Source organism: Oreochromis niloticus, linkage group LG6 (genome assembly GCF_001858045.2).
Source record: "Oreochromis niloticus isolate F11D_XX linkage group LG6, O_niloticus_UMD_NMBU, whole genome shotgun sequence".
Classification (NCBI taxonomy): domain Eukaryota; kingdom Metazoa; phylum Chordata; class Actinopteri; order Cichliformes; family Cichlidae; genus Oreochromis; species Oreochromis niloticus.
The window spans coordinates 3632353-3701970 of record NC_031971.2 but is presented as its reverse complement, the minus strand read 5'-3'; the positions used below and the strand labels follow the sequence as shown (position 1 = coordinate 3701970).

The 69618-nt window shown below is 40.3% G+C and overlaps 3 protein-coding genes across 4 annotated transcripts; 2 read left to right on the top strand and 1 right to left on the bottom strand.

Annotated features, from left to right (window-relative positions):
* The first annotated feature begins 12738 nt into the window (after positions 1–12738).
* Positions 12739–17583, top strand: LOC100702224 (ladderlectin). Of its 2 annotated transcripts, XM_025907670.1 has the most exons (8): positions 12739–14722; positions 14928–15018; positions 15329–15382; positions 15844–15897; positions 16000–16091; positions 16178–16303; positions 16566–16665; positions 16782–17583. In XM_025907670.1, exons 2-8 carry the CDS (start codon positions 14955–14957, stop codon positions 16853–16855), a joined length of 564 nt encoding a protein of 187 aa, XP_025763455.1. In that variant the 5' UTR covers positions 12739–14722; positions 14928–14954; the 3' UTR covers positions 16856–17583. The 2 variants fall into 2 exon arrangements, with proteins under 2 accessions (XP_025763455.1, XP_025763454.1); XM_025907669.1 differs by having other exon boundaries at positions 12740–15018.
* Positions 17584–38569: 20986 nt separating this feature from the next.
* On the bottom strand, positions 38570–41355 carry LOC100702492 (ladderlectin). Its single transcript, XM_005461356.4, has 9 exons — positions 41248–41355; positions 41097–41154; positions 40979–41008; positions 40854–40898; positions 40389–40421; positions 39894–39985; positions 39514–39639; positions 39259–39358; positions 38570–38807 (listed from the first exon to the last, which is right to left on the bottom strand). The coding sequence occupies exons 2-9, from the start codon at positions 41143–41145 to the stop codon at positions 38737–38739; spliced, it is 546 nt and encodes a 181-aa protein (XP_005461413.1). The 5' UTR covers positions 41146–41154; positions 41248–41355; the 3' UTR covers positions 38570–38736.
* Positions 41356–57237: 15882 nt separating this feature from the next.
* Positions 57238–59809, top strand: LOC100705188 (ladderlectin). Its single transcript, XM_003456554.5, has 9 exons — positions 57238–57336; positions 57430–57487; positions 57574–57603; positions 57683–57727; positions 57923–57955; positions 58358–58449; positions 58704–58829; positions 58985–59084; positions 59536–59809. The coding sequence occupies exons 2-9, from the start codon at positions 57439–57441 to the stop codon at positions 59604–59606; spliced, it is 546 nt and encodes a 181-aa protein (XP_003456602.2). The 5' UTR covers positions 57238–57336; positions 57430–57438; the 3' UTR covers positions 59607–59809.
* The last annotated feature ends 9809 nt before the right edge of the window (positions 59810–69618 follow it).

Genomic DNA, 69618 nt, shown 5'->3' with positions numbered 1-69618 from the left:
TCTGTTCATCTGGACGTAGCGTTTTGTGGGAGAAACGTTTCGTCACTCATCCAAGTGACTTCTTCAGTCTCAGCTGACTGCAGGTTTCCCCAAACCTTATAAACAGTACATTTGCATAATGACTGAAACCAGCCCACTGAAGGAACAATGGGCTGTGAGGTCAGTTCCTTAATCATAATTATGCAAATTCCCATGACCATTGATCAACAATCACTGACCAAAACCCACTGATCAAAGAACACTGATCAATGGCCATGAGTACCATTCACAGAGAGTTGGGGAATGGCTGCAATCACAGCATTGTAAGATGGCAAAAGATGTACCCTTAGGCCCCCTCCTCGATTCAGAGATGGTCTTTCCCTTTTCACGTAAATGGCCTCCTTGACTCCGCGCTCAAACCAGCGTTCTTCCCTGTCCAGGATGTGTACATCCTCATCGTTGAAAGAGTGTCCACTGGCCTGTAGGTGTAAATAAACTGCAGAGTCCTGGCCTGATGAGGTTGCTCATGATGAGGTTGGAGGGGGCCTAAGGGTACATCTTTCGCCATCTTACAATGCTGTGATTGCAGCCATTCCCCAACTCTCTGTGAATGGTACTCATGGCCATTGATCAGTGTTCTTTGATCAGTGGGTTTTGGTCAGTGATTGTTGATCAATGGTCATGGGAATTTGCATAATTATGATTAAGGAACTGACCTCACAGCCCATTGTTCCTTCAGTGGGCTGGTTTCAGTCATTATGCAAATGTACTGTTTATAAGGTTTGGGGAAACCTGCAGTCAGCTGAGACTGAAGAAGTCACTTGGATGAGTGACGAAACGTTTCTCCCACAAAACGCTACGTCCAGATGAACAGATTCAACTTTTGGAGATTTACTTTCCTGGATGATTGAGAATGCATCAAGACATATTACTGATACAGAAATTGTTTTGTATACGAGATCACTGCAAAAAGTGCAGCCTACCTAATGTCCACCCTACTGTTACTCATTTTATATTAAGATTTAAAAATCAAGTTGGTATTGGTTTGGCGAGTAACCTTCAGTAATAGTAATAAATCACACAGCAATAGTACATTCATGTAGTTGTAAAAAGCATGATAATGTAATAAGTAATTCAAAGTATTCAGAATTCGTTACTCACATTGAGTAACTTAACAGAATACATTAAAAAACTACATTATAGGGCGTGTATTCTGTAATCTGTATTTTAAAAGTAACCTTCCCAACACTGCTTAGACTATAAAGCACCTTGAGTTGACTGTTATTGTGATTTGGGGTTGTATAAATAAAACTGAATTGAATTGAATTAGATGCCATTGGTATCAAAGATTTTATCTTTGTGACAAACTCAACCTTAAGTAGTACCTTTTCTGAAAGACTTTGCAGGTTTGTTCACTTCATGCGTAGCTTGCTATCACCAGTGTGTGAATGTGTGTGTGAATGGGTGAATGACTGGATATGTAAAGCGCTTTGGGGTCCTTAGGGACTAGAAGGCGCTATATAAATACAGGCCATTTACCATTTACCATTTACTTCATGCAATATTCCCAGATGCTGGCCACTGCATTTAGGGCATGGCTTTTTCAAAGTGCAGCCTCCTGCTTTGTGTGTCCTGCCACATTTCCAGCATCTGTTTCATTCATTTAGACATTTTTTCCACTTTATCCATCAGATAAAGATAAAACATGATTTAGACAGTTATTGAATTTTTATTCCAGTGTTTTATTCCATATGTTGACACATCCATGATTCCCTGGAAAATATGTGGCCATTTTTATTGTTGTTTATTCAAAGTACTTTCTCTTTCACTTACAAACCCAATGACTTCTTATTTTCCAGAAGGAAGTCTCATTTTACTTCTGAAGTTTATCTCATAAGTGTTTGCTGTAATCACTCATACTCATTAACTCATTGCACTTTGAGTAACCATAATAAAACCTAAGAGAATCACCTATAAGCTACTTTTTTTAACTCCCTTATCATAGGGGGTAACCACAGCAGGTAGCTCAGAGTCTTCAGAGGTACCTGCTTCATTTGAGTTTTACAACAGATGTCCTTCTTGACATGACTCCAGAGGGGGATTCATATGTCTGGAATCAAGCCAGTGACTTTTTGTTTGTCAAGAGTGTTAACTACCGCAGTATGGTACATAACAAGGAGAATCAACTGTGATATTTATAAAACACATTGTCTATCATAAACTGTCATCTAGCCTAATGACAGCAGTGTACCTGTTTACCTGACCTCCTCCCTGTAGTAAAATGGGCAGCCTACAGATGTTTATCTGCCAGCTATGATTTGTAACATTTAGTTCACCTCAGAAACAGTTTGTTATATATATATATATATATGTATTAGATATGTGCAAAGCAGCTGGAATTTGTATCTGTATTTGTATTTGTTGAGGGTGGAAAAGTATTTGTATTTGTATTCCAGTAAAATTCAAAATAGGCCTAAAAATCCAGTTTTTTTTGCGTTCTTCTTCTAATTAACGTTATAGTGTAAGTATTCTTTAATTATATCCATTATAATGATAATGGATATGCAGTATTAGTTGATGTTTTTCCATAAATCCAGCAATGAACATGTAGCAAGGAACGTCATTGAAAAGAAAATAACATAACAGCCATTGCCTCATCCATGGTTAAACCAACAACTGATAAAATACCATTGTGAACATCATGAACCCCCCCCCCCGCCGCCCGTCCTTGTTGGAGGACGCTGAACAGACAGCGAAACTGACTTGCAGGGGCAGAACATGGCTGTGATGATGAATTGGTGCTTGTGGGGGAGTTGGCAGACAGTACCAGGAGAGGATGCATTAAGTGCATGTGATTATGCATAGCAGATGTTGACAGATGTTTGATATATCTGCCTCTGCTGATTTGACTTTTTTTACACATTACATATCACTTTGGTTTCATCTGCAGTACTGACTGTAAAATGCTTCCACACAGCAACACTGTTTTTATTTGATTGCCCAAATCCATGTGGGGAGTTTAAGCTAAGTTATTGAGTGACGGGAAGCTATGCTAAAGTTAATTAGTCTTTAGCCTACATCTTGCTGTCTGCAAAACTACCCTAAACTAACTTAAACGTACCATATAACTCGCACAAGTGCATAAAATTCGACACAATTACACAAGCATCATTTTAACCTTTTAAACCAAACGTTAACTGATAGGTTTGTAGCTTAAACCTATTCGCTGGAACGTTGAAGACAATGTAATTACACAGCAAGCAAGACACGAGTAGGCAACATTCTTTATGTTTCACGTGCACGGGAGAGAAGTGGACAGGCGCCGTTCCTTCGCTTGACCCCAGTTGCTCTCGTCCGCTCTCCCGTAACACTGCTCTTTTATTGTGGTTACATGAATATGCATAGGGTCATTAACATATGACCTCTTATATAGGTATACATGTGAACAAAGAATACCTTGTGTGTGTGTGTGTGTGTGTATGTGTGTATCTGTGTGTGGGGGTCAAACTGTGACCCCAGGAAGACTCCCCAGAGCCGTCCATCTAAACAAAAGGCACTTAGCCTAAAACAGATATAGATACGTTTATCCTACCATAAAACAATAAGACAAGGTACGACCTCTCCCATGCTCCTAAAATGTGGGTGTGAAAGTCAGAGAGCTCTGGAATGCACACAAAGCTTGCAGACTATTAAGGATCAAACCTCTACCAATCTACACCTAATTATAAAACTCTAAGAATATATGAGTAAATATTTCTAAGTATAAATGACAATCACAATACAAATCTAACATTTCCCCCCTTTTGACAATTATGCTAGAAAAGTACCCAGTTATGATCACCTCATGTCTGTCAGTGTTAATGCAAACATTTTTATACTCAGCATATGTAAACGTACACAGTTTGACAAATATATTAGCAGTTATCCAAGTTCTCATTAACCTCATTCAATGGTAACCTGCATCCTACAAGCAAACAAATGAATTGTTAATGGTCAAAAGAGAAATTAACATTTTCAAGAACACTCCAGCTTGGTGGTGCTCCTCCACAAGACATGTAAATCACACGTCTCTCTGCAGAGTGGTTTAAGTTCTGCAGGGCGTCATAAATGTGTCTTCCAGTTGTTTCCATCACTGTCCATAGGACCAGAGTCCAAATGTATGTAGAATAGACATTCAAACATACCAGTTGAGTTTGTTGTTTGTCAACATGGGTCTCAGCTATTGTGAAAGCTGCAGACCTCTTCAGCACTCTAGTTTTATGGCCTCTACCAACCTACATCACCTCACTTCAGGCCTCTGTCCTGTGGGGGATATTTATGACTCCTCCATTGTCCATCCTCTACAGGAAAAACCCTCTGTGGAAAGGGTGCTGGATCCAGTTATCTCACTGCTGTTATGGTCCCAGCAGTTTTCAGTGTGCCATCGTATGCACAGTATAGTGACACAGCATTAGGTGATGTTCATAGAAAACTGCTGTCATCACCACCATAGCTTCTGGTTCCTGTGCTTTTCACAGAATCATGATGCCATCCTGGACTCCGGACAGCTCCGGACTGTCGATGGAGCTTGGCACGCTCCCCTCATCCTTCAGGTGCCCGTCTGTCGTCCACAATCTCCTCTGTTGGCCTCTGGAAAGCCCCCTTGGCACAGCTCTCATTCCAACGCAGCTTCATGGTCCTTGCTGTGGCTGTGGAATCTGATCTCCCAATGGGCCCCAAACAGCTCGACCTTTGACCTCAACCACTGCCTGGGCTGTCAGCTATGCCTGGAATGGGTTGCTTCTCACTGGGCCTCAGAAGATTTCTCAGGAGATTCCTTTCAGCAATACTCTGACTGCTGCACCTGTATTTCCTTGCTAGGAGGAAAAACTCCTCCTTGGAAAGCATGTCAATCATCATCAAACCACATTCTTTAGTTCAGTGAGCTTCATTTATGGACCATCAAAGCCTCATCTGAACACAGATGCACCACTTACATAGGTGGATCATCCCATGTACTCAGTTAACATTAATGTAATCGGTGACTTCCCTTAAGCAAAGTCACTCCATGTATTTAACACTAGGAGCTCAGTAGTGGCCAGCTAATGAGCCCCATATCAAACTATTCCACAAACACTGCATCTCTTATTTGCTTTCTCATGTTACTTGTCCGTCTCTGCTGAATCCTCTACATGCACTCTTAGACAAACAAACATTAGCAACACACATGGACAATCCTGGAGGTCAGGCACAAATTGACAGGGTTCCAGAGGTGCTGTAAAAAGACCATAAAGTTAGCCATCCATAGCTATGGAAAGAAGTGGCACTAGTTTCAACACAGGGAATGTTTCACATGTTATTCACATCGTCAAAGTAACCTTCACATTTCTTCAACAACACAGTGTAACAGCATCACCAACTCATAACCTGTAAACACAGTTCTCTTCAGACATGGACCCAGAAATCCTGTAGTAAAAAAACATCAACCAGCTGTCCTGGTATAAATCACATGATCAAATCGCATGAAGAACTGTAATGCTGTAGAAAAGTTAGCGCTGCGCAGGTGTATACACACTTTCTCACTGTTACCTCTGTGAGCAACACAAGGTAGTGAATAACACCCCTGATAGATGCACAGACACAGAAAGTGGCATTTAAAAGGTTAAATCATCACGCAACCTCGAATGTTGCTGTCATCTTTCTGCTCCAAAAAAGAGAAACACACATAGATTCATCTGCACCTTTGTCAGGTGGGGGTTAACTTCGCACAGTGATGTCAGTCAGTCTGTCAGCTTCTGTCTGCTTTTACCAGTCAGTCAGTTTTACTTTCTCTCACTCATTCATTCATGCATTCATTCATTCTTTCTTTGCTGACAGTGGGAATTACCATCGCATTTTCATTTCCACTTCTCAGCAAAATGACGTCATTTCAAAAAGAAAAGAATTTAGACTGGATTTTCTCGTTGAATCCTTTTGGACAGGAACTTATTTTCTAATTGTCCCAGATAAGTGACTTTCTCCTGAGCCCATTTTAATGTGGAGAAACTCACTTGCAACAATTTTCTCGACGACGCGTTGTATAGCGCTTCTGTTCTAATCGTGCAGATCTGCTCAAACAGAGATTATCAAACAAAACTTACAGTGCACTGTGAAAGTATCAAAATAAAAAGGCCTCGTTAAGTCATGACACATGCTCCTCATCTCAGGAGGGTAAATCATACCATTAGCATGATTTATCATACCATCATACTAATTGGCAGGCTCAACTTCACAACAAAAGAAAAATCATCAGCTAGATTAATTCCAAACCAACCATCAGCCACACAACACACAACACAAGCCTCGTGTCTCATTAGCTATGAATTTTAATCCCCAGGACTGTACTTTTTACTCATTTAGGCCACAAATTTTATTTAGTTTTCCTTTTTCCCCATCATCATAAAACATGTGACATGTTGTCATACATTTCGCAAAAGAAGTTTGTTCTTATGTATTCAGAGTTGTGTATCTGGGTGCAGGATTCACTCGCACATCACAACAGGAAACTCAGTGTTTTAGAGTCTCCATTCCAACACATCCCATTCACTCGTACTAGAATTCAGTCACCTTTCATTAATCTAAGAACCATCAACTAGTTTGCATATCAGCTATTAACCCACTAAGTTGACAGGACTACAGAAATGCATGTTCAAAATATCATCACAAAAATAGAATTTCCCTCATACAGTAAATTACTTGTGCTGCATCAATCAGGCAGAAAGCATCTCCCAATTTACTATATTAACAACTAAATTTATTGTCTGATCACTGGTTGGTCAAACCAGAATCTTGTTTTTTTTTTTTTTTTTTTTTCACAAAAATCAAACTGTTGTCCTGCAACCCAGAGAGTTAATTCAATTCAATTCAATTTTATTTATATAGCGCCAAATCACAACAAAAGTCGCCTCAAGGCGCTTTATATTGTACAGTAGATAGCACAATAATAAATACAGAGAAAAACCCAACAATCATATGACCCCCTATGAGCAAGCACTTTGGCGACAGTGGGAAGGAAAAACTCCCTTTTAACAGGAAGAAACCTCCGGCAGAACCAGGCTCAGGGAGGGGCGGCCATCTGCTGCGACCGGTTGGGGTGAAAGAAGGAAAACAGGATAAAGACATGCTGTGGAAGAGAGACAGAGATTAATAACAGATATGATTCGATGCAGAGAGGTCTATTAGCACATAGTGAGTGAGAAAGGTGACTGGAAGGGAAAAACTCAATGCATCATGGGAATCCCCGGCAGCCTACGTCTATTGCAGCATAACTAAGGGAGGATTCAGGGTCACCTGGTCCAGCCCTAACTATATGCTTTAGCAAAAAGGAAAGTTTTAAGCCTAATCTTGAAAGTAGAGATAGTGTCTGTCTCCCGAATCCAAACTGGAAGTTGGTTCCACAGAAGAGGGGCCTGAAAACTGAAGGCTCTGCCTCCCATTCTACTTTTAAATACTCTAGGAACAACAAGTAGGCCTGCAGTGCAAGAGCGAAGTGCTCTAATAGGGTGATATGGTACTACAAGGTCATTAAGATAAGATGGGGCCTGATTATTTAAGACCTTGTATGTGAGGAGCAGGATTTTGAATTCAATTCTGGATTTAACAGGAAGCCAATGAAGGGAAGCCAAAACAGGAGAAATATGCTCTCTCTTTCTAGTCCCTGTCAGTACCCTTGCTGCAGCATTTTGGATTAGCTGAAGGCTTTTCAGCGAGTTTTTAGGACATCCTGATAATAAAGAATTACAGTAGTCCAGCCTGGAAGTAATAAATGCATGAACTAGTTTTTCAGCATCACTCTGAGACAGGATATTTCTAATTTTAGAGATGTTGCGCAAATGGAAGAAAGCAGTCTTACATATTTGTTTAATATGTGCGTTGAAGGACATGTCCTGGTCAAAAATGACTCCAAGGTTCCTCACAGCATTACTGGAGGCCAAGGTAATGCCATCCAGAGTAAGAATCTGCTTAGATACCATATTTCTAAGATTTTCAGGGCCGAGTACAATAACCTCAGTTTTATCTGAATTAAGAAGCAGAAAGTTAGCGGCCATCCAGGTCTTTATGTCTTTAAGACATTCCTGCAGTTTAACTAATTGGTCTGTGATACCTGGCTTCATGGATATATAGAGCTGCGTGTCATCTGCATAGCAGTGAAAATTTATGCTATGTCTTCTAATGATGCTGCCTAAGGGAAGCATGTATAATGTAAATAGAATTGGTCCTAGCACTGAACCCTGTGGAACTCCATAATTGACCTTAGTGTGTGAAGAGGACTCTCCATTTACATGTACAAATTGGAGTCTATTAGATAGATATGATACAAACCACTGCAGTGCAGTACCTGTAATACCTACAGCATGTTCTAATCGCTCTAATAGGATATTATGGTCAACAGTATCAAACGCAGCACTGAGGTCTAGCAGGACAAGCACAGAGATGAGTCCACTGTCAGAGGCCATAAGAAGATCATTTGTAACCTTCACTAAAGCTGTTTCTGTGCTGTGCTGAGCTCTGAAACCTGACTGAAACTCTTCAAATAAGCCATTCCTCTGCAGATGATCAGTTAGCTGTTTGACAACTACTCTTTCAAGGATTTTTGATATGAAAGGAAGGTTGGAGATTGGCCTATAATTAGCTAAGACAGCTGGGTCTAGAGATGGCTTTTTAAGTAAAGGTTTAACTACAGCCAGCTTGAAGGCCTGTGGTACATAGCCGATTATTAGAGATAGGTTGATCATATTTAAGATTGAAGCATTAATTAATGGCAGGACTTCTTTGAGCAGTTTTGTAGGAATGGGGTCTAAAAGACACGTTGATGGTTTGGAGGAATTAATTATTGAAGTTAACTCAGAAAGATCAATTGGAGAAAAAGAGTCTAACTTAACATTGATGGTACTAAAAGTAGCTGTAGATAATGTTACATCTGTGGGATGATTATTGGTAATTTTTTCTCTAATGATAAAAATTTTATTTGTGAAGAAGTTCATGAAGTCATTACTAGTTAACGTTAAAGGGATTGTTGGCTCAGTAGAGCTCTGACTTTTTGTCAGCCTGGCTACAGTGCTGAAGAGAAACCTGGGGTTGTTCTTATTTTCTTCAATCAGTGACGAATAGTAAGATGTTCTGGCTTTGCGGAGGGCTTTCTTATAAAGCAGCAAACTATTTCTCCAGGCTAAATGATGATCCTCTAAATTTGTGACACGCCATTTCCTCTCCAGCTTACGAGTTATCTGCTTTAGGCTACGTGTTTGAGAATTATACCACGGAGTCAGGGACTTTGGATTTGAGGCCTTAGTTTTCACAGGAGCTACAGTATCCAGAGTCGTACGTAGTGAGGAGGTAAAATTATTAACAAGATAATCGACCTCTGTTGGAGTAGCGTTCAGATAGCTGCTCTGCTCTATGTTGGTACAGGGCATTGAAGATGATAACAGTGGGTGGATTATATTCTTAAACGTTAACTGTCAGCATTGGATAAATTCAGCATTTGATAACAGGCATCTGCTAAATTTACACTATTTTAGCCCTGATGAGAGATAACAAGCTGATTTTCATTGCATGTGTGTTTGTGTTATTAGGCAGGTTTAATCGATGTCTGTAGAGCTGCATCTCCAGCAGGGCATGTTCTTAAAGCTGCCTTTCCTACACACTCCTCTGCTATTATTTGATCCTTTCTTAACTAATGTGCTATGAGTCCACTGGTCTTTTCATCACTTCTCATCACACTAAGTGACTTGCACAAGATGATGAACAGACTCACATGCTTAAGATGTTGTCTACTCTTCATGGGCTCTCTTGTGTTTGTGTTAGTAAGGTTAATGCATGTTCTGCTTGTGTGTGTGATTTTGTATATGTTTCTTTTTGCAGTGTTTCAGATTCCTTCACAATTTTCCACTTAAGCAGTCAGTTTTCTTTTCCCCAGGTTTGCTAACCCAAATTTTGATTTCCCACATTAAACAACAGCAATTCCTCTGTGTTCTCACCTACTGCTCTCACTCTGTTGTCCTCTTCTGTCTCCTCTGTTGCCCACTTCAACAGTCCAATAGTCGGCAGTTCTTCTTCAGCTTTGTCCTGTGTTCCACTGTCTCTTCTTGCCATTTTCTCCAAAGGTGGCAAATGTCAACCTCCAACAGTCTCCTCAGTTCTCCTCAAACGTCCTTTTCACAAGCACAGTGACTTTGCAGCTTGTTGGAAACACAGTGTCATTCATCCAATCAGGATGATGGTTTGCTCTTCTTCTCCACTGCTGTTTGTCCACACTGCTGCTGCTTGCTGGGTCTCTTTATCTGCCATGTTATTGCTCTTGGAACTGCATTCCTTGTCTTCAGGGAGGAGTGAGAGCTCGCTTGTGAGGATGAGGAACACATGGAGCTGTAAATAAGTTAGCCAAAAATTGGCCTGAATGTTTCCAATAGTGTTAAACTATAACTTTCTTCCAACTGCTGCATGTGGAAAATCGATCCAGGTCTGCTTTTCATCTGAAAGTGACAAAACTAAGACATTTTCATTATTATTATCACTGCTTAACCAACACACAGAACTCTCCTTTCTTAAAAGCAGAAAATGAGATTGTAGTTGTTCTTGGCTAATAAACACAAAACCTTTTTCCTATGATTTTTCCATCTACAATGTAGATTTTGTCTCTTTTTTACTCTTTTTTTTCTTTACACTAGCTGGTGACCTGCAGAATCACCGCTCTCACAATTTGTGACAATTACGTTTACACAATGCACACACACACTGTGACGTCAGGCACATTCACACTCACTTTTTTTCCATCTGCATAAATAAAACATATGGCTGATGATATGTGCCATGGTGATCCATAAGTATGATCACAAGTTTATTTAATTATTTTTCAACCCAACAAAGCAAATAAACAAGAACATGATGCTGATGCTATGAACACTCTACACACATGAATCAAGATCCAGGAAAACTGCTGCGCATCTGAAAGAAGAAGCTGAACTCACGGATATGCTACATACTCGAGTTATCATAGTTCTCTTCCCCTTTCTTTGATGAGTTCTCAGCCAGCTCCTGATCTGATAATGTGTAGCTTGCTCATCAGCCCAGAAGAGACAGCAACACAACCTCACACAGTGGTTGCGTGCTTTGCCCACAGTGGCAAAGACTTACATTTTCATATTCAACTCAGCTTCTCCATCATGTAGTTTTCAGCTGTTTCATACAGGGTTCAGCATAATAGTTGTTTTCATAGGCGTACTCTATATCTCAACAATGGCTCATATTAGGATGACAGTCTTTCAAACAGGTCAAGTGCCTCTATGCATGTAATTAGGTAAAATATTTGCCTATTTTACTTCATCTCATATGTCATTGTACTGAATTTGAGCAACCCTAAGCTTAATGCAGATTACTATTAACAACTGGTTAAAGTAATGGTCTGGAGCACAGGCCGTTGTCGATCAGGGCAATCTAAAGAATCATCTAAACATTTTGTGTCAGCACGGGGTGGGGGAAAGCCATTCACCAGAGCATAGCTTAACTGCTGCTGATGTGGACTGGCCTTCTCCACACGCTCTTCAAGGCTGCTGTTTTCCTGAAAACTTAATCTCTTCCATTTATAAGCATGCGATTAACCGCACGGCTCAGGTCCGCGTGAAACCCACGCGACCGTGCTCGCGTGAACCCGCGCAGCTAAGGAGCCGTCATTTTTTTTTTTTTTTTTTTAAATACTGTGCGCTCCCAGGAGTGAAGTCCAGCATAAACGTCTGTCACGCTCGGACACACTCTTGGTTGCTTAGGAACCAATGATAACAGCAACAACCGTGTCCCAGACCACGCCTGCTCCGCAGTCATTAACACAAACACACTCAACACAACAACAACAACACAAAATAGGCCTATTGTCCAGCACAGTCTGGACTCCGCGGAACTCGCCCCACTAAGACGGCGAACCAAAAAAAGTTCGAACTGCGCAACTCTGCGACTTAATGCTTCTGTACAACAACTTCACTGAGCGGTTTTGTACATCGCCCCACTAAGACGGCGAATTTTAGCCCCACTAAGCGGCCACGAACAACGCCCCACACAGCCGGCGAAGACGTACAGTTATACAGATGTACTCTAAACTTACTCGGTGTTGCTTAGCGTGTAATATCAGCCTCGGATCCCGCCGATCGTCATTCGTCGAGGAGAGAAAACGGACAGCTAATCCACCGGCCTGATGACAAATTCTCACGTCTCGCTGACGTCAGGGTTCTCTCCTCGGTGAATGCCGACTCCAGGGATCCGGCGTCGAAGGACAAATTAATGATAGGTTTGTAGCTTAAACCTATTCGCTGGAACATTGAAGACAATGTAATTACACAGCAAGCAAGACACGAGTAGGCAACATTCTTTATGTTTCACGTGCACGGGAGAGAACTGGACAGGCGCCGTTCCTTCGCTTGACCCCAGTTGCTCTCGTCCGCTCTCCCGTAACACTGCTCTTTTATTGTGGTTACATGAATATGCATAGGGTCATTAACATATGACCTCTTATATACATGTGAACAAAGAATACCTTGTGTGTGTGTGTGTGTGTATGTGTGTATCTGTGTGTGGGGGTCAAACTGTGACCCCAGGAAGACTCCCCAGAGCCGTCCATCTAAACAAAAGGCACTTAGCCTAAAACAGATATAGATACGTTTATCCTACCATAAAACAATAAGACAAGGTACGACCTCTCCCATGCTCCTAAAATGTGGGTGTGAAAGTCAGAGAGCTCTGGAATGCACACAAAGCTTGCAGACTATTAAGGATCAAACCTCTACCAATCTACACCTAATTATAAAACTCTAAGAATATATGAGTAAATATTTCTAAGCATAAATGACAATCACAATACAAATCTAACATTAACATTACTCTGTCAACAGCCTATTTGTAAATTATCGAGCTAACAGAGCTATGTAAACAGAACGAACATGAGAGACCCGACTGCAGACGTCAGTAATGCAGCGTAATGGAATAATGTCCCGATCTTCGCTAAAGTTATAAACTGCCTCCAGAACCCAGTTAAGGTACAAAAAAATCCTATTCAACAAAAAATCGTGATGCTGTTCAGTCTTTTTTTTTTTCCGCTCAGCCGAGCCTTCTTTGTTGCTGTGTGCAGCAGCCCGTGTCAGTCACCTCTGTCACACGTCACTCACTTATCCAGTCATGCACAGTGGTCTCATAAAGAAACAGCTTTTTGATATAAAGCTTTTGTTGTTCCCAAATACAAATATTTTTTAAAGTATTTGTTCGAAATAAGTATTTGTAAAAAACACGTTATTCGTGCCTTTCCGAATACCGTATTCGGGTTCAGCTCCACCCCTAATATCTCTCTCTCTCTCTCTCTCTCTCTATATATATATATATGTATGTATGTATGTATGTATATATATATATATATAAAGGCGCTATATAAATACAGGCCATTTACCATTTACCATATTTATACACACGTGTGTGTGTGTGTGTGTGTGTGTGTATGACAACATGCCATTATCTGATGAATCATGATAAATTACCTACTTTTGCCAGCTATAAAAAACTGGTCACATTCTTTTCAGTCATAAAATCTCATGTTTGCTTCCTGGGGTTTGCTGTAATCCCTCATACTCATTAACTTACTGCACTTTGAGTAACTGCCCCTGCTGTTTTAGTCAGTGTTAAGTGCCAAGAATATTTTTCTTTGTTTCTGTTCTTTAAGGTAATGATTAATCAGATATCTGGAAGTGAAGTTTTGACTGAAGTGTAGATTTCAGCTTTAATTCAAACAATTTAAGTCTTTATCCTTCCGTCCATTAATTCTCTTCTGCTTTTCCAATTCAGGGTTGCAGGGGTCACCAGCCTGTTGCAGGGCTAACACATACAGACAGACAGCCATTAACAATTTAGAATCACCAATTAACTTAATTCCACTACGTCCGTATCTTTGGACTGTGGGAGGAAGCATGAGTATATGGAGAGAACCCATGTAGCCACCAGCCAGATCATGGATTCAAATCCAGGGCTTTCTTGCTGTGAGGCAACAGTTAAATTAAGGCCACCATGCCATCCTGAATTTAACTAAATATAATGAAATAATAAATTAATTGTTTTGATGTGTGTATGGGCTCATTGTCATATTGGAACATCCACTTGCGTCCAATTTTTAACCATCTAGCTGTTGATTAGAGATAATGTTTAAGAATTTGGAGGTAGTCCTCCTTCCTCGTTCCATCCACTTTGTGCAGTGTACCAGTACCACTGGCAACAACAGCCTCAGAGCATGATGTTACCTGTTTGCTGCCATCAATGTGCTTGACAACTGTTACAGTGTTCTTAAGTTTGAAAGTCCCACATTTACAGGGAGCAGCTGGAGAGGCTTTCAGATCCATGTCTGAAGATCATCGCCAGCGGTTCCGTAGAGACTAAATTGTAAAAATTGTTTTTTTCTCCAAATATTTGTTGCCTTTGCTAGGCATTAATTTTCCTACACATCCATAATGATTCCAGAAAATCACTTCCTTAATTCAGTCTAAGCAGTAAGATACAAGGAAACTAGCCATGCACAAGACTCATTAAAGGTTTGCTGGGAAATTCCACTACTTTGGGAAAACACTTCCGGCAATTGGGTGCTGACACACAAGGTGAAGTATGTCCATATATAAACAGCACTGAACACCACTGCTTCAGGCATTTCTCAACTCAAAGAAGCTTAACATTTACCTTGCCGCTGCTGCTGGATCTTTCAGTAAGTCATACTTGAGCGCTGTCTATCTCTTTCTTCTGCATTTTATAACTCTAGTCTGGTTAATGGTTTGACCCTGTTTGCCTGGGTTCTATGTAAAATTCTTGCACAATCCTCCAGTAAGCACAGTAAGCATATATGTATTTACAGAAAAGTGCAATCATGTGTGAGCATTGACATGGAAAATCTGCTTCTCATGTTTATCCAGTTGTTAGCTGAAGACTCTGAAGACACCATGAAGACTCTACTTATCATCTCTGGCATCATCTGTGCTCTTCTGTCTATCAGGGCTGCAACAAGTGAGACAAAATACAAATTCAAATACATATATATTCAAATATGTGAAATGGTTTGAAAACACATTTAAAAATTATTGTTTGGAAGGAAATGGCCAACAGTTCATTTTAAAATTAATGTTTTTTCTAGCTGAATTCCTAAAATTTTGCTGAATTGTTTATCAGGAAAATGAACGTTGTTCTACATTAATAAAGACAGATATGGAAGTAGGCAGAGTTGTCATTTCTGATCTCTAGTTACTGTCTGATACTAGTTTTTTTGTACTTGAAAACTGCAAAACTGAAGAACTACATGGTGGTTTCATTCTTTCAGTACCTCCAGCTATGGCTGCTGCAGGACACCAAGACAGACATGCACCAAAATCAGGTAAGTGGCATTTTTTTAACCAAATATTTATAACTCCCACAAGCTGTTGTGCTGAAGCATGGCATAGTCACTGTTCTCATTTTACAAGAGAAATATTTTTCAAATTTCCTTTGCACAGAGAATAATATCAAATTCAATTTTATTTATACAGTGCCAAATCACAACAGCAGTCACCTCAAGGCACTTTATACTGTAAGGTAGACCCTACAATAATGGTAATTATTATCGTTATGGAGCTGATGTAAAACCTAGACACATGAAGAAAGCTTTCAGATTACCCAGTATAAGTGAGCAATAATTTAAGACAGAAGTTAAACTAGTGTTATACTCCCTTACACATATAGTGAAAAGAGTTTTAAAATGCTTTTATTTCCAGTTGTGTAACAAGAAAAAACAGAAGTGTATATGTCATGCGCAGAGTAAATAAGCCTGATTTTGGCCCTGACGTTTTATATTTACAGAGGAGAATAGTGACACTGCTGTTGCTCCTGGCAGTGCAGCTCTTCAACCCCAAGGTAAGACAAAGAAACATTTCTTAATCAAATCTCTAAAAATAAACTTTCTGTTGTTTTACCTAGTGTAATATCACTGTATTGTTTTTTCCTGTTGTATTTCAGCTCGGTTTGGTTTCTGCCCCAATGGTTGGCTTAGTTATGGCGCTAGCTGCTACTACTTATCCAATATTCCTGAGACCTGGGGAAATGCTGAGGTAATTACATGAAGATAGAAACCGAAGTTTGATTTCAGATATATTTAGATATAATATATCATATTCTCTCTCCCCCACTCCTACAGAGGTTCTGTGCTGATTTTCAGAGCAGTCTGGCCTCTGTCCACAGTATCTGGGAGCATAATTTCCTCCAACGTATGGTCCAGACTGGTGGTCACTCCTTTGCCTGGCTTGGAGGTTACTACTTTGAGGTTTGTTCGAACATTCAACTACTGAGTAGAATATGTAACTGTTACCATAACTAACAAACTGGATATGGTTTTGTTGCTTTATTTACTAAAATAAAAATCCAGATTGCCCTACCATTGTAATGTATTCACTAATTAAAAGCATCTTAGCAAAGTTAGTCAGTCCAGCCACTACTTTTGTTTTTCATTGAAAAGTGAAACAATGCTGTTGTTTTAATTTTGTTTTTTAATCATGACTAAAAGGTTTTTTGTTTGTTTTTTCCAGCGCGATTGGCGATGGGAAGATGGCTCATTGTTTGACTTCCACAATGGCGAACTCATAAGCAATACTGATAGATACCAATGCCTGCAGCTTAACACTCAAGGTGCAAATTTAAAAAAACAACACACACACACACACACACACACACACACACACACACACACACATTTATATGTCATTCATTCGCTTATGTATTTCTTTTCCTTTTTTTTCTTCTAGCATCTTCAGGCTGGTCCAATCATGGGTGCAACATGCTCTTCCCATTTGTATGTCAGCGGAGGTTAAGCTGTTAGTTGCTGCAGTGTAAGCAAAGTCACTGCAGACACTAAACCTGCCTGTTGTATGCCATAGGAAATGTCACTGTCATGAGCAAATATGCTGAAACCAAATCATGCAGATGCAATGGACATGTAAAACAAATGATAACAGTGTACTCAGTTCTTTATATGTTTTTCACTTTAAAGATCTGGAATGTCACTTGTTCATGTGATTGTGTTTGAATGTGTCTGAGTGTAAGGAATGGTGTCTACTCGATATAAGTGGTAAGATATCAAAAGTTGTGGCACTTATAATAAAGCTGAAGGCAGTTTTGTATGTTGTCCTAGGCAAACCTACCTTGGTCTCAAGTGCAAGAAATCAAGTTAAAAAACAAGTATCAGACACCTCGGACATGTACATACAAGTTTATATAGTCAGGATTATTGTTCTTAATATACTCAATATCACTGTCAAAGAACTTATTATAAATTCAGTTCCACTAGACATCTTAATAAGTAACATATTCATAGTCAAATAAATGGTTAATTTCAGGATGTTCCTGTACTATTAGAAATTACTACTAACTCTAATTTTTCAATGCATATATGAATATGGACTAGAGAACCTTATGTTTTCCAAATGCTAATTGTTCATCTGCTTGTAAGCTTGTTATGGGCACCTGGACACAAACACAGAGCACAGAAGCAAGGGTGATATGCTGGACTGAACATCAGTTGAGAGACATTAAAAACATGAATTATCATATAGTGTCCGGCAGCCTCGCCTCTGTCAGTGCGCCCCAGGGTGGCTGTGGCTACAATGTAGCTTGCTGTCACCAGTGTGTGAATGTGTGTGTGAATGGGTGGATGACTGGATATGTAAAGCGCTTTGGGGTCCTTAGGGACTAGTAAAGCACTATATAAATACAGGCCATTTACCATACTCCTGGGAAACTTAAGGCAGACCGAGACAGGGTTATCTCCGACTCACCATAGTTCACTACGGTGTCAGGGTTTTCCATCAGGTCATAGTACCTGGTACCAGGTACTAAAATAGTACCTGCTCAACCGGAGTTCCAAGCGATCCGAGCAGGTACTAAATTTGATGCCGTCAAACTGCATGCCACCGACTGGCTGGTAAGTAGCATCACTCGATGAGTCATGAGAGTGTTTTGTCCCCGAGTCTGACAAAATTCTACAAACTGAGCAGCAGGTATATCCTTGCCTCGAAGTCCACCTTTGTTGTAGTGTTCATGTTGCATATTAATTACAGCGTGGGACGCTCGGACACATTGCTTTGACAACAACCACGCACATTAGGAGGTACCCAATTGTAGTGGAAAACCAGAAATCCAAGTTGAATCGTGGTGAGCTGTGGTGAGTCAATCTGAGTAGGTACTAATGGAAAAGGAGACTATAATTCATTTGATAAAGGGATAATTTCGGAGGAAATTCAAACATTGGACCTAGACCTACCCTGGAGTCTAGTCAAGAACTGGCCTCCCGTGACAATATACCAGCCACTTATTCTGTTCCATCGTCCAGAGCAAAGCTGTTTTGGTGGCCTTCCACAGGCGGCAACAGCGACAAAGACGGTGCTGGACTGACAAGACAGACAGTTTAGTCTCTTTACTCAAGAAGACTGGCAGTTGGTACCCCTGGAAGAAATGGGGGCAACCCAGTGGCAGTGGAGGTCAAATAGTTGTGGGCATAATCGAGGCAGGCCAAGTATGAAATCCATATTGGACCAATCAATGCCTGGTTCTCAATCTCTGTCTGCACACTAAACTGTAGGTGGAAGCCAGAAGGAAGGCTAACCTTGGTTCCAATGGCTGTGCAGAGCTTTTTCCAGACTCAAGAGATGAACTACAGGCATGCCCTGTAACCTGAAGTCACATGACATCACCAAGCAAAATGGCTGCACACCAAACATTATCCAAATAACTGTAATTCATTTGTGTAACATCAAACTTTGAATATCTTCACAATGGATTACAACCCTTTATAATCAACCTGTCTACTAATCTGTCAGAAATAGACTACGACTTCATTTTCGAAATATTTCAAAAAATTTACCTGGGTATCAAGATGAGCCCAGACCTAAACAAAATGCCCACATCGATCTTTGATCCACTGCTGAAAGCAATATGAACATAGGGAAGTGAGGGAAGTTAAATCTGACCAGTGGCAAAGTAAATGTTATCAAAATATTGATAGCCCTAAAGATTAACTATGTATTCATTACACAGCATACCTGATTGTATACTAAAACAATGTCATAATCTCATTAAAGAATTTCTTTGGGCAGGGAGGAAGCCCAAAATGGGCCACCACAGAAAAAATTCTTGTCACACCTTTTCACGCTATACAGATGTCATCCCAACAATCCTGTGGTAAAGAGAGAGACAAAAACCCAATTACTGAACACTCTGTTATGGAAATTTTAACAATAACCTGCAACACACCCAGTGAGCTTGATTTGAAGTGAGTTTAATAAACACATTGCAATGTGGAGAGAGCATCCCAGTGAAACACTAGGATCATCTCTGAATTGTGGCTACCGCCCTTACATCTTATATACAGAGACACAGACAAAGAACATTCCATGAACTCTTACATGTTGGCCCCTCTCACGGGGGGGCTATACACCCTCCCTCACAGAGAGAATTATGACCTTGTTTTTTGCTTGCCCATCACATAAGGATTTACATCCCTGATAAGTAGGAGTCTCACTATCTGTTTAACGTCTCCCATTACAATGGCCTCACTGTGTTGACATTCCACATGCATGCAAACTAGTGAAAGGAGGGCTCTTACTATAGTAAAGTGAGAAAGTGATATTACTATAACTAATGTGATATGATTAAATATGTGATTAATACATGAGAAAAGAAATCTGCCTCCACAACTCTCATGAGGTTTATGCAGAGGCTACAAAATACACAAACTCTCCCATTACAAACAGCAATGCAACAATCCTTCACTTTGGTGTGTTCCCTCTGATCCAAAGCCATCCATTCCGTTAAATCCCTCTAAGTGGCAATATGAGTAAGTTCCTTGTTTGTGTTTATTTGTCAGACAGGAGATATATTATTGAAGGGATCTGTAAATGTTTGATGTATTTTATATGTCCACGTAAGTCTAATCCAAACTAATGTTTATGTGACATTTCTGTATTTTGTATAATTTCAGTTTCACACTTTTTTGCATTAAATTCAATTCAATTCAATTCAATTTTATTTATATAGCGCCAAATCACAACAAAAGTCGCCTCAAGTAAATCCTGTAAATCCTGTCCAAATTCAACACGTGCCTGTTCCTTGGATGAAGCGATGAAAGAGAGAGTTTAGCTGGCTGTGAATCTCAATGTAGGACACGGGGTCACATTGGGTGTAACAGTACAACGGTATTCTTAAATTTTTTGTTGAGTTTGTTCAAGAGTACAACCTACGAAATAGGGGTGACTTGGAAGTATTTGCAGATTAGACATTGCATAGAAAAGTTTCAGCCAAACAAAGCAGATAATTCAGTAGTTAACCAAACCCCATCTAATCATAAGCAGTGTTGCAGCCCGTATAATGACGTGAAGAAATATTTTTAAAATTATTATTGAAAAAATGATTTAATATGAAGGCATAGCCCTAAATAATGTGGCCTCATGGGCAGTGTAGTCCGTGCTGCAGGAAGAATGGACTGCCATGTTTCGTTCTAGTACTTTTGGAGAGGAGGAAACCCCAAGAGAACTGCAGGTCCGCCTAAAGGAGTTGTACATCAAGTGGATGAATCCTGAAATAAAGACGAAGGATCAAATTGGAGATGCTATCATCATGGAACAGTTTCTCAAGGTTCTGAATCCTGATCTTTGGACGTGGGTTAAGGAATGTAACCCAAAGACTTCCAAGGAAGCAGCAGAACTGGCTGAAGCTTTCTTAGCAGCTCGTCACAAAAGGGAATTTGAATGTCAGCAACATGAGCCATCAATTGGGGTACTTGTTGAAGATAAACCCTGTGTAGCTCTGTTAGATTCAGGAAGTAATCGTTCTCTGGTTAGACAAGACAGTCTTCTTATGGATGTGATCTTTTCAGGAGCAACAGTGGATGTGTGCTGTATTCATGATGATAGGGTATTGTTGTCATGGCTGTGTGCAGGCAGGCAGGAAGAGAGGACTCAAAATGCAGGACTCACGGAGGCAAAACGTGAACTTGAAAGCAGCTTTATTGCTGACCAAGGGAAAACCAAATAGAAAACCTAAAGTGGAAAGCTAGAACCAAAATACACAAGAAAACATCAGGAGAATGAAGCGAGATCGATCAACTGTAGACCAGACAACAAACGACGGAGGCACCAGACGAATGCAATCAAACGAGGAGTTTATTAACACAGGAGAGGCAACATCTGCATATGTCTTCCTCTTACAAAAATTCATCAAAAACTGGTTTTATACCATTGAACATTAACGCCCACACATATACGTCAATACAAGTCAAAAATACATAGTTGACAGACATGAGCACATCTTATACATTTTAATAACTATAAACAGTCATATAACTTCTCTTTTCTATAACACCTGCCTTTTAAGGTAATAAACTTCAAGCTTCGGGATCGTTAAAAGCTAATAATTGACCCTCGTCACCAATCACTAAGTAGACTGAATCGGCGCAGGTCTCAAAAAGAGAGCAGAAGACACTTGGGCCTTCGCTCAGGCCTGCCACTAAATTAATAAGTGTATTGTAAGCATGCATGCAATTAACCTGCTATGTTCTCATCTTCCTTCAACATGTATCACCTGGACACTCTCACCAGTGAAGCTTAAAACCCTCTTGGATAGAACATCAACTCTAAACAAGCACAGTTATGCATTGTGTATAGAATGAACTCAACCTGTGAATAAAAGGTCAATGTAATGACAAACATATTCAATGCAATATGAACCCCATAAGAAATATTACTGATAAAATAATACTGTAGAACATGTCATTAATGCATTTATCATAAGGCAGATTATATGGTTACAATAAAAGAATCTCTGAATCCCAACAAGAAACACAGCACGAGGGAGAACTGACGTTAACGATGCGACGCTGAACACTGGAGGACACACACTATAAATACCCAGGCAGGAACATGAGGGAACGAGGAACAGGTGGGAACACAGCCGGGAGAAATTAGACTTAACGAGACAGAGGAAGCGAAACTAGAAACACTGACATAAGATATGAACCTTCAAAATAAAACAGGAAATCCACAGACTGAACACAGATAACTCTGACCGAGAACAGGAGGAACACAGTACAGGGGCCAGAGTGACATCAGGGGCAAAGGAATACACAAGCTAAGAAATATAGAACAGAAACCAAAACACTAGTAGTCGTAAGCCAAGAACCAGAAGGAAAAAAGACCAATAAACAATAATATAGAATCAAAACACTGGGCTACAGGCCCAGGACTGTGACAGTACCCCCCCTCAAAGGGCTGGCTCTCGACAGCCCTAAACAAATCAACAGACCCACAAAACCAGAAAACCAGACCAGGGAAGGCGGAGGGGGTCCAGGACGGAGGGACTGAAACAAAACACAACACAAGGAGCACCAAGAGTCCAAAACAAAAAGTTCACAAGGAACAAGGGAGCAGTTCAGGGGGTCGGCCCGGTGGGTGACGATACAAAAGTTCACAGATTAAGTCAGGGGGCCGACCACGTGAAAAGTGGTAGTGGCAGCGGCGATGCAGGTGAAGGAGATCCGGAGGCCGGCCGCGTGGAAGGCAGCAGCAGTGACGCAGGCGAAGGAGATCCGAAGGCCGGCCGTGTGGAAGGTAGCGGCGGCAGCGGCAGCGGCGGCGCCGATGCAGGCGAAGGAGATCCGGAGGCTGGCCGCGTGGAAGGCAGCGGTGGCGATGCAGGCGAAGGAGATCTGGAGGCCAGCCGCGCGGAAGACAGCGGTGGCGATGCAGGCGAAGGAGATCCGGAGCCCAGCCGCGCGGAAGATAGCGGTGGCGATGCAGGCGAAGGAGATCCGGAGCCCAGCCGCGCGGAAGACAGCGGTGGCGACGCAGGCGAAGGAGATCCGGAGGCTGGCCGCGTGGAAGGCAGCAGTGGCGACGCAGGTGAAGGAGATCCGGAGACTAGCCACGACGGCGATGACGCCCAACCAGTGGCCTGAAAAGCGGCCAGCGATGTTGAGGTGGTGGATGTGGACTTGTGGTGGCGGGGCACCCGCAGTACCAGGCGAGGCAGACGCTGAGGCTGGACCAGGCGAGGCAGGCCCAGACGAGGCAGGACCAGACGAGGAAGCCAGAGGAGGTGCTGCAGGCGACAGCGTGGAAGCCGCAGGGGGTGGCGCTGCAAGCGACGGCGTGGACGGATCTCTCGGACCCTCCAGCGGAGATAGGAGAGGAAGGCTGGAGCGGTCCCACTATTCTCTTCACTCACACTCTCTTGTATTAACTTTTGTTTAACTTTGTAATATCAGTTTGCTAATTCGGTATAACGTCACTGTCACTCTCCGTCAATGCCTTAATTTGAATGTTTCCGTTCTTATTCCCTTTTTCCTCTCTCTCTCTAGTCGCTCACCCTGCTCTTTGGTTTCTTTGCTTCTCTTTTCTATCACTGCGTCGATCACCTGTTTCCCTACCCATCCACAAACAACACCCTCTATTTCTGCATGCTCACTCTGCACGATCACGCACACACATGTGTTTAAAGGCAACACATTTACAACAGCCTCACAGTGCACACAGATATAGGACACACACACTCAGACGTGCACACACTTGCTCATATTAGTTATTATGCACACACATAGTCAGACCTTTGGACCTTCTTGCCGCGCATTTTTCTTCTCTTTATTTACAAACAAATGATGTGTTTCCATTTTCCTCACCCTTTTAAGCGAGACACACAGCGTACATCATTAGCCATACACACACAACTATGGGCACACTAAGGTTTGTCACATGGAATGTGCACGGAGCTGGCTCCAGAGAAAAAAGGTTTAAAATATTTAACCAACTTAAAAACCTACAGGCAGACGTTGTTTTATTACAAGAGACTCACAGGCCTGTCACAGGTTTGAATGAACTTCAAACACCTGAGTTTCCCAATGTGTTTTCAGCCTGCTATAATTGTAGACGAAGAGGAGTAGCAATTTTAATACATAAAAATATTAATTTCACAATATTCGACACAGTTATAGATCCAGAGGGCAGATTCCTAATCGTTAAACCATCTATACTTAATCAAAAGCTATGTATTGTAAGTTTATATGGTCCAAATGTTGATGACCCCTCATTCTTCCACGGATTTTTTAGTACACTCCCTGAACACCTAGATTGCACACTTGTTCTTGGGGGCGACCTCAACCTGGGGCTAAATGAAGAAATGGATAGGCTCAATATAGCAGGAACTCAGCGCAATTGGCAATCCACAAATATAATCAAACAGTATATGAGCAACTTTGGTCTTTGTGATGCATGCCGCTTCCTTCACCCCAACAGTAAGGAATATACTTTCTTTTCACATGTCCATCACTCCTACTCTCATCTGGATTATCTCCTAGTCAGCAGCTCACTGCTGAGTGACATCTCAGACACTGAGATTCACCCTATAACTGTCAGCGATCATGCTCCTGTATCTTTAACACTAATACACAAGAATAATACTACGGCAAGTAAAAACTGGAGATTTAATACATCACTACTCAAAGACGAAGCGTTTATCAAATACTTGAGCTGGCCCCCTTTCTTCCCTCCCCATCCTCAGCTGCCTCCCTCTTCCCGCTTCACCACACCCACACACACACGCAGGGCTTGGCTTGGGGTGCAGGTGTGTCACCAGGGTGCAGGGGAGGCACTCCCCCTCTGTCCCCTTCTGGCCGCCTGTGTCTCAATTTTATTCCGCAACCTAGACATCCACATTACTCATACTCTCATAACAAATACATATAGGGCCTTGGGGGTGGGCACGTTATACAGCGTCCAGAGGATGGTCTGTGTATTCAAACCCACCTCTGGCGCTGGTGCCCTACCCTCAATTTTAAATGCATATAGACACTGAGGGTTTTCGGGAGGAGCCGTGCTGGTCTCTGGCAGGAAGCACCATGCCCTCCTGTGTTTTAAATGCACTTTAGAACAGCACGCAGCGACACTACATATGAGCAGGCGGAGGGAGGTTTGGGGTCTTCACTCACCCCCGTTCTGTTAACCGTCGGGGCTGGGGGGCTGGGAGGAGGTGCTGGCCGTTGGATTGGGGTCTGAGATGCGGGGCCTCCCTGCTACTGCAGATCAGAATCAGAATCAGAATTGTGTTTATTGGCCAAGTATATGTGCAGACACATACAAGGAATTTGGTTCCGGTAGATGGAGGCTCTCAAGCACAGCAATGTAAATCACACGCACACATAAACACACACACACACACACACACACACACACACACATACACACACACACACACACGTGTCTATATATACATTACACATGCATACACATACATAGACAAAGCTGTGTAAACCAACTATAAATAACCAATCTAAACTCATAAGGAGGCGGTCTGCTTTCCTCCACCCCAGAGAGAAGGGTTACATCTCCTGGGTCCGGGTACGGTTTGCCCCTCTGGGGGCAGGGGTATAGAGTATGTTTGGGGAGTGTGAATATGTGTACAGTGTCTATTTGTGTCTGTCTCTACGTCGGGTGAGTGCCGAGTATTTGTTTGTGTATATGGGGGTGGGAATGCACGTTTGTGTCTGTGTGTGCCTGTTCGTCTGTGTCTATATGTCAGGTCGGGTCTTAGACTCCACCTCTCTGGGAACATCTCAGGCTCTCCGAGGTATGGAGGCCTATCTCCCCTCACCACACTCCCTGCCGGTGGCTGATGCCCTCAGACCTTGGTGTGTTGGTGGTTCTTTGCGTCTGGGGCTGGGCGCTCATGTATGTACCGACTCACTCTGGTCGATTGGCGGGGCCTGGCGCCTGTGGCCCGACTGGGCCCCTTCCGGGGGACAGGGTGCCCTCAGGCCTCTGGCCTCTGGGCCTGAGGCCCGGTCCTCTCTGGCACAGCTGGCTGCCGGCAGAGCCTGTGGGCAGGTCACTGCAATCCCTTCTGGCCTCTGCTCCGTGGCTGCTGGATGACCTCTCGTTTGGGGCTCTCCTCAGCTCTTCCCAGGAGGGTGGCACGGTGCCCCCCTGGTGGTCCTCCTTGAGTCCTCGTATTCTGGGGCCTCTGGATGTCTGGGGCCCGGATCTCTTCCATACCTGCTTCATGTCCTGGGGGACGGGGCTACGGCTCCCCACACTTCCTAGCAGATCGTTACATGGAGAAACCTTTTGAATACAAGCGTGCTGATGCACACAGGTGTACACACGGGTGTTCACAGACACAAACTACACCTTTCTTGGCTGCTACCTCAAAGCACATTGTGCGCTGTCGATCTTGCGCACTGCACAATAACATGTAATATACTCTCCCTTAGCTTCCCTGCTTAGCCTCTTGTGTCCTTGTCTAGTCTCGTGTTTTTTGGTTTATTAACAGTTTTTTCATGTGCTATGTGCAGAGGTGTTTTTTTCTGTTCTCAAACTGATCTCCCTATTGGAGCTCAGTCTGAGGGGAGTTATTTTTTTCTCCTTATCTTTCCTCATGTTGTGCTTTTTCCATGTTATACCCCTCTGACCTGTCTTCCCCATGTGATGTTTGTGTAATGTATGTATGGTCGGAAGGGTAAGACGGCGCTGGCACGGCTGGCAGCCTTAACCCAATTTCCCTCGGGATGAATAAAGTATGATCAATCAATCAATCAATCAATCAATCAATCAATCAATATTTAGTATTTATTGTTATCTACTATGTCTGTGAAGGTTCTCAGTCATCCAGGTCATCGTAGTCAAAGGAGTTTGCAAAGAAAAGCGTCTGGACTTCTTTAAGTTGCTTGAAGACGTTTCACCTCTCATCCGAGAAGCTTCTTCAGTTCTAAGGTCAAATGGCCGAGAGTCCCAGATTTAAACCCAGTGGGAGTATCCCCCCAAGGAGGGACAAAGGACCCCCTGGTGATCCTCTAATCACATGCGCCACACCTTGGCGCCACAGCAGCAGAAACAAAGATATGATAAAGTGTCAAGAAGAAGAGTTTTCCGTGAGGGTCAGAAAGTTCTTCTACTGTTGCCAACTTCGGAGAGCAGTCTTCTTGCAAAGTGGCAGGGGCCATATGAAATGACAAAGAAGACAGGCCCAGTCACATACGAGCTTTATTTGCCAGACCGTCAAAAGAATCATCAAGTGTTCCATGTCAATCTTTTGAAAGAGTGGACTGACCAGCCACAGAACTCAACATCCATGTGGGCATGTACAGTTGTGGATGAGGAAGAACCTCAGGAGCAGTACTTCCCTTCTTCAGCTGTCAAAACTGTGTTTCCAGACTTGCACCATTTGCCTTTGGAAAGACGTCAGGAGGTGCAATCACTTATGACCAAGGAACTCTTCAGTCTAAAGCCAGGTCGTACACACATCATTGAACACAAAATCACTTTGCATTCTCCAGACCAACAGCCAATTAGAGATACCACTTGCCGTATCCCAGCTAAGCTATTGCCTGAGTTGAGAAGTGAGCTGGAGAAGATGCTGGCTGCAGGAATCATCGAGCCTTCACACAGTGAATGGTGTAGCGCTGTTGTGCTTGTACCAAAGAAAGATGATCCTAAGCTTAGATTTTGTGTAAACTTTTCTAAGTTGAATTCTGTATCTGCTTTTGATCCTTATCCAATGCTGAGGGTTGATGAACTAATTGATTGTTTGGGAAATGTTAAATTTCTGATAACCCTTGACCTCTGTACCCTTGACAGACTCGTCTAAGGACTTAACAACATTCAGAGTGCCAAGTGGATTATTCACAGTAATGCCCTTTGGTTTGCATGGCGCACCAGCTACATTCCAAAGGTTGGTGGATCGAGTGTTGAAGGGTGCAGAACAATATGGAGCTGCATACATTGATGACATTGTTGTTTTCAGTAGTACATGGAACAATCATCTGAAACATCTTGCTGATGTGTTTCGATGCATCACAAATGCTGGACTTGTCATAAATTCCAAGAAATGTCACATCGCCAAGCCCGAGGTGCAGTACCTGGGTTATGTAATAGGGGGTGGAGGCATTCGCCCTCAGGTGGTAAAAGTGGATGCAGTTGCTGCAGCACTCTTACCAAACACAAAGAAAAGGTTGAAATCATTTTTGGGGTTAGTGGGTTGGTACTGTCAACTAATTCCCAATTTTTCATCAAGAGCAGCTTTATTGACTGACACGACAAGAAAATCTAGTCCTACAAAGATCAGGTCGACGAAAGATGCTGAGAATGCATGTAATGATTTGAAAGACTGTTTGTGTTGGAAACCTGTTTCGCAGTGTCCAGATTTTAACCTTCCCCTTACAGTACAAACAGATGCCTCTGAGGTGGGTCTGGGAGCTGTTTTACTGCAAGGAGAGGAAGGGTGGAAGTGTGACAAAGTGGGTGAGAGCACCACTTGTCCATATTCTTAGTTAACATTCTTGTTTTGATTTAACCATATTTCATATGTAGTCTGCAATAGGGAAACATCTACTATCCCGGGTTTGTTTATGTTTTGCACTTTTACAGATTATATAATATAGCATCTTGGTTTAAATCAATTCTGACAAGTTTGTTAAGTTAACATGTTATTTATTTTAACTGTTAATTGGTTTAGTTAGAACTCACCTTACCTGCCTGTGTTCCAGGAACAAAAGGAAGAAATATCGTTTCTTCCTTTTGTCACTTCCTGTATTTATAGCTTCCTGGTTAATCTGAGGTCACAGGAAGAGACCAGGAGAAGAAGGGGGAGCATCCTTGTAATTTAATAAAGTTGATTTTAGAGTGTTAGTAGAGAAATGGATTTGTTGTAATATGTATTGACCATACCTTAGAGTTGATAGGTTCGTAGCATAAACCTATTCGCTGGAACATTTAAGACAATTCTACTACACAGCAAAAGCAAGACACGAGTAGGCAAAGTTCTTTATGTTTCTCGTGCACGGGAGAGAACTGGACAAACACCGTTCCTTCGCTTGACCCGAGTTGCTCTCGTCCGCTCCCCTGTAACACTGCTCTTTTATTGAGGTTACATGAATATACATAGATTCATTAACATATGACGTATACATACAAACAAAGAGCACCTTGCCTGTGCGTTGTGTAAGTATGTGTGTGTGTGTGTGTGTGTGTGTGTGTGTGTGGGGGGGGTCAGAATGTGACCCCATAAACGACTTCACTAAACCTGCTGGTCTGGAAGTCCAGCAGTTCATCTAAACAAAAGGCACTTATACTTAAACAGATATACGTGTGTGACAGGGGATTTCTTTAAATCACCCCGTAGTTCTTCAGCTGAGACACCTGAGTTAGAAAACACAAACACTGCAGTTGTCTTTACTCGCGAGGGCAGTCATGGACGCAAGACCTGCGTCTCATCACTGTCTGCGTGCTTTATTTATACTTTTCTTGTGTCTCTCTCTGTGTGTGTACAAAGATAACAGAGTTATTCTAAGAACTCAGAACTGAGGTTCCTCTTTTCTAAGTCCGCATGTTCTTACAGAAAGAGGAAGTGGTTAGTAGCTGAATAAGTTCATCACACAAGTTATGAGGTGAAAAGTCACATAGACATGTGGTTTGCTTAGTGAGCCATAAAAAGAGCACATTTCATGTAGCTCAGGGGTGTCAGACTCCAGGCCTCGAGGGCCGGTGTCCTGCAGGTTTTAGATCTCACCCTGGGTCAACACACCTGAATAAAATGATTAGCTCATTACCAGGCCTCTGCAGAACTTCAAGACATGTTGAGGAGGTCATTTAGCCATTTAAATCAGCTGTGCTGGATCAAGGACACATCTAAAACCTGCAGGACACCGGCCCTCGAGGCCTGGAGTTCGACACATGTGATGTAGCTGATCACATTATGTACAATTTTCTTTTAACATTCCCTCCTGTTGATCAGAAAATGAAATGTACAATTCATCAGTTAGTAACTACTTGTCTTTCACATTTTCAGTTACTACATCATTAGTTACACTTCATCTTCATCTAACAAATAGGAAAATAAGTCTTCATGATCTTCATTGGTTTTTGGTACATCTGCATATGCTGTGAGTGACAAACTTATCATCTGTGAAATTACAGCTTTTAAACAAGGAATAACTCAAATAAAGAAAAGCAAAATAAAACCAGGGAAACTCCAACGCCGATCAACAGTCTCTTTAAAACCTGTTAAAGTTGAGCGCTTCTTCCTGGATGAGGATGTTGATGTTGTTGTTGTTGTGCACTTTACAAAAGTCATTCTGAAGGTGTGGTTGGAGATCAGAATTAGTGCACCTGTTCCAGGGTGTTTCCCATAAATGGTTGTGTTAATACGCTCGGCATGTGCGAGCAAACGTAACAGTCTTTCTCTGTGGTCCTGTTAAACACGTATCTGTATCAGGCATTTTCATCCAAGGATGGATGTAGTCTCGTGTCATGTCCATTAGGTGGAGGTTGTCATACGTCCATCTTCTCAGTCTGCCTCGTGGCTCAGCTGCTGTTGGCATCAGCTGGGGTCCTGTAAGGGTGAGCTTTGTAGTCAAGGTAACCAAGAGGGGTTCCCCTTCCCATGGTTGCACATAGGTCCATCACACCTGCACCTGGCTGCCCTAAAGTTGATCGGATGGAGTGCAGGCTTACCCTACGGGGGCCCAATCAGCACTTCCCCCCCTCACCCCCGAAGCAACCAAGAGTAGGTGAGGCTTCCCCAGTGTGCTTCCTCCTTCGTGTCGGGGTTTCCCAGGACCTCAACCTTTTTGCTGTGGCTCTGATGTATCCAGGAGGGTCTCTCTGCAATTTTACAGGCTGTGGGTGTGGTCAATAACACTTGATATGGGCCCTCCCAGCGAGGCGAGCTCCAATTTCTCCTCTGGAGCACACATAATAGGACCCAATCGCCTGGTTTCAACCTGCAAGAGACTGGAGAAGAGTCGTACGGCAGTTTATTGTTTAAAACAATATCCTTATTTTCTAGTAGTTTCGCCATCCATTCTGCCAGAGTTGTTTCTCTGACAGATTTGTCTAAAGGTTCACGTTTTGCAACTGAGATTGCATCTGCTTTTTTTCACTGGATAAATCTCTGGCCATTTTGAGAATACGTCTATAATCACTAGAGCGTATTTTGAGCCTTGACATTCACTTAATTCAATAAAGTCCATGTGAATGGTGTGAAATGGATGAGGTGGTGTGGGGAAATGTCCTCTTTTTGTCCTCAGATTGCCTTGTGAATTGTGTCTCTGACAGATCATGCATGTCCTCACAAATTCCTTTGCTGAAGTTTCAAAATGTAGAGTATAAAAGTGTGTGTCTATGACCTGGACCATCCCTCCTGATGACACATGGGTAACCCCATGGGTCACTAATGCTGCTATTCTGTGTAGGGACTTAAGAAGTATTGGTTTACCTTCACAAGTCATCAGATCATTTTCCAGATGTGCTCCACACTTTAACCATTTCTTCTGTTCTGTAGTTGGCGCTGCTTTTTTTTTCATCTTTAAGGACATCAAGGTATTTGCATAGAGGATGCAGATATTAATGTGTCTACAGTTTGTTGTGCGGCTAACTTAGCTGCTTGATCTGCAAAGTTATTGCCTTTAGTTATTTCTGATTTATCTTTCTGATGTGCAGCATATTTACATAATGCTAACTGCTCTGGCAATGTTATTACTTCTAATAGTGTCTTCAGAAGATTTCCATGTTGTACTGGGTGTCCAGTAGATGTAATCATTCCTCTGTTCTGCCAAATTTTTGCAAAGTGATGTACTGCTGAAAAGACATACTGACTGTCAGTGTATATATTTATATCTTGGCCTGCGAGTGTGAGGATGTCAACGGTTTCGCTTCTACAACTCTGTCTGTTGTAGTTACCGCATAACCTGGGCCATTTTTAGACGCTGAGCCATCTACAAAAACGTCAGTGAAACCAGCTTGTGGTGTGCTGTAAATGTCACCACGTGGCTTTGTCTCCTCATCTAATTTTTTCATACAGCAGTGTGGATGACCTTCTTCGGGTGAGGCCAAAAGTGCGCTCAGGTTCAACTGACAACATTTCTCGATTCTAATCTGTGATTGCGACAATAAGATTCCAACATTTGAGAGTTGTCTCGCAAGTGTGGGGTAAGAGAAATTGGCTTAGATTAAAATTGAAATCACTGCGTGGGGTACTCTGATGATCAGAGTGTGCCCTAAAACAATGTCAGGCAATGCTAAACTATATTCATCTGTAATGCTAGTTTGAAGTTACTGAATGCTTCTTCTGCTTTTTTTCGTTGTAGATGCAACACTACATTTTTACTTAAGGCATTTAGGTCATTTCTATTTTTTCAAAGAACTCACACATCTTACATATTTCAAACTTCTAAGTTAGGATTTAAAAAACTTCTTTATGTGAACTTTTCCCACAAGATTCCATTCTTTCTATAGCAGCTTCATATACAGTATGCACCAGGCTTTTAATCTCTATATGGATGCATTGCTCACAGCTCTAAAACTAGACATTAGTAAATCATATGCCTAATCAATATGTGTCACTGTGATCCACAAGCATGATCACAAATTTGGTTTTCAAACCAACAAAACAAACAAACAAAAACAAACAAAAAACAAGTTGCTGATGGCATGAACGCTTTATAGACATGAGTCAGAAGACAAAAAGAAAAAAAAAAGCTGCTGCCAGAAACAAAGCAGAAGTGTGAGGAAAAAAACTGAGCTCACAGACAGCTGCATGTGTGAGCTTTAATATCATGCAGCTTCTGCTCTAAAAAAATAAAAAATAAAAAATGTGTAACTTGCTCATTAGCTTGGTAGTGTCCACATATTTAATTCAGCTTCTCAAACCTGTAGCTTTAGCTGTTGTATACAGGGTTTGGCTTATTAGTTGTTAGTATAGGTTTGCTCTTCATCTCAACAAAGTCTCATCTAGGATGACAGGTTTTCAATCAGGTCAAGTGACTCTATGCACTTAATTAGCTTAGATATTTTCTTTATTTTCTTCATCTTATATATCATTGTACTGAGTTTGAGCAAACCTTAAGCTTGATGCAGATTACTTTTAACAATTATCCACCTTACATCATAACTGACTGAGGTGCCTCTTATTATTAATATTATGTCATTATTAATGTTATCTTTTTGTTTTTGTTTTTTTATAATGGCAATGGTATATTACAATATACCACTATACTACTAATATACAGTAGTTTATTATAATATTTCACTTATATTTTAGTTTGTATCCATTCAAGGGCTGCGGGTGATCTGCAGTTTCACCCTTTCCCAAGCTGGAGACATTTTCCTTTTCACACACTTTCCTTGGCTGAACAATGACACAGCCTTAATGTACCTTATGCATCTCTCTATTTTATTAATATATTTTCGTGTGAATTATCTGCTTTCATTCATTCTATTCATTCTGGACATGGTTGTCATCCAAACTATGTTTCATTGTTAATACCAGTTTACAGGTTGTTATCCTTCCTATTATTAGTTTGAATCCAGTAGAGATAAGCTCTAATTTAATTTAACCTTTTGTTTATTCCACTTTATTCCTCTTGTATTTATATGTATTCAGTTGGGTGTGTATCCAGCCCTTTTTAAACTTTGATCTCTAATCTTTTACTTGATAAGGGATTATTGTGTTCTTCCTGATATGGGTGAGTGTATAGTGGGACATTTTGTCTTCTTAGGATTTCTCCATCTACAAGCACTGATTTGTCTGGCGCCTGGAAATTTCTTTCCTAGCCACTGCTCGTCAGCAGTGAGTTTGGTGGGCTGATTCCCCATTATCACAGAACTGCAGAGCCTTCTCTGGTACTAGACTCCAGGGTGGTGGCTGACACGCCCTTCTACTCCGCGCGTACGTTGGCTTTTGCAGGATACACAAAGATGGAAGTAGTTCAGCAGCGTATTGTGCTGTAAAATCAACTTACTTCCAAAGACATACACACATATACATACACACAGATAGACATTTGCGTGCTAATTTGTCACGAAGTTTTTCACGGTTACCTCTAAAACCACTCTAAACACAGTTCCTTGTGGCGAACTTAAACCTATTTTGTTATGAAGTATTTGACGGCTACCTCTTGAAACACTCTAAACACAGTTCCTTTTCGGCGAACGTAAACCCTATTTCACGCGTTTATTTCTTCAAACCCTTGTGGCGGGTTAGACCAAAACAGTGTTTTCTCACCCTCAGCTGTCTTTTGCTGGTTGTCAGGTCGTCTGGCTCAATCCCAGCATCGTAGACCAGAACTAAACCACCGGCCTGGACCCGAATTTCACGTCCCAGGTCTTTCACCTCTACCTGGAGAGGGCTGTCGACAGACTTCGGTGCTGGCTTCCGACGACGTCAGGACACAGCAGTCAGACCTTACATTGGAGTCACAGAAACGTGTCTGTTGTTTCCATCGCTAAGCTCGAAGGACCAATTTAAATGACAGGGGATTTCTTTAAATCACCCCGTAGTTCTTCAGCTGAGACACCTGAGTTAGAAAACACAAACACTGCAGTTGTCTTTACTTGCGAGGGCAGTCATGGATGCAAGACCTGCGTCTCATCACTGTCTGCGTGCTTTATTTATACTTTTCTTGTGTCTCTCTCTGTGTGTGTACAAAGATAACAGAGTTATTCTAAGAACTCAGAACTGAGGTTCCCCTTTTCTAAGTCTGCATGTTCTTACAGAAAGAGGAAGTGGTTAGTAGCTGAATAAGTTCATCACAAAAGTTATGAGGTGAAAAGTCACATAGACATGTGGTTTGCTTAGTGATCCATAAAAAGAGCACATTTCATGTAGCTGATCACATTATGTACAATTTTCTTTTAACAGTGTGTTTGCTATACCATATATCAGAAGAGAAGATACAACCTGGCTCATGATCCCAAGAGGTGTGTGATCTATGCCAGAACAGTCTGAAGAGGAGTGAACGCACCCCCCTCTTCATGCTACACAGAGTTGTTACAGACCTCCTAGGATGACACATTCTTTCAATCTACAAATGATTATATACTTCTAAGAATATATAAATATATATTTCTAGGCATAAATGACAATCCAACAAAACAAATCTAACAAGAGTTTTATTGCTAGGAAGAGTAACAGTACAGGTTTGAGTATAGGCCAGGGGTGAATGAACTATTTAAGCAGATGAATGCAGGTGTTCAGGAAGGAAGGACCAGGTCAGTGTAGCTGTGTGCATTTTGACCTTAATTTCTGTTGATTTAAGTTCAGCTATGTTTATTTGAACTGAGTTAATTATTGGAGATGAGTTTTTTTTAAATTTATTTTTGTAAATTTGGTTTGGTCACAAAATGGTGAATAAATTACTTGATACACTGGACAGCATCTGTCTCCTGCACTTCTTTGGCCGCTTAAGTCAAGTCCTACCACAGCCACCATCTTTGAACAGAGGCGGTGGTTTACGACACCCACTGTCTGCCATCTATAATCCAGTTTTGAGATCCCTTCCCAGACGTCTTAACGCTCGCTCACATCCTGGGCCATCTCACCTCAGGAAATCACATGATAGGGTGGGGCTAGGTCTCACAATGAGCTCACCCGAAACCTTGGCTGATTGTGACCCACACCCATTTTCACATCTTGGCTCATGTGATTAGGTAGAGCAGGGGTCGGAAACCCTGGGCACGCGTGCCACAGCTGGCACGCGAAGAGTTAACTGATGGCACGACCATAGCTGGACTGGCTGATGGGGATTTTTCGTTTTTATGGGCCGATGATATATATATATTTTTTGGTAATGGTATAAACAATGAAAAGTGGTGGATTGGCCAGATGCTGGCCGATGTGTAAAAATAGCTCACTTGTATGGCGGTGGCAATGGTGGAGCTTCTACAGAGGCCAGCAGGTGGATGAGGAAAAGGGGAGGCAGGAGGAGGAGAGACCCGAGGCCGCCGATGGTCCGAGTGTCAGGTGAACTGAATTTCAGGTAAGAAGTTATGACCTGCAGTCTATCTGGGTCAGATATAAACCAAGTTTAGGTGTAGTTTATTTTCGTTGTGCTGACTTTTTACAATCAGTTACAATAACTCGTACTGTGTGCTAGCTAGCATGATGGAGTTTCTATACAGCTGGGTGGGTGCTTTGATGTTACTGATACCGTAGTGAACTTTATTTTATTCATAAGGTTAGTTAGTAGAGTTGCCAACCGTCCCGTACAAACGTAATCGTCCCGCATTCAGAGAAAATATTACGCGTTTCGTATTGAGCTGGAAAGGAACACAGTTTGTCCCGTACTTCAGCTACAATGAAAAAGACACAAAGCTGGAGCTGCACAGCTGCCTCTTCTCCTCTCATTCTCTCCCCCTCGCTCGCCTGTTTCTTCTTCAATCATGAAACTGATCAATGATCAGCTGATCGGCTTTTCTCTCTTGTTTGTTTATCGCCCACTTTGCGCCAGAACGGGGAAACCGGCAGATGTCGCGCTAAACAACAGCAGCACGTTTAAGCTTGATCAGCTGTTGTTAGAATTTATTTAATATTAATTTCTAATATCAGCTGATGTTTGCTGGAGCCACAGCCGTAAAAGCTGCTGGTCATGATATCGGTTTGGATATCTGGTGAGAGGGAAACATGAAGATGAAACCAGGAGATGTCCTTACAGAATCATCAGAACTGATGGAGAAACAGTGGTAACTGTGCAGGGGCGGGTCTAACAAAGTTTTGCCAGGGGGCCAGGTAGGGCATTAACAGGGAAGGGGGGCACAAAGACATACTTTTCTTTCTTATTCTCATTTAAAATATCTAGCTTTTATTAAATAATTATCTGAATCTTACAACCAAAGTTTTTATCTGACGTACAATGTATAGAAATCATACATATACCAACAAGAAAATGTACATCACTGTCACAACAGCGTCTGTTTTCATTCAAAGACTTTATGGCTTTTCCTATAATACCTGGTGGGCCGGTCTCTAGTCAAAATCGGCATTATTGTTTCATTCTATTATAGAATCTTACAAGAAAAAAGTAAAATTGTATTCCATTGTGCTTTATTAGCTGCTTCAGTGAAAAACAAATCAACAATGCAAAAAAAACAAAAACAAAAAAAACCCCCCATATCAAAACAACATACTGGAAAACAGTTATTCATCACTTGATTGCTTCAATACAACCCTTGGGCACATATATGCGGGACTTTTCGTGGCTGTTTTGATATCGCTCCCACTCTCTCTTAACCAATCAAATCTGGCTGTGGTAGCAGCTTTAAACTCGGTATGACCCAGGGTGATAGAGGTGCCCAGTCTGGATCGCATTCCAGCATTTTGTTGGCTGGTTTTCCTACAAAACACAACAAACATTAGCCCGCAAAGCCACAGTAAACAAAGCAGCATAGCGCAACGAATTCAATTGAAATCAATATAAGACTTATTTGTAACCTACATCAACAATTATGTTATGATAAATTACGTAATAACTACAACAAAAGACTTACCTTTGTGGAAATGCTTGGAGCAGACTAACATGTGAGCTGGAGTGTGCTGGAACGTTATATTTGGTCTTCGAATGGGTGCAATCCAGGCCATCCGTCGGCTCTTTGTTACTTCGGAAACATGGCCTGAACAATTTCTCTTCCATGATGGAATCCGAATAAAAACTGATCTCTTTACCCATCGGCTTCCCGTGGCTGTCATGCGACCGGCTATTGCAGTTAATAATACAACAGCTTCTTGCCGCTCTTTGTGTTTCTTTTTATCGCTGTGTGACTGTTTTCTTGTGAAAGCCTGCGTGCGCTAGTACCACTTGCCACTCGTACCTACAATCCTTTGCGGTTTTGATGTCACATTTTCGATCTCTATACAATGCCATGTGCTCGGCAAACAGGGTACACTGTAGTCTATAGCACACAGGAGTATTAGCTTATTACGTACACGTTGGTAAGTTGTGGCAACTGACGAATTGACAAAAATGAGCATGCTGTGTGTGTAACAGCGCGACAAACATTATATGTCCTTTTATTAACTGCACAAGTAGTGCTGGTCATAGCTGCTAGCTGACTGGGTAAGGGTGCCATGGGTCTGTAGCTCTGTCCACTGTTTTAGTGAACATATTTAGTTTTAAAGTAAGTTACAGGGCTTTTCCTGCCTTTCTGGGGGGATTATTTTTCACTAAAAACGATGTAATATGCATTTATGGATTAAATGCTTATTTTACAGCAGCAAAATTATTGTATCTCTACAGTTTAAACATTTAATAAACTCTCTGCCTGTAAAGGATAAAGGGCTGAACTGGGACAAAAAATCGGCTAACTGTTGTTCTGGTTTTCTGCTCTGGTTCATGGTTGTTTGTGTTTTCTCTGTATTTTAGATTTGAAATAAACCTCCTAAACAGTTCCTGCCTGCATGGGTATTTCAACCCAGGTCGTCTTTCCTGTTATCAGTGAACATCCCTGATGGTGTTTCTGCACTTGCATGTACGTGTGCCTTTTTTTTTTTTTAAATTTAACAACATCTCACACCCAAAACAACCTAGATATGTAAGAAGCATTACAGACCAGAGGCAAAGCACATAAATCTAATTTTGGGATGTATGGATGTACTGCCCCTTTATTATTTATTCTGTATTATTTTTTGTATTATTTATTGTTATTTGGATTTGAAAGAATCTTAAGGAGACTTACAAGAGATACAACAAAGGAAATTACACATTATCTTTATTATAGAAAAGAAATTGTTACACTCACCAACAAAGCTTAAAATTTACTAGCATTTCATTATTTAAGTCTTTGAAGAATACATTTACAAAAAAAAAAAATATAAAAACAACAGAGTTTATGTTTTTAAACAGAAAAAATACCATGTGGTCCACCCACAGGCCTCATATGCTTAGCATAAATGTTAACAACCAAATGGATTCTTAGAGCAGATGAAAGGATAACTGCAAGTACACTGAGTGTTACTCCAACCATCTGGAATTAGAAAGCGAAAAATCAAAATTAACATTAAATTCATTAAGGCAGTGGTTTTATCATTAATTAACAACATTTAAATAGAGGTCAGCACCTATTGTTTCTTATTTAAAAATATATTCATTTCATCCAAATTAGAATTTTTCACCTAGATTAACACCCCACCTGCAGTTACTTTGTACCCCAGCAGTTTGGCATCCTCACAGTAGACTGACAAATTATGCATTGTAATTCCCAGTAAGCAAACCCTTTTAACACACTTTACTGACACACTGTATATCAGATTTGACAAAATGGCATACATTAAAACACAGGGTGTGTCAGTCTCATAGCTTGAAGAAGCCATGTATCAAATTTGATCTGAACTAACATACCGAGGTTAACTCGACAAGTCACGCTCTGTGTAAGAAAATAAAATAATATAACATTTTCAGAAGCTGATATTACTCACAGGCAGATTGTAGGTAGAGGCAAGAGTAGGTGCTGGAAGAAGACTGGCTGTACCAGTTGGTGTAATAGAAGCCCTCACGGTCAATCCAAAGCCACTGGTTCTGAGAGGCAAAGAACATATGTGTGAGGAAGTGTTGTCTTGGTCTCTTCAGTTACTCTCATATCCATTCTGTGTAAGTCTAGACCCACTTCTGACCAGGTCCTAAGTTTGATCTGGACTGACTGAGGTAGTGTTTCTTTTTTTCTAAAACTCTACCTGCAGTCTGAAACCTCCCAGCCAAGCAGTAGTCCGACCCGCTGTCTGTGTCATCTGTTGGAGGAAGCTGTACTCTCTGGGGTTGGCAACTGAGGCCAGATTGCCACCCAGACTATTGCAGTACTCCTATTGGATAGATGAACCACAAAGAGATGTATCATTAAGCTGCAGTGTGAACTTAAAGCTCTGCGAGTCATGTGGCAGACTGACTGACCTACAAATATATACAGTCACCAAAGCTTTAGGTCAGGTGAAGCAGAGGCTGTCATTTCTATGATTTCCATGAAAGGGTGTTTCTAAAAATTTGCTCAACTAATTCAAAAACCATGGATAATCTCATTGTTCAGCTGTAAATGTATAGTTTAGATCAGTGACAGTACCTCAGCAGAGATCCAGGACTTGGGACTATTGATGAACTTGAAGCAGCGAGAACCATAGCTGAACCAGCCATCTGGACAGAAGCTAAAACGAGCTGCAGACAGGCAGACAGTAATGAATGCTTCATTATTGTGTATACTTTTGTTTCTTTACTTTTAATCACGCTTTTATAGCATGTTTAACAGCCTCAAAAAGCATATAAAATGACATTTTAATGGGAGAGAAAAATATATTGATTAAGTAAATAAAGACATTTAATAAAAGCTAAAATTCCTATTGCTCATCAGTTTCACCACAGCATCCTTTCCAATCAATCCTCAGTAGGGGTGGCAAAAATATGGGCACTAGACTTAATAAGCTTACACATTCATACATATCCAAACTTCTCTAATGTGGCTGGCAGAGAGAAGTGTTTGAATTTGATTTGACTATTTGTTGCTGTTAATTAAAAGATTATTTACCAGTGAGCTAAACAAGATCAAAAAGGGAATTCTTACATTGAGGTTTGTCTGCTCCCTCAAACTCTTGGGCTGCACAAAAACGAAAAACACAATCAGTGATAAAAAGGAAGATATATCTATATCTATATATCTATATATATATCTATATATCTATATCTATCTATATATATATGTATATATATATATATATATACATATATACATATAAATATATCTATCTATGATTTTAAGGATATTCTCATTGGTTCCTACACACAAGATGTGAAGCCCTTTACCATTATGTGAAACTGAAATTGCATACAGGTCATTTATGTGCCTTGTAATGAGTCCAAGTTAAATTTGTGTGAGTTGGTTAAGGATGCACATTGCTAACCCTCAAACTCTGTAACAGTGCGATTCAAAATAACATTCAAGTTGTGACTGTACTGATGATACTATACTTGAAATTTGAGATGATACTGAGGTCTAAGGTTGTGGCGCTGAAACTCTGGTTGAACTGACCAGGGGCAGCAGCCACGTCTTCCTTCAGGATGACCATTGCTTCTTCTGTGGACAAACCACATGTGTGTTGGTTTTAGATTCTTACTGTCTTTGTACATCTTGAAACAAACACCTTCAACACTCACCTGAAGCCTCATGATTGTCTTCAGCTGGAACTGCAGAGAAAAAAGAGACACAGTCAGTAAAAATGGTGCATTAGTGACTCTCCCATCATTTCTTCAGGGTTGGCTGATTGAATCTGACCTGCCAGTGCAGCATAGAGGAGAGCAGAGAGGAGCAGGACAGTCTTCATGTTGATGCTCTGTTATGAAATACACAAAAACAGCCAATAAATATCCAGAAAGAGCAGAGGCATGAAGTCAGTGAATGAAAAGCTCTGCAGTAGGGTTCTTACCTGTCAGGTAAAGCTATTGTTCAAGTATCAGCTGAGTGATGCAGTAATGACGGGGAAATTCTCTGCTCTTTATATACACAAACTGAGTCACATCAGGTCACGTTCCTGTGGGCGTATGCAGGCCAGGAAGATATTTGCAAAGTGTGCATAAAGGTATGTACTTGAACTCTGATCTGTTTGGTAAACAGGAAGTTATAATGTGCAAATTGTATCTGGCACATGTATTGTGATACATTGCCTCATGTTGTTTTGATTAGGTGCAATACAAAAACAGTGAATTGAAATGTATTGGACATTAACAGTGGTTGCCAAAAAATGACACACTTCATTGTCTTCAAAATGTGTTTTGACTTGTCAGTTGGTACACGATAAGCATGTAATGATACTTAAGGGAAACAAGCAAGTAAATGAAAACAAGGACAAAAAAATGAATGACGGATCTTGTGACATATTCAAAACATACACAAGCTATGACATATGAACAGGACTGAATACCAAATAAAAAATAACACTAGCCAAATCATATTAGCAGAACAATAACAAGGCAAGTGGCATAAATGTAAAAGTAGTCTTTAAAATTTAAAACCTCCTCTGAGTAGTAATGATAAACTTTAGACAATGATACTCAAACATCATGTTTTCTTGATGCACAATGATCCGTTTATGAAACACTGTTTATGGACATTTAAGGAATTACTTTTATTACCAAAAGATCTGGTATTATGGGGAACAGTCCATACTGTACCATTTAAACAAACCCAGAATCACATAGAATGTTTAAATAAACAAATTTAACGAGTCCAAAAAAACTCACAAATTCTAGGTAAACTTTCCCAGGACCAGGACAGCACCACAATGCATCCCAGAAGTCAAACACTCCAGATTCTTGTTGTGACAATCTGTTTCGGATGTGTCATGTTTTGGAATTCAGCAAGTTGGAATACTCTGGTTTAGAGTGATCTCCATGAACCAGCAAAAGGCTTTTGATAGAAAGGATCATGAGGATTTGTGTTATTTGGTTTTGTACACTTTTAGATTAATATTATTTAATCATTGTAGTAAGACTATTGGCATCTACAGCTGGACTGTTTAAACCAACTGTTCTGCTTGCTTATGCAGATGACTTAAATGTTTTTTATTAGGAGGGATGCAGATGTAAGGGCATTAGAGTCATGTCTTCGTAGGAGAAATGTTTAAGGGCTGAAAATTTCACGGTCCCCATGTCTCTCCGGCTGGCTTACGTTGGGCTACGGTATAGTTTTTTGTTTTGTCTGTCACTCCCCCGCTCCCCCTCCCTCTCTCCTTCACTGTCCTCTGTCTGCCTGGGCAGAGCTCGCCTCTGACCTCCTGCTTTTGGGCCCACGCACCTGTGCTGATGATCCACACCTGCCGCTGATTAGTTCCTGCTTTTTCCTGGCCGCTATTTAAGGTTGCGGCTTAGAAGAGCTCGTCGCTGCAACGTTGAACGCCTTGAGTTCGTAACCCCCCAGCTAAATCTAAAAGTGCTTTAGTGATTGTTTGGCGTAGTATTAATGCTTGCTTCTGTGTGCAGATTCCCTGGACCTGTTCAAATGTGGCGACAAATGCGTCCTCCTTTTCCCCAGATTTGAAGGATGGGTCGAGTGTATCCTTTGCGTCCAACCATATCCTAGGATTCATTGAGTCACATAGAAGAATTTTCCCCATAACAATTGCGGACGAAGCAGGAATAAATACGGGAGAGGAATGAACCTGTTTGTTATATGTTTTAGGGAACATAGACCAAACGGCTCAATTTATTAAAATGAGGAGAAAACGATCACCTCTTCATGGGGGTGAAGAATTCGGCCACTGTGGCATGGAGGTACAATAATAAATCAATTTACACATCATATTCATATGAGTACACTTCTATTAACCCTCATGCTGTACAGAACCTGTGATGTGCAAACGGTATTCCTCTTGTGTTCTCCTGTGAAAACTTTTGGATTTAGGGATTAACATGGTTGCCATGGTTTTCTCTTATTTGTTGTGTGTGATCAGGAGAAGATGGGCCTGCAGGGGAAAGTCACCGCCTCGCAGGTCAGAAAGAAATGTGATAACTTACAGAAATACAAAATATGTGTGTTATCAAGAAGATACTTCTTAAGAACACAAGTTAATAAATTACAATTACTAACAGTTGTTGTGTTGTTCTTATTTGTCTACTGTCATTTCTGATTTTCTCTGCCTTTGGGATTGCAAGTATCCAGGATCAGGAGAGGGAGTCAGTAGGAAGCCTACTGCTGCTACTTGGCCCTGGTTTGCCCTCATGGATGAGGAGATAGGACAGAGGTCTTCCATTAGGCCTCTGTCCTAATTTCCTCTCTACCTGAGGACACTCCAGGGCCAAGCGCAGCAGTGGGTGACTAAAATGAAAGTGATGAGGAAGGTATCAGCCACCCACACAATGAGAAAGAGGAAAAGAGACAGGGATGATGAGCTGCTAGACCTCAACAGAGAGGACATGAAGCAGCAAAGAGAGTCTGAGGACAGGAGAGCACAGGAAAGCAGGGAGAGGATGGTGTGATGGCATCAGCCACACATGGGCAAAACAAGTCCATTCATTCACTTTATTAGTTTGGTTTTCAGTTACTTCACTAATAAAATTCATTAATGTTTTTCCTTAAGCCTAACACTGATATTATGAAGCGTGCATGTAATAGCATTGTGTGGTTTTTCTGAAAATGTTTTCTGTTATATTAATTATGTTTCTCTTTCTTTGAGTTACCTGGTTTGGGGCGGTGGCTGTTTCCTGTCTGGGTTGTTTCCTGTCTGTTTCCTGTGTGGCTGAGGACTTTGAAAACAACACCAACCATGTGCTATCAGAAACAGGGGTGTTTTAGGTTTACTTTTGTTATCCTGTAGGTTGAGAGAGTAGTCCTCAATGGTGGCTGCAGTTTGACTTGTCTCTAATGTGCCGATGATGTCGTGGAGTTTGCCGAGCGCTGCTGTGGAACGGGATGTAAACAATGGCCAAAAATACAGCTGAGAAGTCCTGCGGCAGATAGTAGGGGCGGCATTTCAGCATTAAAAACTCAACGTCTGGGGAACAGTACTTGTGGACAGTCTGTACATCTCCTGTATGAACAGGTCCAGGGAATCCGCACATACAAGCGAGTATTAACACTACCCCAAACAATTATTGAAGCAATTTTAGAATTAGAGGGTTTATGAACTCAAGGCATTCAACGTTCCAGGGACCGGCTGGAAGGAGAGTGACAGACAAAACTAGAGAGCGAAAATTTCAGAAGAAATTTTAAGTGTGCCTATGCTACTGTCAATGAGTGTAGTTTGCCATTCATACCACCAGAAGGAATAAAACAAAGCAACATGAGAACTGCGCCAAAATATCCAAACCGATATCATGACCAGCAGCTTTTACAGCTGTGGCTCCAGCAAACATCAGCTGATCCTAGAAATTAATATTAAATAAATTCTAACAACAGCTGATCAAGCTTAAACGTGCTGTTGTTGTTTAGCGCGACATCTGCCGGTTTCCCCGTTCTGGCGCAAAGTGGGCGATAAACAAACAAGAGAGAAAAGCTGATCAGCTGATCATTGATCAGTTTCATGATTGAAGAAGAAACAGGCGAGCGAGGGGGAGAGAATGAGAGGAGAAGAGGCAGCTGTGTAAAGACACAGAATAAATCCAGCTTTGTGTCTTTTTTTCATTCTAGCTGAAGTACGGGACAAACTGTGTTCCTTTCCAGCTCAATACGAAACGCGTAATATTTTCTCTGAATGCGGGACGATTACGTTTGTACGGGACGGTTGGCAACTCTACTAACTAACCTTATGAATAAAATAAAGCTCACTACGGTATCAGTAACATCAAAGCACCCACCCAGCTGTATAGAAACTCCATCATGCTAGCTAGCACGCAGTATGAGTTATTGTAACTGATTGTAAAAAGTCAGCACAATGAAAATAAACTACACCTAAACTTGGTTTATATCTGACCCAGATAGACTGCAGGTCATAACTTCTTACCTGAAATTCAGTTCACCTGATGCTCGGACCAACGGCCGCCTTGGGTCTGCTTCTGCTGCCTCCGGTTTCCCTCATACACCTGCTGGCCCTCTGTTTGAGCTATACATTAGCCACCACCAAACAACTGAGTTATTTTTTCACATCGACCAGCATCTGGACAATCCACCACCTTCCACTGTTTATACCGTTACTAAAATGAATACATAAATCATCAGCCCATAAAAATGAAAAATAAGTCCAGCTATTACACAGAGTCAACGAGAAAGACCGGTGTGTGTGTGTGAAATAGAAATTTTTGCTGAAAAGTGGTGAAAAAAAAAAGTTGCTGTGAGCAGGATTTGAACCTGGCCCTCCTGGTCTCAAGGTGGCTACTCATCTCACTGAGCCAAACTCATTCCCACAAAGAAGAGGTGGAGAGACTGACAATTCTGCTGAAATGAGCAGAAGCTGCTGAGAATTTGTGCTGATAGGAGGTGAAAAGGCTGAAAATTCTGCAGAAAAGAGGTGAATCAGCAGAAATTCTGCTGAAAAGAGGTAAAGAAGCAGAAAGTTGCACTGAAAAGAGATGAATCAGCAGAATTTCTGCTCATAAGAGGTTTTTTCAGAAAACAGCTGAGATTTGTGCTGATAAGAGGTGAAAAGACTGAAAATTTTGCAGAAGAGGTGAGTAAGCAGAATTTGGGCTGACAAGAGGTGAAAATTCTGCTGAAAAGAGGTCAATCAGCAGAATTTCTGCTGAAAAGAGGTAAAGAAGCAGAACGTTATGCTGAAACGAGGTTTTTGCTGAAAACAGCTGAAAAAGCTGGGATTTGTGTTGATAAGAGGTGAAAATTCCGAAAATTCTGCTGAAAAGAGGTCAAGAAGCAGAATGTTGTGCTGAAAAGAGGTGAATGAGCAGAATTCTGCTGAAAAGAGGTTTTTGCTGAAAACAGCTGAAAAAGCTGGGATTTGTGCTGAAAAGTGGTGAAAAAACTGAAAAATCTGGTGAAAAGGGGTGAAGAATATGAAATTTGTGTTGAAAAGGGTTAAAACAGTATAATTGTGCACTGAAAAAAACAGTTGCCATAACCGGGATTTGAACCCAGGCCTCCCGCTCTGAGAACGGATGCTTATCTCACTGAGCTAAAACACAGCTCAAACCGGCAAGGAAAATCAGTGACCCCACTGATAATGTGGAAGAAATGGGCAAAAAATTTGCATAAAAAATTCAATATCTCAAAAACTATAGAAGTTATGAGCACCAAAAGTCATAGCCGGCATTAGCAGAAAAAGCAGAATTTTTTAAAGTTTGAATGGCGAAAATTGGATAAAAACTGAGGGAGTAGTTAAGTGCCAAAAAACGTACGGAAGCAACTAGAATAAAGTATAAAGAACTAGAAAAATTTACATTTCCTGCGAAAATACTGTGTGGATGCCTTGTAGTGGAAGCAGAAGACGTAGAACTATGTGCTGAAAAGAGGTGAATAAACTGAAATTTCAGCTGAAAACATGAAAAAGCTGAAAATGCTGAAAAGAGGTGAAAAGGCTCAAAATACTGCTGAAAAGAGGTAAATCAGCAGAATGTCTGCAGAAAAGAGGTAAAGGAGCAGAACGTTGCGCTGAAAAGAGGTGAATCAGCCAAATTTCTGATGAAAAGATTAGTTTTTCTGAAAACAGCTGAAAAAGCTAGGATTTTTGCTGAAAAGGGGTGAAAAACTGAAAATTTTGCTGAAAAGGGGTGAAGAAGCTGGAAATTCAGCTGAAATGGAGTGAAGAAGCTAAAATTTGTGTTGAAAAGGTTTTTTAAAAAATGTAACTGTTAACTGAAAAAGATGTTGCCATAAGCGCAATTTGAACCCGGGCCTCCCGCTCTGAGAACTGCTGCTCATCTCACTGAGCTAAAACACAGCTCACTCCAGCAAGCAAAATCAGTGACCACATTGATAATGTGTTCCATTCATTTCAATGGTCAAAAGTCATAGCACACATTGGCAGAAATAGCAGAATTTTTCTAAAGTTTGAACATAGTATTTATACTATAACATAGTCTTTCTTCTAAATCATAATATTTGAACCAAATGATAGTATTTCTGCCAAATCACAGTATTTCTGGTAAATCACAGTGTTTGTGCCAAATCACAGTATTTGTACCAAATCATAGCACTTGTGACAAATCATAGTTGTTAGCTGAATCTGTGCTAAAACATAGTATTTCTGCTAAAACGTAGTATTTATACTAAAAAATATTTTTTCTTACAAATCATAGCATTTGTGCCGAAACATAGAAAATTCTGCCAAATCATAGTATTTGAGCCAAATCATACAATTTGTGCTGAAACATTATGTATGATTTATGATTTAGCAGAAACGCTGGGACTTGGTAGAAATACTATGATTTACATGAAATACTTTGACTTAGCAGAAATACTATAATCTAGCAAAAAGTACTAGGATTTAGCAGAAATACTATGATTTGGCACAAATACTATGTTTTAGCACAAAAAATATGTTTTGGCTCAAAAACTTTTATTTTGCAGTTATACTATGCTTTGGAAGAAATACTATGCTTTGGAACAAATACCATGATTTGGCAGAAATACTATGAGCAGTAAAAATATAACATAGCAGAAATACTATTATTTGGGTGAATGCTATTGTTTGGCACAAACACTATGATTTAGCACTGTACAGAATGGTGTACGTCAGTTTAATGCTGGGTGGTGCTGCAATAGTAGCTATCCTCGGTCAGAAGGAGAGGCTGACATCCAGGGATTAGATTACCACAGGTGGAGTTTATTGGCAGTCTGATGGATGTTACAGGGAGATATGGCATACAGTAGGAGGATGTGGAGGGGTGATATGGTGTGGTTTCTATGATTAAGAACAGGGTATACATTACAACATGAATACGGATTAAAGATGAAAGAAACTGGCAACAAATTCCTCCACTACAAACCAGTCTGATACCACTTCTTGCAGTGTTCACATTTACTAAGGCACTACCCAAAAGGCGCCACAAGAGGGCACTCCAACACAAGAGATGACCTATGTACACTGATGCACTTAGTAACAGTCAGCCTCCTACTTAGCCACTACGTAATACAGTGATATTACAGTGTACAAATTCACATAAATTTGCAGGGGGAACAAACAAAGCAGGAACAAGCCCAAAACAATAAAATAACTGGGCTGCCATACCTATCGCTAACTAGCACATACGCTAAAGGTAACTAAAACCAATACACACAAGTAGCAGGGTAAACATCTTAAGCATGGAACATTAACTCACGTTTATGTGACACACACCATCCCCAACAAATACAGGATGGGCTATTTGCTCCCCTTCCCAGCAGCTCTCTCCTCAATCGTTAGCACAGGAACAAAGGAAGACCATCTAGCTCAGAAGTCCCATGAATCCCCTCACTGCTCAGAGGCTGCTGGGTAATGTAGCTCACACTAACACAGGCTTTTCTACAAGCACAAATACTATAACATAGCAGAAATACTGTGATTTTGTTGAAATACTATACTTTGGGACAAATACTATGATTTGGCAGACACTGTGATTTAGCAGAAATACTATGATTTAGCAGAAATACAATGTTTTTGCAGAAACACTGTAATTTCACTCAAATACTATGAAATAGCAGTAATACTATGATTTAGCAGAAATACAATGTTTTTGCAGAAACACTGTAATTTCACTCAAATACTATGAAATAGCAGTAATACTATGATTTGGCAGAAATACTATGTTTTAGTACAAATACTATGACAAAGCAGAAATACTATGACTTAGAAGTAATACTATCACAAAAGGGATTCCTCAAAATACTATGAAATTGCAGTAATTCTATGATTTGGCAGAAATACGGTACAAATGCTATATTTTGTTTTGAATACTATGATTTGCAACAAATACTATGATTTGGCACGAGTAGTATGATGTAGTACAAATACTACGAATTGGCAGAAATACTGTGACTTAGTAGTAATAATATAACATAACAGATATACTGTGATGTTGCAGACAGTATGTTTTTGCACATATGCTATGATTTCGCTCAAATACTATGAAATTGCAGTAATTCTATGATTTGGCAGAAATACTACCTTTTAGCACAAATACTATGACAAAGCAAAAATACTATGACTTAGTAGTAATACTATAACATAACAGATATACTGTGATTTTGCAGACAGTCTATGTTTTTGCACATATACCACAGTATGGCAGAAATACTATGTTTTAGCACAAATACTATGATTTGGTATAAATACTATGTTTTGGCACATATACCTTATTCAGCAGATATAGTATAACATAACAGAAATATTAATTGGGCACAAATACTATAATTTGGCACAAGTACCATGTTTTGGCAAAATCCCATAATTTGGCACAAATACTATGATATGGCGGAAATACTATGATTGGGTACAAATACTATGATTGGGAAGAAAAAATATGTTTCAGTACAAATACTATGATTTAGCAGAAATACTATGTTTTAACATAAATACTATTTTTTGGCAGATATACTATATTCAGCATATATACTATAACATAACAGAAATACTTCTACCTAGTAGTAATACTATAACATATCAGAAATATTCTGATTTGGCCCGAAATACTATGATTTAGCAGAAATACTATGATTGAGCAGAAGTACTAAGATGTAGTAGAAGTACTTTGATTTAGCAGAAGTACTATTATGGAGGAGTAATACTTTAACATAGGAGAAATATTGATACATACACACATACACAGAGCACAAAGTAAACAGGAGCTGTTAAGAGTCTGGGCTTGGTATATCTAGGTCAGTTAAATTAGCTGCACCTGCTGTAATCAGCCCTTACACACACAGACACAGAGAGAGGTATGAGTTTTCCTCAGTGTATTTCTGACATTCAGGATTGCCCTCGAACAAATGGCCATAATTTCCTAACCGTAGGGGCTAGAACGGTCATTCTCACACTGTTTTGTTCAGAACAGATGGGGGAATCATCAGGTCTTCATAATTCAGGGATAAAATATAAATTATTAAAGATATATGACTTGTAACACACTGTAACTGAGTAGAGGCGAAGCAAAATCTGCCTTGACTTGCCCTCAAACAATGTTGTGTAACTCTAAATCTCTATGGAGCTTCAAAATCATTCTTTCACCGTAAGAAACAGCAGGCTTTGGTGAACAGTCATGGAAATTTTCAGGGCTCTGTTGAAATCCATCAAAAAGATATGACGAGAGAAAAAAGTGCCTCATTTCCAGAGTTTGAAATCTGAAGAAATCTGAGCGAGGGACAAATTTCCTATTCTCAAATAAATGTAATTCATGGCCAAACGGTAATAGGTGAGAAACAAATTCTTGAATTGTGAGCATCAGGAGTGTCTGAAGATATATTGGCACAAGCCTCATGTCTCAACTTTGTTTCGTTAAGGAGATATGACAATTTGAAAATGCCTCTCATTAGAGAAATCCAGTGCTGATTTTGAACAAACTGTCTATTGACTTTCTATGGAGAGTTTTCAGACTTTGTGTTACTTTGAGGAGATTTGCAAAAAATCTATAACTCCCACAACAATGATAGTGACAATTTCTGAAAACCAGCAAAAATACCTACGTTTTGATGTATAATTTGTGGGGGTTGAGTGGAAATTGAGCAAGTAGCAAGAAGTTGTTTAGACATGAAGAGAAAATTCAGAACAGACCAGCGCTCACTCTGCATTGCATAGCAACCATAGCAACCATAGCAACGCATGTATTTTCTGAAAAATCACAATTTTGCAACTGAAAACTTAAAGAGGGATAAGAGTAAAACGGTAGAAGATCGGAAAAAGCTGAATCATACAGTAACAGCCCAATAATTTGAGAACATTTTAAAGTTTGAATGGAGTTTCTAGGTGAAAGTATGAGGAAGTAGTTAGGTTTCAAAAACAAGCAAGTTTTAGCAGAATTGTGGAAGTTTTCCATTCATTTCAATGGGACAAATTAAAGGAAAAAAGTGTAATTTTTAAAAAGTATAATAGTAATAAACACCAAAAGTCATAGCTGGAAAGAGCAGAAAGAGCAGAACAGTTTAGAGTTTGAACGGAGAAAATCGGCTGAAAACTGAGGAAGTAGTTAAGTGCCAAAAAGTGTACAGAAGCAACTAGAAGAATAGCTAGAAAAATTTGCATTTCCTGCGAAAATGCTGTGTGGATGCCGGAATGCTGAAGCTGCCTACTGAAAATGACTGAAAAAGATGAAAAGCTGCAAAAATTGTATGGCAGTAAAGAAACTGAAAAATTATGCTGAAAACAAGTGAAGAAGCAGAATCCTTTGCTGAAAAGACGTGAAAAGGCACAATTCTGCTTAAAAGGGGTACAGAAGTTCAAATTTGTACTGAAAAGAGGTGAAAAGGTTCCTTCTGAAATGAGCAGAAGATACTGAGATTTGTACTGATAAGAGGTGAAAGGCTGAAAATTCTACTTAAAATAGGTGAATCAGCAGAATTTCTACTGAAAAGAGGTAAAGAAGTAGAACGTTGCACTGAAAACAGGTGAATCAACAGAATTTCTGCTAAAAAATAGATTTCTGTTGAAAACACCTGAAAAAGCTTGGATTTGTGCTGAAAAGGGGTGGAAAAACTCACAATTCTGCTGAAACGGGGTGAAGAAGGGGCATTGGGCTGTTGAGAAGAGTTAAATAAGTTGAACTGATATGTTTGGGTACAAATACTATGATTTGGCAATAATACTGCGTTTTAGCACAACTACTGAGATTGATTGAAATACTATGATTTAGAAGAAATACAATGACTTTGTACAAATACGATGCTTTGGCACAAATACTCTGATTTGGTTCGAATACCATGATTTGAAACAAATACTATGATTTGGCGGAAATACTATGACTTAGTACAAATACTATGATTTACCAGAAATACTATGTTTCTGCGAAAATACTATGACTTTGCAGACATACTATGTTTTTGCAGACGTATCCTATAATTTTGCTCAAATACTATGAAATTGCAGTAAAATTATGTTTTTGCAGCCATACTGTTTCTGCAAAAATACCATGATATGGCAGAAATACTATGCCTTAGTAGTAATACTATAACATAACAGATATACTATGATTTTGCAGACATTCTATGTTTTTGCACAAATAGTGTGATTTGGCACATATATTATATTCAGCAGATATACTATAACATAAGAGGAATTCTACGACTCAGTAATAATGCTATAACATAACAGAAATATTAATTGGGCACAAATACTATAATTTGGCATGAATACCATGATTTGGCAAAAATACCATGATTTGGCACAAATACAATGATTTGTCAGAAATACTGCATTTTACCACAACTTCTGAGATTTGACTGAAATACTATGATTTAGAAGAAATACTATGACTCCATACAAATACGATGCCTTGGCACAAATACTATGTTTTGGCACAAGTACTATGATTTAGTACAAATACTATGATTGGGCAGAAATACTATGTTTCAGTACAAATAGTATGATTTGGTAGAAATACTATGCCTTAGTAGTAATACTATAACATAACAGATATACTTTGATTTTGCAGACATAGTATGTTTTTGCACAAATACTATGATTTCAGCCACCAAACAGGACAGGAGCAGACTGCAGCGGACTGTACGGGCAGCAGAAAGGATCATTGGCGCCCCCCTGCCCTCCATCCAGGATCTGTACCTCTCAAGAACCAGGAAACGGGCAGGGAAAATCATCACAGACCCCTCACACCCTGGACACAGACTTTTTGACCTGCTGCCCTCTGGCAGACGGTACAGGAGCCTGCAGACCAGGACCACCCGACACAGGAACAGTTTCTTTCCCCTCGCCATCTCCCTTCTAAACAGTTGACCTGTCACGCTGCTCCCACTGCCAGACTGCAACTGCACCTTATGTACATTCTGAAGAATTCATTCCACCTCATTTCATTTCTGTATTTTATGTACATAGGTTTAGATTACTTATTTATAGTTGGTTTATACAGCTTTGTGTATGTATGTGTATGCATGTGTAATGTATATATAGACACGTGTGTGTGTGTGTGTGTGTGTGTGTGTGATTGAGCGAAATCAGAATCAGAATCAGAATCAGAATCGTGTTTATTGGCCATGTATATGTGCAGACAAATACAAGGAATTTGGTTCTGGTAGATGGTGGCTCTCAAGCACATTGCTGTGCTTGTATTTGTCTGCACATATACATGGCCAATAAACACGATTCTGATTCTGATTCTGATTTCGCTCAAATACTATGAAATTGCAGTAATACTATGATTTTGAAGGAATACTATGATTTGGCAGAAATACTATGCCTTAGTAGTAATACTATAACATAACAGATATACTATGATTTTACAGACATTCTATGTTTTTCCACAAATACTTCAATTGGGCAGAAATACCATATTTTTGCACAAATACTATGATTTGGTATAAATACTATGATTGGGCACATATACTATATTCAGCACATATAGTATAACATAACAGAAATTCTACAACTTAGTAGTAATACTATAACATAACAGAAATATTAATTGGGCACAAATACTATTCTTTGGCAGAAATACCATGATGTGGCACAAATACCATGATATGGCAGAAGTACTATGATAGGGTACAAATACTGTGATTTGTCAGAAATACTATGTTTCAGTACAAACACTATGATTTGGCTGGAATACTATGATTTAGCAGAAATACTATGTTTTCACTTGGCATAAATTTCTGCTAAAAGGTACTATTTCTGCTTTTTTTCAGAAATACTGTAATTTGGCATAAATACTATGATTTGGGATAAATACTATGATTTGGCAGATATACTATATTCAGCACATATACAATAACATAACAGAAATATTATGATTAGGCCCCAAAAGCATTATTTGGCACAAATACCATGATTTGGCAAAACTACTATGATTTAGCAGAAACACTATGATTGAGCAGAAGTACTAAGATGTAGTAGAAGTACTTTGATTTAGCAGCAATACTATGATTGAGGAGTAATACTTTAACATAGGAGAAATATTGATAGACACACACATACACAGAGCGTAAAAGTGCACAGGGGCTGTTAAGAGTCAGGGCTTGGTATATCTAGGTCAGTTAAATTAGCTGCACCTGCTGTAATCAGCCCTTACACACACAGACACAGAGAGAGGTATGAGTTTTCCTCAGTGTATTTCTGACATTCAGGATTGCCCTCGAACAAATGGCCATAATTTCCTAACCGTAGGGGCTAGAATGGTCATTTTTACACCGTTTTGTTCAGAAGAGATGGGGGAATCGTCAAGTGTTGTCTATTTAAAATAAAAATATGCATTTTTAGAGATATATGACATGGACGATTGGCTGGTTGGGAAGCCATGAAGGCCCCAATATGCAAATTTGAATGTCTCAGCCCTCAGATATGATAGGCTGGCTGGAAAGCCATGAAGGCCCAGATATGTAAATTTGAATGTCTCATCCCTCAGATATGATTGGCTGGCTGGGAAGCCGTGCAGGCCCATTTATGTAAATTTGAGTGTCTCAGTCCTCACACAGGATTGACTGCCTGGCGACCTGGCAGAAATATATAGAAATACTATGATTAAGCAGAAATACTACATTTAGTAGAAATACTGTGTTTTAGCAGAAATACTGTAAAATGGCAGAAATACTATAATTAAGCAGAAATACTATATTAAGCACAAATCCTATAAAAAGCAGAAATACTGTATTATGATTTGGTAGAAAAAGTATAATTAATCAGAAATACTATATTTGGTAGAAATACTATGTTTTAGCAGAAATACTATATTTAGCACAAATCTTATAAAATAGCAGAAATAGTATGATTTAGCAGAAATACTAAAAAGCAGCAGAAATGCTATGATTTAGCACAATATTAAAAACTTAAATAGAAAAATTGGAAAAGCGAAATGGACAGCTGAAAAAACGCTGAACATGCTAAGGGTCCCTCAAATATACTTGTTAAATGAAAAAAAAATCGGCAAAAAAAAAAAAAAGTATAATAGCCTGCAGATACACACAATCACAAATATGGACACATTTGGAAACACACATGCACAGAGTGTGCCTCTTGGCATAGGCACACTTAATAAGAAGAAGAATAATAAATCTGAGGAATAGTAATATGTGTGCCTCTTGGCATAGGCACACTTAATATTAATAAGAATAATAAATCTGGAATAGTAATAAGTGTGCCTCTTGGCATAGGCACACTTAACAAGAAGAAGAAGAATAAATCTGAGGAATAGTAATAAGTGTGCCTCTTGGCATAGGCACACTTAATAAGAATAATAATAAATATGGAATAGTAATAAGTGTGCCTCTTGGCATAGGCACACTTAATAATAATAATAATAATAAGAAACCTGAGCAATAGTAATAAGTGTGCCTCTTGGCATAGGCACACTTAATAATAATAAGAATAATAAATCTGGAATAGTAATAAGTGTGCCTCTTGGCATAGGCACACTTAACAAGAATAATAATAATAAATCTGAGGAATAGTAATAAGTTTGCCACTTGGCATAGGCACACTTAATAATAATAATAATAATAAATCTGGAATAGTAATAAGTGTGCCTCTTGGCATAGGCACACTTAACAAAATACTATACCGTAGCCCAAAGTGAGCCAGCGAAAGAGACATGGCGACCATGACATTTTCAGCCCTTAAACATTTCTCCTACGAAGTCATGACTCTAATGCCCTTACATCTGCATCCCTCTTAATAAAAAAAATTTAAGTCATCTGCATAAGCAAGCAGAACAGTTGGTTTAAACAGTCCAGCTGTAGATGCCAATGGCCTTATTACAATGATTGAATAATATTAATGTAAAAGTGTACAAAACCAAATAACACAAATCCTCACAATACTTTCTATCAAAAGCCTTTTGCTGGTTCATGGAGATCACTCTAAACCAGAGTATTCAAACTTGCTGAATTCCAAAACATGACACATTAGAAACAGATTGTCACAACAAGAATCTGGAGTGTTTGACTTCTGGGATGCATTGTGGTGCTGTCCTGGTCCTGGGAAAGTTTACCTAGAATTTGTGAGTTTTTTTGGACTCGTTAAATTTGTTTATTTAAACATTCTATGTGATTCTGGGTTTGTTTAAACGGTACAGTATGGACTGTTCCCCATAATACCAGATCTTTTGGTAATTAAAGTAATTGTTTCAGGTCATGTTATTCCTTGCTGTTGATTATGGGCAATAATTCTATCATAAAATGTCTTTATAGTTCCAGTCAATCGATAATTGATTTACTAACTGAAACATTGCACCACTGCCAAGGAAAAAGGACTTCTGGTAAATACAGTCGTAAGGAAATAAGATACAGTTTAGTTATCTGGTTTTACTGCTTAAATGTCCATAAACTTTGTTTATACACGGATTGTTGTGCCTCAAGAAAACGTGATGTTTGAGTATCATGTCTAAAGTTTAGCATTTATACTTAGAGGAGTTTTTAAATTTTAAAGACTACTTTTACATTTATGCCACTTGCCTTGTTATTGTTCTGCTAATATGATTTGGCTAGTGTTATTTTTTATTTGGTAGTCAGTCCTGTTCATATGTCATAGCTTGAGTATATTTTGAATATGTCACAAGATCCGTCATTCATTGTTTTGTCCTTGTTTTCATTTACTTGCTTATTTCCCTTAAGTATCATTACATGCTTATCGTATACAAACTGACAGGTGAAAACACATTTTGAAGACAATGAAGTGTGTCATTTTTTGGCAACCACTGTTAATGTCCAATACATTTCAATTCACTGTTTTTGTATTGCACCTAATCAAAACAACATGACGCAATGTATCACAATACATGTGCCAGATACAATTTGCACATTATAACTTCCTGTTTACCAAACAGATCAAAGTTCAAGTACATACCTTTATGCACACTTTGCAAATATCTTCCTGGCCTGCATACGCCCACAGGAACGTGACCTGATGTGACTCAGTTTGTGTATATAAAGAGCAGAGAAGTTCCCCGTCATTACTGCATCACTTAGCTGATACTTGAACAATAGCTTTACCTGACAGGTAAGAACCCTACTGCAGAGCTTTTCATTCACTGACTTCATGCCTCTGCTCTTTCTGGATATTTAGTGGCATTTTTTGTTTATTTCATAACAGAGCATCAACATGAAGACTGTTCTGCTCCTCTCTGCTCTCCTCTATGCTGCACTGGCAGGTCAGATTCAATCAGCCAACCCTGAAGAAATGATGGGAGAGTCACTAATGCACCATTTTTACTGACTGTGTCATTTTTCTCTGCAGCTCCAGCTGAAGACAATCATGAGGCTTCAGGTGAGTGTTGAAGGTGTTGTTTTAAGATGTACAAAGACTGTAAGAATCTAAAACCAACACACGTGTGGTTTGTCCACAGAAGAAGCAATGGTCATCCTGAAGGAAGATGTGGCTGCTGCCCCTGGTCAGTTCAACCAATGAGGAACCAATGAGAATATCCTTAAAATCATATCTATCTATCTATCCCTATATATATATATATGTATATATATATATATATATATATATATATGTATATATATATATATATATATATATATATATATATATATATATATCTTCCTTTTTATCCCTGATTGTGTTTTTCGTTTTTGTGCAGCCCAAGAGTTTGAGGGAGCAGACACACCTCAGTGTAAGACTCTTTCACTTCCCTTTTTCACCTTGTTTAGCTCACTGGTAAATAATCTTTTGATTAACAGCAACAAATAGTCAAATCAAATTCAAACACCTCTCTCTGCCAGAGAAGTTTGGATATGTATCAATGTGTAAGCTTATTAAGTCTAGTGCCCATAGTTTTGCCATCCCTACTGAGGATTGATTGGAAAGGATGCTGTGGTGAAACTGATGAGCAATAGGAATTTTAGCTTTTGTTAAATGTCTTTATTTACTTAATCAATACATTTTTCTCTCCCATTAAAATGTCATTTTATATGCCTTTTCAGGCTGTTAAACATGCTATAAAAGCGTGATTAAAAGTAAAGAAACAAAAGTATACACAATAATGAAGCATTCATTACTGTCTGCCTGCCTGCAGCTCGTTTTAACTTCTGTCCAGATGGCTGGTTCAGCTATGGCTCTCGCTGCTTCAAGTTCATCAATAGTCCCAAGTCCTGGATCTCTGCTGAGGTACTGTCACTGATCTAAACTATACATTTACAGCTGAACAATGAGATTATCCATGGTTTTTGAATTAGTTGAGCAAATTTTTAGAAACACCCTTTCATGGAAATCATAGAAATGACGGCCTGTGCTTCCCCTGACCCAAAGCTTTGGTGACTGTATATATTTGTAGGTCAGTCAGTCTGCCACATGACTCGCAGAGCTTTAAGTTCACACTGCAGCTTAATGATACATCTCTTTGTGGTTCATCTATCCAATAGGAGTACTGCAATAGTCTGGGTGGCAATCTGGCCTCAGTTGCCAACCCCAGAGAGTACAGCTTCCTCCAACAGATGACACAGACAGCGGGTCGGACTACTGCTTGGCTGGGAGGTTTCTGGCTGCAGGTAGAGTTTTAGAAAAAAAGAAACACTACCTCAGTCAGTCCAGATCAAACTTAGGACCTGGTCAGAAGTGGGTCTAGACTTACACAGAATGGATGTGAGAATAAATGAAGAGACTAAGACAACACTTCCTCACACGTATGTTCTTTGCCTCTCAGAACCAGTGGCTTTGGATTGACCGTGAGGGCTTCTATTACATCAACTGGTACAGCCAGTCTTCCTCCAGCACCTACTCTTGCCTCTACCTACAATCTGCCTGTAAGCAATATCAGCTTCTGAAAATGTTATAATATTTTATTTTCTTACACAGAGCGTGACTTGTAGAGTTAACCTCGGTATGTTAGTTCAGATCAAATTTGATACATGGCTTCTTCAAGCTATGAGACTGACACACCCTGTGTTTTAATGTATGCCATTTTGTTAAATCTGACATACAGTGTGTCAGTAAAGTGTGTTAAAAGGGTTTGCTTACTTGGAATTACAATGCATAATTTGTCAGTCTACTGTGAGGATGCTAAACTGCTGGGACACAAAGTAACTGCAGGTGGGGTGTTAATCTAGGTGAAAAATTCTAACTTGGATGAAATGAATATATTTTTAAATAAGAAATAATAGGTGCTGACCTCTATTTAAATGTTGTTAATTAATGATAAAACCACTGCCTTAATGAATTTAATGTTAATTTTGATTTTTCTCTTTCTTATTCCAGATGGTTGGAGTAACACTCAGTGTACTTCCAGCAATCCTTTCATCTGCTCTAAGAATGCATTTGGTTGTTAACATTTATGTTAAGCATATGAGGCCTGTGGGTGGACCACATGGTATTTTTTCTGTTTAAAAACATAAAGTCTGTTGTATGTGTTAGTGAATGGCAGATGTTTTTTGTAAATGTATTCTTCAAAGTCTTAAATAATGAAGTGCTAGGAAATTTTGTTGGTGAGTGTAACAATTTCTTTTCTATAATAAAGACAATGTGTAATTTCCTTTGTTGTACCTTTTTTGTAAGTCTTCTGAAGCTAAAGATTTCTTCATGACTACAAATAATACCAATACCAAATACTGAAGGGACAGTTCACCCCCAAATATTAGATTTATGCACATCTAAGTGCAAAAACCATGGAGGAACACAAGAGCCACGCACATCGAAATAAAGAATCCTGTGCTTAAATAATGAATTGTACAATAAATTATGCATTTGTAAAGTCTTGTACAAATTAATTTTTAAAAATTATTTTATTTATTCAAACATTACCAAAGTAATTTATTATTTAATAATTTAAATTGAAATAAAAATATTTTTAAATTTATTTTTCAAAATGAATTATTAATTCATCAATACATTTTTGAAAATGACATTTCACCAAAAAATGAATTAAATTCTCAATGTAAACCATATTTAAAAAAACATTCCAAAATTCCAAAATTAAAAAACAGATTTTCAAAATCGTTTTTAAAACATATTTTAAAACAGAGAAACAGGTAAGTGGTTTCAAAAACCAAAGATTTATTTCTGACGTGTAAAATGGCAATTCCACTCCTCATTTTAAAATCCATTTCCCTTTCCTGTTAGCACACGGATTAGCTATTTTATTAGCTATTGGATTAACTAATTGGATTAGCTATTTCATTTTCAAAATCCCGAAGCAATGCAAATTATCCACGTGGCTCAATGTAAGGAGCTCTCTGATATATTGGACAGACACAGGCTGACTGCCTGGATTTTTCTACACTGGTGTTTGTGCTCATAGCGTTGCCCTACTAAGAAGCATGTGTGCTTGTCTAAAGGCCATTCAGCCTCGGGATTTACACTCTTCCTGACGTTTTGTCACTCATCCAAGTGGATGAGTGACGAAACGTTTCTCCCACTGAAAACGCTATGTCCAGATGAACAGAATCAACCTTTGGTGGTCCCTTTTCAATGATTCAATGCAGATAGGTCTATTAACACAGTGAGTGAAAAAGGTGACTGAAAAGGAAAAACTCAATGCATCATGGGAGTCCCCCAGCAGCCTATGCCTTTTGCAGCATAACTAAGGCAGGATTCAAGGGCACCTGTTCCAGCCCTAACTATATGCTTTAGGAAAAAGGAAAGTTTGAAGCCTAATCTTAAAAGTAAAGATAGTGTCTGTCTCCCAAATCCAAACTGGAAGCTGGTTCCATAGAAGAGGGGCCTGAAAACTGAAGGCTCTCTCTCCCATTCTACTTTTAAATACTCTAGGAACAACAAGAAAGCTTGCAGTGCAAGAGTGAAGTGCTCTAATGGGGTGATATGGTACTACAAGGTCACTAAGATAAGATGGGGCCTGATTATTTAAGACCTTTAAGACCTCTTGTAAAGATGGTGGCACACAGTAGAGCAGCGGCTCCTCACATTGCTGGAACACCCTTCTATTCCAATGTTTTGAATGTTTTTAATACTGATTCTGAGTCTGACTCTGCCCGCTTTACGCGTGTGGCATATAATCATACAGAACTTTTGAGCTTAAGGGACAGTTCGAATACAACAACAACAATAGACCACATACTCAGAGGTATGTTAGGAAGACTGCAGCTGCTACGGTCTTGGAGGAGCAGAGCGCAGCAGATAACGGGCAAGAGGAAGCGCTGTGAGCGGAGGCAGAAGAGGGGAAAGCGCGGTGGTGTGCTGGAGAGGCTAAAGGCTAATGCTAGCAGACCACCGATTCCGTCACTGTTCCTGGCCAATGTCTGCTCTCTAGACAACAAGCTGGACCTTCTACGAATGAGAATGAGTGTTTCAGAGGAGATGAGGAACGGTTCCATACTCTGTCTCACAGAAACATGGCTTAAAGACAACATGCCGGACTCAGCCTTCCAGATCTATGGCTGGCAGCTCTTCCGGGCCGACCGCAATATGCTATCGTCTACATAAACAAAGGTTGGTGCACGATCTGCGTGGTGATAAACAGCCACTGTTACGAGGATGTGGAACTTATGACTGTGAAATGTCACCCATTCCATTCACCTTGTCAATTTTTGGTGATGTTTGTCATTGCAGCCTATATAGCACCGCATGCTAATGCTAACAACGCATTGAAGGAGCTACACAACAACATCAGCTTGCTTCAGAACAAGCACCCGGAAGCTTTTTACGTAGTGGCTGGGGATTTTAGCCATGTAAACCTGACAGACATGTTGCCAAGGTTTTACCAGCATGTCACCATACCGACACGGGGAAATAACACGCTGGACCGTGTTTACACCAATATGCGAGACGCATACAGAGCAGTACCCCACACCCATGTTGGGGTTCAGAGATTCTTTTATTGCTGCCATACACTGTAAAAAGAAAATAGGTGAACCAACTTAATTGAATTGTTTCAATTGGTAACACCTAATTTAATTAAGTTCTTTGAAATGAAGTTAATACATTAGATAAATCAGTTGTGCACTCTAATGTATTAACTTCATTTCAAAGAACTTAATTAAATTAGGTGTTACCAATTGAAACAATTCAATTAAGTTGGTTCTTTTTTCAGTGTATAATCTGCCTTATGATAAATGCATTAAGAACATGTTTTACAGCATTATTTTCTCAGTAATATTTCTTACAGGGTTCATATTGCATCGAATATGTTTGTCATCACATTCATTCAATTCACAGGTAGAGTTCATTTTATACACATTGCATATCTATGTTGATTAGGAGTTGATGTTCCATCCAAGAGGGTTTTAAGCTTCACTGGTGAGAGTGTCCAGGTGATACATGTTGAGGGAAGATGAGAACATAGCAGGTTAATTGCATGCATGCTTACAATACACATTAAATCTAGCAGCAGGCCTGAGCGAAGGCCTAAGTGTCTTCTGCTTCTTTTTGAGACCTGCGCCAATTCTGTCTACTTAGTGATTGATGACGAGGGTCAATTATTAGCCCTTAGAGACCCTGAAGCTTGAAGTTTATTACCTTAAAAGGCAAGTGTTATAGAAAAGAGAAGTTACATGTCTCTTTATAGTTATTAGAGATGTACAAGATGTACCCTTGTCTGTAAACAATGACTGTACACAATGTATTTTTGACCTGTATTGACGTGTATGTGGAGGCGTGATTCTCACTGCTATAAAACCCGCATCCATTGTATTTTTGTCAGAGGAAGACATATGCTGATGTTTCCTCTCCGGTGTTAATAAACTCATCGTTTGATTGCACTTTTCTGGACCCTCCGTCGTTTGTTGTTCTGGTCTCCAGTTGATCGATCTCGCTTCATTTGGTGGAGAATGCGGGCATCTGAAGATCAGTAGAAAGAAGTACAGGTGTTTGTTGTCGGTGGAGGTCGAGGCCAGATCAGGTGATCGGACGGCAGACGTCACGGTGATTGCTTGACTACTGGGCCCACATAAAAAAAAAATTAAAAAAAGGTAAGGCACAAACCTCTTAAACAGAAATTGTGCTGTATTGGATTATAATTCTAGAATAGGTAGTCAAGTGGTCATCCGTTGATCTCTTTTTTGAGTTTTGTTTGAAATGAAAATCTTTGTTTGCAACGAAAGTGAAACTTAGAAGTATTGTTGCATTCACGGTCGGCTCGGAAGAAGCAGTACTGAGCTAAGAGTAACTCGAGACGTTGTTTTAAGGAATAAAGAGTAAATACCGGACGCAAAGGTCCGAGGAGTTGATATATGATCTAAGAGAAAACTCAGGCCAGCCATGAGCTTGAGGTTTTGCAGTAAAGCCAGCCGAGCAGTAAAGTGAAACTAAGGTCTGTTGTGTTGAAGTAATTCTGAGAATAAATACTGTGAGTTATGAGAGACGATTAAAAGCATTACCTGTGCATTTGTGGACCCGCCGTGGTCAGTGAAAATTTGTGGACCCACCGTGGCCCGTGAAAAGCTGTGTTTTTGTTGACAGTCCTGGAGAATCTGCGGACCTGTTGGCGTCTGAAAGACGAGCGGCAGTGTGCATATCCGGGTCGAACTGAACTGAGGTTGTGACGTAGAAAACTGTCTGAAATGATTTAAGATCTGCATGCTGCAGGCTGGGTGTGTGAGAGGCTGTAAAAAGTCTCTTTTCCCGTTCTTTTCTTGCTGGGGAAAAAGTGCGCAGTTAAAATTTGGGTGCGGTCACTTCCCCTTTTAATTTTAACAAAGAACAGACACATTGATTAAATGAGGGGTAGATAAAAAGGCATGCTCATTTCGGGATCGTGTCAAATTGAATATTCACGTACAGGGGATTCTATTTATATGAAATGCATATGTCGTGCTGAAACCCTAGAGAACCACTATGGTTTTACAGTGACTGCAGAAATAAGACGGTCAGAACCAGAATTATATAGCTTTTGTGCCGTTGTTTCATTATATTTAGGTGCTTGGAAATAGACAGTGAGAGGCCGCACGGGGATCCCATTAAGGCTGCTGAAGCATTTTCCCTGTTTTGTGAGCGTGCATTTGGTGATTTTGAAATACAGTATCACTGGACAGGGTGATTCTAATATAAGAGTTATTTTAATCCAACCAGAAACAGAGTAATAAATAAAGCTGTGAGCCTCCTCCTGAGTGCAGAGAATTTGCAGAATTTTTGAGTATCTCTTGTCAAAGAAAAAGGGAAAAGAGATTCTGTGTATTGAATGGGCGAGGTAGACCATGAAGTTTTTAGATTAGATCAGAGAGAACAAATGTGGCCGAAGGTTGGATCTGATATGAGGTGAACAGGTCTAAAAAGATTAAAAAGGTAAGCACAAACCTGTTCAATAAGCAAATTTGTGCAAATTGGCTGAATTCTAAATTATCTGTTCGCTGAGTAGATGATCTTAACTATTAAATTGGCGCAGTAGGGGTAAAACTGAATTCTCGAGAATAAAGTAAAACGTCGAAGTAATGAATGAGTAACTTGGAAGTAATGAGAAGCTTTGAAGCAAGGATAATGAAACTTTGAGAAACAGACAGTACCGAGTTAAAAGGTTATATGGTATTTCATGGTAAAAGAGAAAAAGAGACCAATGCATGTTTAAGAATAAGAGAATATAAAAGTTTATTGGTCAGTTTATGGTTCAATAAGTGTTAGTCACGGAGTTGAAGAACTCCCCTCTTAGTAAAGACATTTACTAAGATTTTACTCAGGTGGCGTTGCTGAGAGTTGTGGCCTCAGAAATAGCTATGATCAGAGGATCATTTTGAGATACACTTATTTGTGAGTAAAAAGAGTAATTTCGGACGAGGAAGTCCGACAGAAAACACCTGGTGCTGTCAGGATGTTTAAGTGACACAGAAGTTCAGAAAATCGAGTCAGAAATGGTTTTGTGGCTCTTGGTAAACTGATTTTGAAGGAAGATCAGTGTTTATTGTGCTGAAGTAACAGATCCGGCACGGTCTGACGGGAAGAATCAGCTGTACAATTCTGAGTGTGCAGCGTTGTTGATATTAACAGATCCGGCGTGGTCTGAGGAAAAGAAATAAATCGGTGAATGGTTGATATACTTCCATGCACAATCATAGTCCTAAGCCTTCAGAGTATCTGAGGGCTGGTTATCTCCTCCAGTCATCTGTTACCAGGTCGCTAAAAGGGCAGCCAGTTACAAAGAGGTCAAAGACACTTGCCTTTTAAGGTAACTAACTTCAAGCTTCAGGGCCTCTAAGAGCTAATAATGGACCCTCGTCATCAATCACTAAGTAAACTGAATTGGCGCATGTCTCAAATAAGAAGCAGAAGACACTTGGGCCTTCGCTCAGGCCTGCTACTAGATTTATGTGTATTGTAAGCATGCATGCAATTAACCTGCTATGTTCTCATCTTCCCTCAACATGTATCACCTGGACACTCACCAGTGAAGCTTAAAACCCTTTCGGACGGAACATCAACTCTAAACAAGCACAGTTATGCATTGTGTATAAAATAAACTCAACCTGTGAATAGAAAGGTCAATGTAATGACAAACATATTCAATGCATTATGAACCCCATAAGAAATATTACTGATAAAATAACACTGTAGAACATGTTATTAATGCATTTATCATAAGGCAGATTATATGGTTACAATAAAAGAATCTCTGAATCCCAACATTCCCTCTTTTGACATTCCAACAAGGAATGTCACCACACTTGCTGTTGTATCACTCCCTGCTCGGCTCTATGGGTTCTAAGTTCATCTGGTAGATGCCCTCAACCCAGCCAGGGTTCGCAACCCTCGCCATTACTTTTACCAACAATCCTCTGACACAAGGAATGATACAACAACTAGCCATGACCAGTATTCCCAAAAGTACAGTCAAAGAAAACATCACTGACATAGCCACACCTTTCCATTGTCCAAACACAGATGTCATCCAGGACACCAGCTGATTTTCGATACCTGAGTGCTCATGCGTGGTTTCAGACAAAGTTTTCAAGCCCTCCAGAGCTCGGGTTACTGAGCCATCTGGGGCAGTATTATTAGGGATAAAAGTGCAGCACATGTCTCCGAATATGGCGCACACGCCTCCCTTCTCATGTTAAGGGCCATTCGATTTCCCATCAGCAAACTCGGACCCAGTTGTTCTGCGAACCCCATCATGGCATCCCTGGTTAGGTTAGGGAGTCTCAGCAGGTTGTAATGAACATAGTGCGGCCAACATTTCTATTAGGCGTTACCCAAAGAAATATGCTCTCCAATCCTACAGCTACCTGACTTACCAGCTTGTACTCATTAGGAACTCCCCTGGGCACTCCTATCGAGTCTATCCAGGTCGGCGAGTTCAAACGAGGATCATATGCATGTGTACCCTGGGTCCCTCTTTTGGCCAAAATGTATCTCTTACGTATGGCAGCTAAAGTTTGCGTGTTACGTTGTGGAATAGCCTTTACCTGGTTTCCAATAACCATGAGCGGAGCTCCCAATCGCACCATCGCACATGTCCCTACACTTCCCATAGGAACACGAGTATTTTCCCCACAGTAATAATAGAGCCCACTTCTTGCCCATGTTCCAATTACCGTGCTAGGGTCGCTTACATTGTTGGTGGCTCGTCCCGTGAGTGTGACAGCACACCTAGTTGGGTCGATCTCTCCCACCTTGTACTTTTCATTATCTGTAGAAAACTTGAAAGATGTAATTATCTTATTTTAGCATAAATGGTCCCACTGCTGTCTGCTTTGAAATGTCAGGGAAAAGTCTGGACAACAAAATACAGTTGCCAGTAGTCACTGCACTTCTAGTTAACTGTAACATACAATCATAGCCCCACTCATCCTCTAATGCAATGGTGCGGGGTCTGTAAACAACCGTGACCTAGCTGAAGCACAGGCAACACAGTCAGATACATGTTGTTCTCTAGCATTTTGAGCCACCCAATCAAGCCAGAGGTTACTGTCCTTGAAACCCGTGGCGCGCTTTATCAACTCCTTAGGCTTCAGTCTAAAGTAATCTGTTGTCAGAAGTAGTCTCCCTTTTGGTTCCTGTTCCTTTTGAGCTACTGTTCTCGAAGTTACCATCTGATCAGTCAGAATGGTGATTAAGCTTTCTGCAAGCGGCTTAGACATTGGATCAACTAAATTTACCCTAAGCATATCATGGGGTCATTGCAGACCCGTACATCATACGCTCTCCAGCTACTACTAGCTCCTGTACACTTAATAACGTCCCACAAATCAAACGTGAAAGAGCTGGTAGAGCCTTTAACATAATTCAACTCTATGCCATTATTCATGCTGAGACACTCATCACCTTTACCTGACACCTCGCGCGTGCCTTTTTTTAATCCGTAGCAACATCTCAGGGCTCTGACTGACCTCTGTGTTCAGACAATGACCGATGCCTGCAAAATATAAACAATAAACAACACAGCCATAGTCAACATCATTGCATACAATAAACATGTAGTTGTAAGGAACATTTTAATAAGTTTCTTCTCATTACGGGTCTCTGATTCGTGTGTTTGCATCATATTATATAAACTTTGGATTCTGGAATGAAACTCCCCTGCTTTTGTGGAGTCCTCAACTTGTCACCGCTCCTTTCTGCTGGCGTGGCGACCTTCTACGCTGCTCCTCTTCTTTCTTCGGCCTCCCAGGTGGACTACTGGTTGGCCCGTTGCACAGGTGAGAGGATTTATTTTGCCTCTGTTTGTTGACACCCGTGTTAGTTAAGGACAGGTTTTCCTCGACCAAGCTCTCATGTGCTGGAGCACACTGCGACCAATGATACCAAGTATCACCTTTCCCTTTTAGTTGAACTGCTGTAGTTGTTCTGGCAATGACCTCGTAAGGACCCGTCCAGCGTGGCTCCTCTCCAAAGACCACCCTCTTTTCGGGCTCCTTTGCTCTGCCACACCTCTTTTTCCCGGGAAGACGCCTCCTGTTGGGCCTGTCCGGCCTCCTTCCACATATTAATGCCTGCCTCCTCTTCAGCAGTTACCTGCACCATTTGCTGTCGTCCCTTGTAGCCTGCTGCTCCCTTCGCGGCTTCCTCCGCTCTCTAACTTCCTCCTGTAACCATGGTTTTTGCCTGAGAGTGTCCCTCAATTCTCCCTGCTTCTTTTACCTCAATTCAGTTCCTTATTTGCAAACTATAGCATAGCCACTTTGGCAACAGTGGGAAGAAAAAACTCCCTTTTAACAGGAAGAAACCTCCGCCAGAACCACGCTCAGGTCCGGGCAGCCATCTGCTGCGACCGCTTGGCGTGAGCTAACAGAGACTTTGAAGAGAGAGACCTAATATTTAATAATCCACATTTCACTGTTTTATTCTTCGGTTAAGATGTGGATTCTGTATTGTTCTTGCTTTGTTATTATTTATGTTTAAGTTGTTTATTGCTAGTTTTTGGTTTGTTGCTGTCTGTTTGGAAGCTGACATAGTCTCTATGGATAAGGGTCTTTGGCAGGGTAGCATCAGGAGATGTTAAGGTTCAAAAATATAGGGAAGGACACACAGGAGGAATGCAAGTAACCACACTGGTCCAAAGGGTAAAGACGATGATTTTAATGAAATGACACGCGTGGGAGAATGAGCGGACTCTGTAAGCAGACAGCCCCACAATCTCATCCTCCTAACATCAAAATACAGTTTTATATGCATCAGAGTATATTTAGTGACGCCCCCTCATTGCGTCATCACATACATCAGCTTCAAAACCACAAATGTTCTATTTGACAGCTTAAGGCACAATTAAAAGTACACTGGCTTCCATCTTCTCCCCGGTGGTTTCCCGTAAGCCAGCTCAGCTCTCGCATCGTGCATCTACTGCTTCATCAGTCAACTCTCACCTACACCCTAACAGTGTGTGTGTATGTGTCTGTGCGTACACAGAGTGTGCATCTGCTCTCTGCTCCTTAGTTGACCTCACGTAGGCAACCAGGCTAAGGCCATCCTGTGTTGTGATGATCTTAACTTCTATGTAAAATGTATAAAACAAATATTTCAATCTACTACAACTACTTAAAACTTAATCAAAGCTTAACCAGACGTATAAATGCATAAAAGATGATAATAGCATCATCAAAACTCTGGTTTTGGTTTCACTTTTGCAAAACATGCTCTGCAGACGCATTTCCTGTCAGCCTGCAGTCAGCTTCTCCCCCACTGAAGACTATGTGTAAGAATATAAAACATTCAGAAACCTTTAAATTATAGATTCAACCTGTAATAACTGAACCTGTAATAAACCTGTTAATATTTGATTATGATATAACCCCTGTAATACAAATTATAACCTAATGCCAGCACTTCAATAAATGCTTGGATGAAATGATAATTAATGCAATGATAAAGATGATGGTTATGAACAGTAACCCTAAAATAATTCCTATAATTCTACACTTCCCTCTCTTGACCTCTTGACCACAAGAGGTCACCATACTGTGT

What these genes read in the sequence shown, in the direction of transcription:
- LOC100702224 (XM_025907669.1), top strand. Translation starts at nt 14,898, where the DNA reads ATGGAAAATCTGCTTCTCATGTTTATCCAGTTGTTAGCTGAAGACTCT. An exon ending in CAGACATGCACCAAAATCAG is followed by an intron (nt 15,383 to 15,843) that starts GTAAGTGGCATT and finishes TTATATTTACAG; the next exon opens with AGGAGAATAGTGACACTGCT. An exon ending in CCTGCAGCTTAACACTCAAG is followed by an intron (nt 16,666 to 16,781) that starts GTGCAAATTTAA and finishes TTTTTCTTCTAG; the next exon opens with CATCTTCAGGCTGGTCCAAT.
- LOC100702492 (XM_005461356.4), bottom strand. Translation starts at nt 41,145, where the DNA reads ATGAAGACTGTCCTGCTCCTCTCTGCTCTCCTCTATGCTGCACTGGCA. An exon ending in CCTCTATGCTGCACTGGCAG is followed by an intron (nt 41,009 to 41,096) that starts GTCAGATTCAAT and finishes TTTTCTCTGCAG; the next exon opens with TTCCAGCTGAAGACAATCAT. An exon ending in AGTCCTGGATCTCTGCTGAG is followed by an intron (nt 39,640 to 39,893) that starts GTACTGTCACTG and finishes TCTATCCAATAG; the next exon opens with GAGTACTGCAATAGTCTGGG.
- LOC100705188 (XM_003456554.5), top strand. Translation starts at nt 57,439, where the DNA reads ATGAAGACTGTTCTGCTCCTCTCTGCTCTCCTCTATGCTGCACTGGCA. An exon ending in AGATGTGGCTGCTGCCCCTG is followed by an intron (nt 57,728 to 57,922) that starts GTCAGTTCAACC and finishes GTTTTTGTGCAG; the next exon opens with CCCAAGAGTTTGAGGGAGCA. An exon ending in GGGAGCAGACACACCTCAGT is followed by an intron (nt 57,956 to 58,357) that starts GTAAGACTCTTT and finishes GCCTGCCTGCAG; the next exon opens with CTCGTTTTAACTTCTGTCCA.